The sequence below is a fragment of the Lycium barbarum genome, chromosome 7 (genome assembly GCF_019175385.1).
Source record: "Lycium barbarum isolate Lr01 chromosome 7, ASM1917538v2, whole genome shotgun sequence".
Lineage (NCBI taxonomy): Eukaryota > Viridiplantae > Streptophyta > Magnoliopsida > Solanales > Solanaceae > Lycium > Lycium barbarum.
In genome coordinates, this window is record NC_083343.1 from 17,654,126 (window position 1) to 17,726,214 (window position 72,089).

At 35.6% G+C, this 72,089-nt stretch overlaps 1 protein-coding gene across 12 annotated transcripts; it reads right to left on the minus strand.

Annotated features, from left to right (window-relative positions):
* Positions 1-32,399: 32,399 nt before the first annotated feature.
* On the minus strand, positions 32,400-40,973 carry LOC132603250 (ribonuclease J-like). Of its 12 annotated transcripts, none has more exons than XM_060316224.1 (12): positions 40,530-40,973; positions 40,244-40,402; positions 39,808-39,831; positions 39,729-39,773; positions 38,155-38,174; positions 38,004-38,065; positions 37,804-37,881; positions 36,634-36,816; positions 36,433-36,513; positions 35,387-35,452; positions 35,218-35,310; positions 32,400-32,708 (listed from the first exon to the last, which is right to left on the minus strand). In XM_060316224.1, exons 2-12 carry the CDS (start codon positions 40,246-40,248, stop codon positions 32,562-32,564), a joined length of 804 nt encoding a protein of 267 aa, XP_060172207.1. In that variant the 5' UTR covers positions 40,249-40,402; positions 40,530-40,973; the 3' UTR covers positions 32,400-32,561. The 12 variants fall into 12 exon arrangements, 8 of the variants coding, with proteins under 8 accessions (XP_060172207.1, XP_060172206.1, XP_060172205.1 ...); XR_009568033.1 differs by adding exons at positions 34,097-34,236; positions 34,454-34,641 and having other exon boundaries at positions 32,569-32,708; positions 38,004-38,174; positions 39,729-39,831; positions 40,530-40,969; XR_009568031.1 differs by adding an exon at positions 34,454-34,641 and having other exon boundaries at positions 32,571-32,708; positions 38,004-38,174; positions 39,729-39,831; positions 40,530-40,969.
* Positions 40,974-72,089: the final 31,116 nt, after the last annotated feature.

Here is a 72,089-nt window from a genome sequence, read left to right on the forward strand (position 1 = left end):
TTAACCCTTTTATAATAGTACAGGGGTATATTTAACCCTTTTCCGTAAGAAAAACTAACATATCCAAGTTGAACATGTCATAAATCATATGAATTAGTCAAATAACAAAGTAGTAATTTTTTCATCTTGAAAATTATTGGGCACAAATAAATCATGATTACTATATTCATGGCTCACAAAAATGTTATTTTTGTCAACACTTTACCTAACTTAAATAGAACAATCACAGAACTTTTCCGAATAATCAAATGAAAACCAAATTCAGTCCGACATTAGGGAAATGTATCACCTCAGTTAATACCAATATTTTCCATATGTGAGTTTAAGAAGAATTTTTTCATTTCAAAAACTTGAATACTTCTAGAATCAACAACACAAATAAATCATCCTTTTTCTTCAACTTGGGTGTAAAACACAAATTTATGTAATCACAAATATGCTTAGCAGCACCAAAGTCTAACACTCAATCTCACACATTAACCACAAAATTCGCTTAAGAAATAATCACAATAATTATATCATCCGCTTAGTTAAATTTATTTTTGCCTAGTGGAATTATCATTTTTCTGAATCTTCTACTACATTGAGTGACATGATGAGTTTGACACACATTAAATAATCGTTATTATTATCTTTGGACTTGTAACAACATCTCTTTTCCTTTCACTCATTAAAATATAGAGATTATAATATCGTTACATACCTCATTTACATAACTGAAAAGTTGTTACCTCATCAACCTTTTTATTCCATCCATGCCTGCTACTACTGTTTGCTCGTCTCGCCTCTTTGATTCACATTGTAATTTGTATTTTCCGTAAAATTATAGTATAAAATATCTTAAGGTTGGAAATCTTATGCAAAATACTCGATCACGAATATTGTAGAGAATTCTTGAACAATCTCATAGCTTGAGGCATGTCAATTAAGACACTTTCCTTATGGATATTTCATTCGGTATAGGTGTATTCTCAGAATTCAACAAGCTCTTCTAGTACAAAATTAGGAGCCAAAATATAATAAAGATTTATTAAGTAATATTGTAAAACCTAGCAAAAGGAAAATAAGAAGAAGAAATTTGTATTTGGTTTCACTATCACTGTGTATTGGTATTTCATTTATTGACCACATAATAATATACGTCTTTATAAGACAAAGAAGTGATCTTACCACAGTCATCTGGAAACGCCTATGATATTTAAAGATAAAGGCATAATGTCAAATTAAATGACCAATTCAATTGGTCAAAATACTATTGAATTCTATCATCATTTTCTCATAAATGAAATCATTTAAAGCTAATTCAATGTAACGTTTTTGAAAAATATTTTCATAGCTGATTCGAAATAGCTGTTAGCAAACTAACACTACTTAAAAGATATTTCAACAATCTGTTATTATTGTAATTGCAGCTTTTAGAAAATCGAAATTCTTTTGAGATATTCAAACTATTTTTTTAACAGGTCATTGGGATAAGTAAGATTGTACTTATTCTCTCCGTTCAGTTTTACTTGTCCACAATTTCTAAAATAGATTTTCATTTTTACTTGTCATTTTTCATATATCAAGATAAGACAATTTTTTTTTCCTGTTTTACCCATAGTATTAATTACTCACTTCAAATCATTTTTTAAATCCAATAAAAATATGCATCAATTAATATGGGTACATTGGTAAATTATATACTTCATTTATTATTTCTTAAACAACGTGAAAAGTCTGTTAAAATCATTCCTAACGTTTGTGATTTTGTGTAATGCAAAAGATATAGATACGTTACAAGGAGATTAACCTATTCATTCCAAATGCATAAAGTCTTTACAAACACATTACAAGGACTTGAAACAAATTCATCCAAATGAATTATGTCATTTGATGTAATGGTCAATTAATTTCATTCATCTCGTCATGTAAACTCTCCTATTTGCAAACGTAAAACTCTTGGAAATCTCCTATATAAGAAGAGACATTGGTGAGCATAAAATACACCAAACCAAAAAAAAAAAAAAACTTTTCCTCTCTTCTTCTCAAGTTAGTTTCTGGGCAATTGTATTTTGTGCTAAATACTCCAACTTCCAGTCACGAGTACATATTTCTGGAAGAACTGTGAAACCTTGGGGAGTGACCGGCTGTGAACAATTTGTATTGGTGTCGGGTCGAAAATAGTTTTCAAGGTAGTGGCTTGCCACGACACATTATTTGTGATAATTTGGTTACTATTTTTAATTCCAAGTTCAATATCAATATTGTGCTATTTTCCTAACAATTTGAAAGCGATTTCCGCATACAATATTGAAAAAAAGGCTACTTCCTTGAACAAAACTCTTCCAAATCTGTTAAAGCTCAAGCCTTTGGACGGAAATAAGTTTAAACGTTGGTCACAGAAACTTCTCACTTTCTTTGAACAATTAGAAGTTTATTATGTTTTGTTTAACAAACCTCCTACTTTTGGTTCTAACACTGTTGTTGATGTTGCTAACGCTACTACTGGTTCTAGCACTGCTATGGTTGTTGATGATGCAACTAAAAAGAAGTTTGAAAAAGATAACAAAACTGTTAGAGGGCATTTGTTGAACCATATGACTAATCATTTATTTGATTTATTTGTTACTTACAAATCTGCCATGGAAATATGGGACAGTTTGGAAAAAAAATATGGTGCTGACGATGTAGGAAAGAAAAAGTATGTTGTTCGGTAGTGGATCAAATTTCAGATGGTTGACAATAAGCCAATCATGGAACAGGTTCACGAGTATGAGAACTTGACTGCTGAAGTTCTCAACGACAGCATGAAGATGTGTGAGATTTTCAAGCCAATGTTCTAATTGAAAAATTTCCACCATCATGGAGTGATTATAGAAACCAATTAAAGCATAAGAAAATTTTTTTAACTCTCCAGGAACTGATCAGTCACATGAGGACCGAGGAGGCAAACCGTCTCAAAGATAAGATGGAAGCTCTTTCTCTTAATTCTTCTAAAGTTAATCTTGTGGAATCTTCTGGTATTATTGTGAAAGACAGGTTCAAAAGCAAACAAAAGAAAGTCTTGAAAAAGGAACATGTGAAGAAGAAGAACCACTTTAACAAGCCGGAGAGCCAAATCCAAAAATCAAAAGAACCTTGTTTAGTCTGTGGGAAACTTAGTCATAGGGCTGCCCAGTGCCATCTAAGACAAGGGCAAAACTCGAAGCAGGGAGGACAAGGTGATGTCCAAGCTTATCTTGCTAAGGGTAATGAAGTGACTGCTGTTGTAGTCATCAAGGCTAACCTCGTGTCTAACAAGACTGACTGGGTGCTGGACACAGGCACTTCAAGGCATTTCTGTGCCAACTTGGAACTGTTCCATGACTTTGAGGAGTCCATTGATGGTGAATGTGTCTATATGGGTGTCACACCCCATTTTTTAACCCCGGAGGGTTAAATTAGAAGTATGACGTATTGGAGATTCCTAAATATGCTTTTGTTTGTGTTAAGGAGTCGCCACCTAATTATTTATGGTGAATTAGGACACCTAAAGTTTATTAAAGTTATTTTCTAAAGTTAGCTCTGTTTAAGGTCTGCGAAACTTAAGATTCTAGGTAAGGGTTCAATTAGTCTAAAGGGAAGGTATTAGGCACCCTTTAAGACCCATTAACAATGGTTAACCGACCGGACTTATGATTAATTAGGCTAAGTGTAAATATAGTATTATAGAAAAAAAAGAAAGTAGCTTTGTAAGTATGCTTAAAGTTATAGATAGATATGTAAAAATGCTACTAAAAATAGAACTTGTAGAAAATAATGATTTATATAAAAGGGTACTTTTAATGCTATTTTAAAATACTTATAAATGTTGTTAAGGTTTTGAGACGAAAGTAATAATAACGTTGTTTAAAATAATACCTGTAGAAAATAGCAATTGCATAAAAGAGTTTAGTTGAAAATAAAACTAAAAGAAAGCGGGACATATAATGTTTATATGTGGAGGAAATGACTAAAATTTAAAAGAGTTATTTAATAAAGTTTTAAAAGTTGTTCTAGATAAATATGTATTTCTAAGTGTTGGAAAAGAACTAAAGCGAAAGGGTTGTTCGTTAATTTAGTTTGCCCTTTTATTTCCCAAAAATAAGCTAACGTTAGTGTGAAATTTGTGACGTTTTAAGTTTCTAAAATAGTAAGCATAGATTATTATTCCCTAAGCCAAAAGATGTAGTCATGCTATGTTGAAAATCAATTACTCAAATAAATGTTATAGATACTACAAATAGTTTTAAGAATAGAAATGAATGTAATTTGTGAAATTAACTACCCATTACTAAACTAAAACCCTTAATATTACTAATCTTAATTAACAAGCACAAATGTTAGTCATACAATACATGTTAAATGCACACAAAAATAAAAATAGAGGAGTAGATATAAATGAGAATGGGCTCAACCCATTTTGAACTGTTGCAATCTGTTTGCAACTGGGCTTCGGCCCCATAACAATTTATGTATGTTGCTGCTGAATTCTGATCCTGTCTATTGGGCTGACTCGATAGAGATTATGTTGGGCCTTCTCTCCCAACGCCGAGTGCGGGAAGAGATGACGAGTCACTTGGACTCGTATGCGATGTTCATGCATAAAAATAAAAGAAAATGATTAGTATGTAATCTGTAAAACTTAATATATGTAATGCAAATCTGAAATAAGTCAATAGATTTCAACTAAACAGCCTGTGATTGATATATTAGATAAGTAATAAGAGGAGAAGCTAAATAAATGCAATGGGTCCATATTCGAATTAGATGTCCACAAAAGACGTTTCAACAGCCATACGAGTGACTGAACAGGAACCCATAACAGTAAGTAACAAATAGCATTAGTCAACAATGTTTAGCCAAAGTGATATACGGCAGTGATTCAGCCAGATAAGCAGCAATCCCTCTTCGAAACAGGTACCCAAATAGCAGAACTAAACCAGACAAAGGTAGTGAACATTTACTAAAAATATGCAGCATCGAATAATATATCCAAGTAACGGAGAAAATGAATAAAGCAGTCCCAACATAAATGGAGCAGTTTTCAGTTTGGTCACAGGCAGAGATAGCTTAAAATGAACCAGATTTCCAGATTTCAGAGCTAAGGGGCAGTGTAATACGAGCAGTGCAAGGTCGACATTTTAATTCATGATAAACCTTTTGTTTAGAACCGTGAAGAAGGCAGAAATGAATGGTCTTAAGTACAGAATCTAGGTAACCAAACAACCTCTCCAGGCACTAGTTAACACATAAGCCTAAGTCCAGTGCTACTGTGTACATACATGATCCCATATGAGTCAAATTGAAGGAGCAACAAAGTCATGACATGCTTCAAGAGAAGTGTTTCAGGTGGATGGATGGGTGATAAGGTTACCAGAGAGGTAGCATGCACTCAAATAGCCCAGATAATCACACTATGAGCATAAGATATAGATATATTGTTAACAGCGACTGATGACTCACAACTCTCCTTCAATCTTAATTCTCAAACATATAAGATTAGTTTGGTTATAAAAACCACATTGTTTTAGGCCATAATGATCATATATTGACTCTATAGAATCTTTTGCGAACAAATTTGGACCTTTCAACCAATAAACCAAAACCTGGATAGGACTGAATTCAAATATGCATACTTAATTAGGGAATAACATTATCAATATGCCAAACAGCAATAATCAATCAGACCCATACTCCTTTGAAGGGGCCAAGACAAGCAGTAGCAGCAGTTTCAGTCCAAAATATGACAACAAAGATTAGAAATGAAGAAAAACTAAGGGGGTCACCAGCATACTGGTTTCAGAGCGAAGGATATTTAAGCCATATATAATCATTTTTTATTAACATATTGTATCAAATGGAAACAGTTGAGCGAGACTCAAAACCGTAAACACATGGACAGCATCTGTAAGCATATGATTAAACAATACTCAGACTGAACTACAATTTTCTGACTTAAAACAGGGCAAACACTTAACTCATAAGACTCAGATGTTTAATCTCAAGTAAGTTACTGAAAAGTCAAAACAAGTATAAAGCAGTTCAAACTAACACAACCAAACAGGATTTCACTTATCTATATTAGATAAGAGTGACACCTACAACTGACACAACCAAACAGGATTTCAACATAGGCTAAAGCTAAATAATAACATATACAAAACCACTAGCACATGAACCTTCTCATAATTAAATACATATTAGAGATAATCAAAGTAGCCAAGTAAATATCTTATTTTGAATCAACGGGTTAAAATACAAATATGAGTCAATCACAGATTTATAAGGTATGTGACTGACCAAGCTAGACATGGCTCATGTTCAAACAAGCTAGGGACTAAACAGCTTCTAATGAGTACATAATTGGACAATTTCCATTTTTTTTAAACAGAATTTATAGGAAGGCCAATGATTAGGTAAATTTATCTTAACTCAGGTTAGGTTGGAGCAGTGACTAAACCAACTAATAGATACAATATAGCATGCATGATTTCTAAACTAAGCCACAGAAAGAAAAAAAACTAATGTTGATTAAATTTGACTTAAATAAAACTCATGAATTGACTAAATTATGGATTAAGCAGAAAAACACATCAAACAAATATAAAAGGGGCCATTAATAAACTAATCTCCAGAAATTGATGAAATTGCACTAGACATCATATTAAGCCAGCCAAACAGGAAACTTAAACTTACAGATGAAAGACAATCATGGAGATGATTCAGGGCCGATCTGTTTTAATCACATACCCAATATACCTAAGATATACACACCGCGGTGTGTATATCAGATGTATATCGACTGTATATATCTTTCTTACCTTGATAACACACGGTATATCTTATGTATATTCGATTTTAAATAGGTTCTAACTCCGACAATTCAACCTAAGCACCCAAAATACAGTATATATTTTAATTCAATTAGCAATTAATCAATCCATCCTAATAGCCCCAAACACATAATAGAACATGCACACATCAGAAACTTCTAATTCGAAATAAAAGAGAAATGTACTGACCTTTTGTTGGTACAGTGAAATGGGGCGTCGAGGCCTCGAATCTACTCTCGATCTTAAAGTAACAAGCCGAAAGAGTAAAACGACTTAATTTTCAAATGGGTATCCCGGTATAGTGATTGAAAGTATGAGTATTTCAAATGGGATTTTGGTGACTGACCCCCCCCCTTGTGGGATTAAAACGTGGGTATTTATAGGCTAAGTAACTAGGGTTTCTCGGACTCCCGGTTCTTGGCTCCAAAACAAGAACCGTTTGAAATCGAATCCGAATCTTTACAGTTGTTTTCCCTTTTTCCCGAAATTTCAGAAAAACTTTGGCCATATATGTTGACTCGAATGTTGAAGGTAGGAGAGAGAGGAGCGTGGGGGACAGACGGGACAGAGGCGTGGGGGACAATGGTGAGTGGGAGAGAACGTGAGCAGAGAGAGGAAAGGGAAGGGGAGCGGCCACGTTGAGGAGGTGAAGAGGACGAGAGAATGAAGGAGGAGAGAAAGAAAAGGGAGAGAAAAGTGGGGGACAAGGGCGAGTGGGGAGCGGAGAAGAAGGAGGGAAAGGGGGGTGAGTGGGAGCGGCGGCGAGGGAGCGGGAAAGGAGGAGAAGGGGAGAGGGAGATGAGCGGCGGAGGAGGAATGAGGGGAAAATGAAGGGGAAACCCTAAAAGGGTTTCCCTTATTTTGCTGAAAATGAATTGGACCCGGTCCATTTGTGAACCGGGTCAAATTTTAGACTGGGTGTTTAAAAGAATGGACTAGTAAATTAAACATGGACTGATCTAAAAAATTGAGATAAAAATATGGTGTAGTCCAAAAGTATTAGGAATTAATCGAACTTTGATTTGGGGTCCGGTAAGTCAAAATACGGACTGAGTGCAAGAAATAGTTTGGCTTCTAAATTTGAATAAGAGACACATTTTGATTAACGATGTACTAAGGGTGCCAGAATATCACCTGGTACGAAAAATGTGTAATTGTAAAAGACCCGGATAATAAAGTTATATCATGTTGCAATGACCGCGCAATAAAAAAACGCTATCATTTAAATGTGTGAAATAAATGCGATGTGTATGCGGAAGTTGGTAGAACGTTGGGAAATGCAAGTTTCAATAATACTAAATAATAGTAGCAAATAAATAGCGGTAGTAATACTGCTAAATAGCAATGATAATGGTAATAATGATAATGTTAACAATAATGGGATAATAATATAATAATAATGATAATAATAAACTGCAGAAGAATAAATAAAATGTGGGTGTTAATGAAAGACTAATAATTATAGTAAAACTTAAATGCATATTTTTAATTTCTCGAAATACCAGAAGTATAAATAGGTATTTCGGAGGAGATGCGGGACAAAATTGGGTGTCAACAGATGCCCCTCTTCGACCGGAGGTGATGTAAGAATCTTCGGGCGAAGAAGTTGACGTAGTAGCCAATTTTGTTTGGACCGACGAGTATGAGTATGATTTAGGAAAAATTGATTGAAAATATTATGAGGGCCGAAGGAATTATGGAAAATTATGGCCGAATCTCAGTTTCGAGTTGCCTACATATCTCGGGTTGCACGAGAATTAGGCCATGTGTAGTTCGAAAGTTTTTGTGGATTCACAATCTTGCAGGGGGTTGTAGACAAGTGACGAGACGTTCAAGAATGGAACACGTGTTTATAGCCTCCTAATTATAAATGTGATGCACAACACACCCATAAGTAGGACTCTACTAGACACGGTGTAAATTCTTCAAAGATGCCCCAGTGTTGAGTTATGGAAACACTGGGGATGTAGAAAGGAATATGAGATGGTGAGAAGAGTAGATTTAGTAGAGTTTTAGCGGAGGATGTGAAAGAGAAATTAACCTACGTATCACGTGTTTGTGGACATAGGCGGAATTGACTTCGAGAGTAGATTCGTGACCTTTGCTTGTGAGTTTGGTATTCCTCTTTAGCAAATTTGCCCCAGTTCACTGCGTAAGATAAAGTTCCACGTTGTGTTGCATCTCTGCTGGTTGTATTTTCTGCCAAAACTGAAATTCATGTCAGAATTAGTAATAGAGTTAAAAAATGTAAAACTATAAAGAGTGTAAATGATAGTAAATATGATTGGGGGAATGAAAAATGAAGCCGTGTGGCCAATGTTCTCTCTGGTTGTCTTCAGGGACTTGAATGAATGTGTGATGCGTATGCTGAGGATGTAATAAGGTCTCTAGTTGCGGTTGGAGATGATAGTAGTAAGGCCTCCGACTGTCTTCCGGGACTCGATGATGTCTGCGAAATTTAAGGTAAATTCGTTAAAGTAGGTAAAGTAGATGATGAAATAAAGAAATAAAGTAAGGAGTAAAGCAAGTGTATAGCCGCTTGGCTTATGCAGATGAGGCCGTGTAGCCATGCGATGTCTCCGGTTGTCTTCGGGGACTTGATGCTGTGTCTCCGGTTGTCTTCGGGGACTTGATGTTGTGTCTCCGGTTGTCTTCGGGGACTGGATGTTGTGTCTCCGGTTGTCTTCGGGGACTTGATGTTGTGTCTCCGGTTGTCTTCGGGGACTGGATGTTGTGTCTCCGGTTGTCTTCGGGGACTTGATGCTGTGTCTCCGGTTGTCTTCGGGGACTGGATGCTATGTCTCCGGTTGTCTTCGGGGACTTGATGCTATGTCTCCGGTTGTCTTCGGGGACTTGATGTTGTGTCTCCGGTTGTCTTCGGGGACTGGATGCTATGTCTCCGGTTGTCTTCGGGGACTGGATGTTATGTCTCCGGTTGTCTTCGGGGACTTGATGCTATGTCTCCGGTTGTCTTCGGGGACTTGATGTTGTGTCTCCGATTGTCTTCGGGGACTTGATGCTGTGTCTCCGGTTGTCTTCGGGGACTTGATGCTATTCCTGTAAAGTTCAAGGTAAATCATTAAAGTTGATGATGTGTAGCCGTCTGGCTTATGCATATGAGGCAGTATAGCCAAGTGATGCCCGGTTGTCTTCGGGACTTGATGATGCATCTCCGGTTGTCTTCAGAGATTTGATGATGCGTCTCCGGTTGTCTTCGGGGACTTGATGATACATCTCCGGTTGTCTTCAGAGATTTGATGACGTGTCTCCGGTTGTCTTCGGGGACTTGATGATACTTCTCCGGTTGTCTTCAGAGATTTGATGATGTGTCTCCGGTTGTCTTCGGGGACTTGATAATAATTCCTGCAAAGTTCAGAGTAAAATGGTTAAAGCTGGTAAAGTATATGATAAAGTAATTGGTAAAGTATGGAGCAAAGCGGTAGAATAGCCGTTTGGCTTATGATGTTGATGGTATCGTGACAGGCTGAACCAATGACGTGCGATCCTGATTTAATTCGCCTCCAACTTCGTCAACCTACAAAACAGGTATATAAAGTCATAAAGTGATTGTGATAAAAATAAAAATTAAAGATAGAGTTAGAAATAAAGCCGTTTGGCCTTTTAGGCAAGGCCATATTAAGCCAGATGATGCTTTTCTGCCATGATTGATAGACTTGACTGTTGATCTCGCGGTCTTAAGTTCCTGCACTCAAAGAAAAATTCTTAGTTTGGGAGGGGGAAGTTGATTCGTGTTGACTCGAAGCTTGACGTGGTTGGCGCTCCATTAGTCTTGTTTGTTTGGATCTTGTGATCTCCGTTCAAGCCTCAGTAGGTGAACAGTAGTGAAACAATTGCAAGAAAGTATTTGATTTGAATGGTAGGTATGTAGGTATATGTATAAGGAAATGCGACTATATGTATATAAGTTGTGAAATATATATATATATATATATATATATATATATATATATATATATATGTAAATGTATGTATCTAAGGAAAGATATATTTGTATGTAATGAAAGATATATGTGTAAATATATGTATGTAAGTTGTAAAATATTTCTGCCAACTTCAGATTGTGACACTTCTAAAGTAATTGGTCTATAATACTTCCTATCTGGTAGCCTTAATCTTGTCGATGTCCAACTGTTCTTTTTTTCTATATCTTTTCAAAATATGCCCCAGTTTTGGGTTCAAAAGGGTATGCTAAACTTATGTTGTGGTGTGACCGAACCTTGTATAGGTTGCCTACGTATCCGCCAAGGAATCAGGTCAGAGCGTAGTTCATGAAACATAAAATGGTCTGAAGTTTTATAATAAAGGGACCGAACCCGATGTGGATTGCCTACGTACCCCACCAAGGGAATCAGGTCAGCGTAGTTCTGTTATATAAACGGTAAAAGGTTTGTTGGATTTTTATCTAAGTGCGACGGATCTGTATGTTGATAGTCTACGAATCCTGCCAAGGGAATCAGGCCCTGTATGGTTTTCTTTGTGTAATAATTTTTAGATTTTCTGTTATAACGCAACCGAACCCTATGTGGGCGGCCTACGTATCCCACCTCGGGAATCAGGTCGGAACGTAGTTCGTAAGCATGCAAATGGGAAAAAATCTAACCTAGTATGACCGAGTCCCTATGTGGGCTGCCTACGTATCCACCGAGGAATCAGGTCGGAACGTAGTTCGTACGCATAAGATATTTTGGATTTTTTGTTGTAAAGCAACCGAACCCTTTGTGGGCTGCCTACGTATCCTACCAAAAGAATCAGGTCAGCGTAGTTCGTAACTAAAGGAAAGGTTGCAAACTAGGTTGTCTAACCTAATGTCGTACTTTGATTTCTTCTTGAATTGCTAGCTTTTAGGCTTATGTTATCACCTATCGGCTATTTCAATTCTTATGAGTGGAATCTTGTCTTGTCCCCCTAGTTTCTTTGTTACTCTCTCGGAATGTGCGTTGTCTATTCGTACATTTCATGTCACAATCGTAGAGTTGACAGTTTCGATAAATAAAATAGATGATTAAGAAAAATCAGAAATGCATTCATAGTTTTGCAATTCAAGCTTCCACAAGGTGAAGCAAAACAAACAAAATTTTGAGTACGGTTCAAGCATCAATAAAAGAAAACAAGTTCACTACATGTTCATGCTACCAAGGCTCCCGACGGATCGAGGACGGAGTACAAGTCCAATTCTTCAGAGTCTTTCCTGGTTCGGCGCCCCATATTGTCAGTGCCTTGGTGTTGCGAGTAGTTGTATTGGATTGTTCCCACGAGAGCGACAAAGTTGTTGATCTGACTCTTTCCGCACTGGACTCCTCTAAATCTTGGTATTTCCGTGAGCAGGCAAAGGATTGTTGACCACATTGGGATTAGCTTCAGCGAGCTGAATTACTCCTTCCTTAATCAGGGCTTCGATTTTGTTTTTAAGCCCATAGCAATCTTCAGTGGCGTGCCCAACAACTCCAGAGTGGTATGCGCAGCTTTTGGAACCATCAAACCATTTTGGGATAGGCTCGGGAATTTTTCCTTCAATCGGTTGTATTATGCCTGCTGCTTTCATTCTTTCGAACAATTGAGCCAAGGGTTCAGCGATCTGAGTGTAATTGCGGGTGTTTTTGGTGTCAGGGTTTGGACGAGCTCTAGGTATAGTATGTGGTCGATTTTGGTAAGTTGGAGCTTGGTTGGGTTGATACGGGCGTGGGTTTTGATGCGGAGGTGCTCGGGGTTGGTAGTAGTTTGCTTGGGTGTTGTAAACGGGGTAAGGAGGTAGTGGAGCTTGGTAGGGTTCAGGGTAGTGGTAAGGGTGGAAAGTTTGTTGTGGGTGGTTAAAGTATGGAATGGCTTGGCTCGGCTCATGTCCTTGAGTGTTCATGACTGCAGCGACATCTTCCTTCTTCTTTTTAATCCCGTTGATAGAACCAGATTGTATAGCTTTGTTCATTGCTTGTAAAGCAATAAGATCCTGAATTTTCCCCGATTTGATTCCTTCTTCCAGTGCTTCTCCCATTCGAACAACTTCTGTGAATTTTTGTCCCATCATACCTATCATTTTCTCGTAAAATATGCCAGCCTGGCATTCAATGAAGGTAGCAGTCATTTCCCTATCATTCATCGGAGGTTGAACCCTGGCTGCTTCTGACCTCCAACGTAACGCATATTCGCGGAACGTCTCAGTTGACTTCCTGGTTAACTTAGTCATGTAAACTCTATCTGGTGTGATATCGGTGTTAAAACTGAACCTGTCCATAAAGTCTTGCGCCATGTCACTCCAACCACGCCATTTACGGACGTCCTGTTGTGTATACCAAGTAAGTGCTTCGCCCGATAAGCTTCTTATGAAGAGCTTCATCCTTATGTTCTGGTCTCTACCTACTCCAACCAGTTTGTCACAATAAGCCCTTAAGTGTGTATGAGGGTCGCCTGTTCCATTGAATGTATCAAATTTTGGCGGTTTGTAGCCTACGGGTAAATCGACGTCAGGTTGGACACAGAGATCCTCATATTCTACACTCTTAGTTCCTCTAGCAACTTGAAGGTTCCTCATTGCTTCTTTGAGACTGTGGATCTCTTTTAGCAATATGTTATCTGCCCCTGCCTTTGCATCTTTTTCCATTTCTTCGTATTGATCTACTTCGGGTTGGAACCTGACCGTTATTGGATTGGTAAAGGTTTGTGTTTCTGCGGCATATACCGGAGGAACGCATTGTGCATTAGGGGTGACAAAGTGTGCCCCGTGTATATGCTGGGTTGGATAAGTTTGGGCGATGGGGGTGTTCTGGACCGGTGGTGGTGTGTTATAAGTAGTGTTTATAGGTGGTTGATTTGGTGGGTTTAGATGAATGGTTGTGGGTAGTGGATTGGTGTTGGTGGGTAAAGGAGCATAGGGAGTGCGAACTGGCGATTGACTTGGGGGGTTGACGGGTGGTGGATTATGAGTAGCATAGGTAGTGTAGGTGGGTGGTTGATTTTGTGGAAGAGTATAGCTAGTGTAAGTGGGTGGTTGACTTTGTGGGAGAGTATAGTTAGTGTAAGTGGGCGGTTGACTTTGCGGAAGAGTATAGTTAGTGTAAGTGGGTGGTTGACTTTGTGGAGGAGTATAGGCGGATGACGGATTTGGTGGATTTGCGGGGGTGATCGGAGGTAAGTTGTTGTTGGTAGGTGCATTGTTTTGGGGAGAAAAATGCTCAGGAACTGGGGATTCGAGTGATGGGAAACGAGGTGGTTCTGGTGCAGTATTGCTAGGTTCAGAAGGTGAATTTTGGAGTGTGATGGATAAATTGGTCAAGTCCCTAACCCGATTTAGTTCTCCACGTAGATTCTCAATTTCTTGAGTCAGGCGGGCGATATGTTCATCCCGTTGAATAGCAGTTCCATGTTCGGAAGTTTCAGGCGGATCGCTAGCGATCACGAGGTTTTCTACACTAGTTGGAACAGATGCGGCCGGATCAGACATAGTAATTTCATTTCCTTGGACAGCCCAACTACGTTCAGGTAACGATGACGTCTTTGACCTCGTGATGTAAGGATGGTCGGCCATTGAGTGTCAACACGAATCAACTCTCTTTTTTGGGAATAAGATAAAATAAACATACAGTATAAATGATGTTAGTTTCATGAACATATCTAGGTAAAGTCATGATCACGTAAAGTCAAGTAAGGCATGTAGCAAATAATTTATCAAGTAGAGTCACCAAGTTGTCAAACAAATGTAAACGATCATATAATAACGCGTCCTAATATGCATGTGACCTCTTTGTGCCAGAGGTGGGCCTAACGTGGTTTGAAGGGTAAAGTGTGCCATAATATGTCATCCCGTTGCTTTGATTAATTAAACAGATTCTATTTCTCAAAAATAAAGTACAAAATAATGTAATATTTATTACATGTCAAATGAATAAAACATAAAGTGTTTCCTAATCTAAATGAAGTGAACACAATTTCCTATGTCTAAATCTCAGCTCCGTTTTTGTGATGTCATTGATCTTCGTCATTCATTGTACTCCAATGCAAATCCATACCTGTCATAGAAACGTTAATCATCCTTCCCTCCTAAAGTTTAATTAATTAAAGCAAATAGTCAATATTTAGGCACAGTTATCCTTCAAACATGCACATAAAGTATGATTGGTGTCACTTGGGGTCGTGAACCCGCTTGGACGTTTGGGTAAAGTTGTCTAATGGGTTTAATACACCAAGGGTATTAAACCTCCTAGGTTATAAAATGTATGCTCTTAATAAAGGGTGTTGGTTCAGCTCTATCTTAGGCTGACTAAGAGTTGTTTTCCTATGACACAAGGTTCCCCCAAGCGGACAACTTGGGAGTGGAAAGTCTGTGGCCGTCGACTGCACCGCCGATCGACTAAATCCACAAGATCGATCCAACTAAAAGGTAATTTAATAGTGAACGGGCGCGAACCGCGAAGCCGTTTTGAGTGTGTGAATATGTGTGAGTTTTCCAGGAGTGGAAGAAATATGAACGGAATGACAGTTTATCAAAGCAGTAACACATAAACAGTTTATATCAATCAAACAGTTTATATCAAACAAACAATTGATAGCATGTAAAAAATAGTTAATAAATAAATAAAGTGATTTCAAATAAGCACACAAAGCCTATTTAAACTAAGTCCGTTATGGTTAGAACCTAAGTAATTCCCCAGCAGAGTCGCCAAGCTGTCACACCCCATTTTTTAACCCCGGAGGGTTAAATTAGAAGTATGACGTATTGGAGATTCCTAAATATGCTTTTGTTTGTGTTAAGGAGTCGCCACCTAATTATTTATGGTGAATTAGGACACCTAAAGTTTATTAAAGTTATTTTCTAAAGTTAGCTCTGTTTAAGGTCTGCGAAACTTAAGATTCTAGGTAAGGGTTCAATTAGTCTAAAGGGAAGGTATTAGGCACCCTTTAAGACCCATTAACAATGGTTAACCGACCGGACTTATGATTAATTAGGCTAAGTGTAAATATAGTATTATAGAAAAAAAAGAAAGTAGCTTTGTAAGTATGCTTAAAGTTATAGATAGATATGTAAAAATGCTACTAAAAATAGAACTTGTAGAAAATAATGATTTATATAAAAGGGTACTTTTAATGCTATTTTAAAATACTTATAAATGTTGTTAAGGTTTTGAGACGAAAGTAATAATAACGTTGTTTAAAATAATACCTGTAGAAAATAGCAATTGCATAAAAGAGTTTAGTTGAAAATAAAACTAAAAGAAAGCGGGACATATAATGTTTATATGTGGAGGAAATGACTAAAATTTAAAAGAGTTATTTAATAAAGTTTTAAAAGTTGTTCTAGATAAATATGTATTTCTAAGTGTTGGAAAAGAACTAAAGCGAAAGGGTTGTTCGTTAATTTAGTTTGCCCTTTTATTTCCCAAAAATAAGCTAACGTTAGTGTGAAATTTGTGACGTTTTAAGTTTCTAAAATAGTAAGCATAGATTATTATTCCCTAAGCCAAAAGATGTAGTCATGCTATGTTGAAAATCAATTACTCAAATAAATGTTATAGATACTACAAATAGTTTTAAGAATAGAAATGAATGTAATTTGTGAAATTAACTACCCATTACTAAACTAAAACCCTTAATATTACTAATCTTAATTAACAAGCACAAATGTTAGTCATACAATACATGTTAAATGCACACAAAAATAAAAATAGAGGAGTAGATATAAATGAGAATGGGCTCAACCCATTTTGAACTGTTGCAATCTGTTTGCAACTGGGCTTCGGCCCCATAACAATTTATGTATGTTGCTGCTGAATTCTGATCCTGTCTATTGGGCTGACTCGATAGAGATTATGTTGGGCCTTCTCTCCCAACGCCGAGTGCGGGAAGAGATGACGAGTCACTTGGACTCGTATGCGATGTTCATGCATAAAAATAAAAGAAAATGATTAGTATGTAATCTGTAAAACTTAATATATGTAATGCAAATCTGAAATAAGTCAATAGATTTCAACTAAACAGCCTGTGATTGATATATTAGATAAGTAATAAGAGGAGAAGCTAAATAAATGCAATGGGTCCATATTCGAATTAGATGTCCACAAAAGACGTTTCAACAGCCATACGAGTGACTGAACAGGAACCCATAACAGTAAGTAACAAATAGCATTAGTCAACAATGTTTAGCCAAAGTGATATACGGCAGTGATTCAGCCAGATAAGCAGCAATCCCTCTTCGAAACAGGTACCCAAATAGCAGAACTAAACCAGACAAAGGTAGTGAACATTTACTAAAAATATGCAGCATCGAATAATATATCCAAGTAACGGAGAAAATGAATAAAGCAGTCCCAACATAAATGGAGCAGTTTTCAGTTTGGTCACAGGCAGAGATAGCTTAAAATGAACCAGATTTCCAGATTTCAGAGCTAAGGGGCAGTGTAATACGAGCAGTGCAAGGTCGACATTTTAATTCATGATAAACCTTTTGTTTAGAACCGTGAAGAAGGCAGAAATGAATGGTCTTAAGTACAGAATCTAGGTAACCAAACAACCTCTCCAGGCACTAGTTAACACATAAGCCTAAGTCCAGTGCTACTGTGTACATACATGATCCCATATGAGTCAAATTGAAGGAGCAACAAAGTCATGACATGCTTCAAGAGAAGTGTTTCAGGTGGATGGATGGGTGATAAGGTTACCAGAGAGGTAGCATGCACTCAAATAGCCCAGATAATCACACTATGAGCATAAGATATAGATATATTGTTAACAGCGACTGATGACTCACAACTCTCCTTCAATCTTAATTCTCAAACATATAAGATTAGTTTGGTTATAAAAACCACATTGTTTTAGGCCATAATGATCATATATTGACTCTATAGAATCTTTTGCGAACAAATTTGGACCTTTCAACCAATAAACCAAAACCTGGATAGGACTGAATTCAAATATGCATACTTAATTAGGGAATAACATTATCAATATGCCAAACAGCAATAATCAATCAGACCCATACTCCTTTGAAGGGGCCAAGACAAGCAGTAGCAGCAGTTTCAGTCCAAAATATGACAACAAAGATTAGAAATGAAGAAAAACTAAGGGGGTCACCAGCATACTGGTTTCAGAGCGAAGGATATTTAAGCCATATATAATCATTTTTTATTAACATATTGTATCAAATGGAAACAGTTGAGCGAGACTCAAAACCGTAAACACATGGACAGCATCTGTAAGCATATGATTAAACAATACTCAGACTGAACTACAATTTTCTGACTTAAAACAGGGCAAACACTTAACTCATAAGACTCAGATGTTTAATCTCAAGTAAGTTACTGAAAAGTCAAAACAAGTATAAAGCAGTTCAAACTAACACAACCAAACAGGATTTCACTTATCTATATTAGATAAGAGTGACACCTACAACTGACACAACCAAACAGGATTTCAACATAGGCTAAAGCTAAATAATAACATATACAAAACCACTAGCACATGAACCTTCTCATAATTAAATACATATTAGAGATAATCAAAGTAGCCAAGTAAATATCTTATTTTGAATCAACGGGTTAAAATACAAATATGAGTCAATCACAGATTTATAAGGTATGTGACTGACCAAGCTAGACATGGCTCATGTTCAAACAAGCTAGGGACTAAACAGCTTCTAATGAGTACATAATTGGACAATTTCCATTTTTTTTAAACAGAATTTATAGGAAGGCCAATGATTAGGTAAATTTATCTTAACTCAGGTTAGGTTGGAGCAGTGACTAAACCAACTAATAGATACAATATAGCATGCATGATTTCTAAACTAAGCCACAGAAAGAAAAAAAACTAATGTTGATTAAATTTGACTTAAATAAAACTCATGAATTGACTAAATTATGGATTAAGCAGAAAAACACATCAAACAAATATAAAAGGGGCCATTAATAAACTAATCTCCAGAAATTGATGAAATTGCACTAGACATCATATTAAGCCAGCCAAACAGGAAACTTAAACTTACAGATGAAAGACAATCATGGAGATGATTCAGGGCCGATCTGTTTTAATCACATACCCAATATACCTAAGATATACACACCGCGGTGTGTATATCAGATGTATATCGACTGTATATATCTTTCTTACCTTGATAACACACGGTATATCTTATGTATATTCGATTTTAAATAGGTTCTAACTCCGACAATTCAACCTAAGCACCCAAAATACAGTATATATTTTAATTCAATTAGCAATTAATCAATCCATCCTAATAGCCCCAAACACATAATAGAACATGCACACATCAGAAACTTCTAATTCGAAATAAAAGAGAAATGTACTGACCTTTTGTTGGTACAGTGAAATGGGGCGTCGAGGCCTCGAATCTACTCTCGATCTTAAAGTAACAAGCCGAAAGAGTAAAACGACTTAATTTTCAAATGGGTATCCCGGTATAGTGATTGAAAGTATGAGTATTTCAAATGGGATTTTGGTGACTGACCCCCCCCCCTTGTGGGATTAAAACGTGGGTATTTATAGGCTAAGTAACTAGGGTTTCTCGGACTCCCGGTTCTTGGCTCCAAAACAAGAACCGTTTGAAATCGAATCCGAATCTTTACAGTTGTTTTCCCTTTTTCCCGAAATTTCAGAAAAACTTTGGCCATATATGTTGACTCGAATGTTGAAGGTAGGAGAGAGAGGAGCGTGGGGGACAGACGGGACAGAGGCGTGGGGGACAATGGTGAGTGGGAGAGAACGTGAGCAGAGAGAGGAAAGGGAAGGGGAGCGGCCACGTTGAGGAGGTGAAGAGGACGAGAGAATGAAGGAGGAGAGAAAGAAAAGGGAGAGAAAAGTGGGGGACAAGGGCGAGTGGGGAGCGGAGAAGAAGGAGGGAAAGGGGGGTGAGTGGGAGCGGCGGCGAGGGAGCGGGAAAGGAGGAGAAGGGGAGAGGGAGATGAGCGGCGGAGGAGGAATGAGGGGAAAATGAAGGGGAAACCCTAAAAGGGTTTCCCTTATTTTGCTGAAAATGAATTGGACCCGGTCCATTTGTGAACCGGGTCAAATTTTAGACTGGGTGTTTAAAAGAATGGACTAGTAAATTAAACATGGACTGATCTAAAAAATTGAGATAAAAATATGGTGTAGTCCAAAAGTATTAGGAATTAATCGAACTTTGATTTGGGGTCCGGTAAGTCAAAATACGGACTGAGTGCAAGAAATAGTTTGGCTTCTAAATTTGAATAAGAGACACATTTTGATTAACGATGTACTAAGGGTGCCAGAATATCACCTGGTACGAAAAATGTGTAATTGTAAAAGACCCGGATAATAAAGTTATATCATGTTGCAATGACCGCGCAATAAAAAAACGCTATCATTTAAATGTGTGAAATAAATGCGATGTGTATGCGGAAGTTGGTAGAACGTTGGGAAATGCAAGTTTCAATAATACTAAATAATAGTAGCAAATAAATAGCGGTAGTAATACTGCTAAATAGCAATGATAATGGTAATAATGATAATGTTAACAATAATGGGATAATAATATAATAATAATGATAATAATAAACTGCAGAAGAATAAATAAAATGTGGGTGTTAATGAAAGACTAATAATTATAGTAAAACTTAAATGCATATTTTTAATTTCTCGAAATACCAGAAGTATAAATAGGTATTTCGGAGGAGATGCGGGACAAAATTGGGTGTCAACAATGGGTAACTCCACTACTGCTAGAGTTATGGGTAAAGGAAAAATCCTTCTTAAGTTAACTTCTGGAAAAACATTAGCCCTGAACAATGTTCTGTACATTCCCTCCCTCCGTAGAAACTTAGTTTCTGGAGCACTTCTCAACAAAGCAGGCCTTAAACTTGTTTTTGAAGTTGATTGTTACATCCCGTATTTTTGAACGTCGGATTATTTGTAACCTGAGGTGGGGCCCACATGTCAAGATTTTTTCGGAACATGTGACAAGTTATATGAATCACATATGTAAAGTTAAACACAACTCATGAAGGACCCTTGGGCCAAATCAAAGTGGAAGCCCTCCAAACGAATATTTTTAAGAAAACGTTTTCGGGTGATCTGACTTCGAGGGGAAAAAACGGTATTATAAGTTTGGAATTTGGAATAATACCAAGAAATAGAAGTTGTAGATAATTGAATTAGCTTTCCAACCATAGGTCGTGGGTTCCCAGGTGACGTCGGTACAAGGAGATATGGACGTTTTAAGGTCGAAAGGTCAGTGGACTAGGCCTAACTCGGGGCCAACCGGGTTAGGCCCATGACAAAAAAAAAAAGGAGAAGAAGAGGTCCAATAGGGGCCATCCGGCCATGGTCCATAAAAAGGACCCAAGCCCAAGTGAATTATCCATGTGATAATTAATATAAGAGACCATTAAGTTGTCTTGAAACATATAGAAGTTTCAAGAAATAAGACAAGGAGAAAAACAAAACAACAAGAGCAAAGAGAACAAGGCCATTCGGCCATGTCCATGAATTCTTGTCCCTTTGAAATCTTCCTCTAAAAATTATTTTCTTGTGGTATTCCTACTAATTCAAGGGTCCTTTACAACTTGGTGTAGTTATTTTGGAAGAAAGGGCACTTGTTTCATCAATTTAACAACTTAGTCAAGTGAAGAAGTTGGGAGAAAAAGATAAGAATTAATTCCTTTTTATTATGTTAAGAAGGTTTGTTTATGTTGTAGTATGTAGAAATGAGTAGAATTTATGAAAATATGGAAGTTTGCAAAGTGGGTGTGTATGTAAGTATGTAGCCGTGTGTGTGTGCATTGTTGTATAGATAATATGAGTTGAATTTTATGTTGTATTCTAGTTGTGGTTATGGTGGAATTTATATTGGAAATGGAAGTTGAATGAATTTGGTTGAAGTTGTAAAATGGGTATGGAGCCGTGTGGTGTGGAAGAGAAAAATGGAAATGAACTAATTTTGTTTAATATGTTGGTTGTGTTGTTGTGATCCTTATAGTGTAAATGAAGGTTAAATGGGTTAAGTTGGCATTGAAATTGATTGTAGAAGATTATGTCATTTTAGTATGATTTTATGATATTATGGAAATGAAGTTGTTAAAGTGTGGATTGTTGTTGTTGATTATGAATTTGAAAGTAGAAAATGTGTTGTGATGGTTTTGTTGTATATGTAAGAATTTTGGATGGAATATGGAATTGATGGAATTGTTGAATATTGGATATATGGCTTGGAATATTCTTGGCCTATGTTTGAATGATCTTAAATTAGTGTATGAATATGGAAATATTGATATTGACTTGAAAGTGTAAGTTGGATTGGAAGTTGTTGCATTGTTTGGAAAAGAAGACTATTTATGTTAGAATGCGTTTTTAATCGATTGTTGATGATTATTGGTATTGTTGTTGGTATGGTTGTTGATATTTGAGCCGAGTTAGATCTCGGGGATGTTGTATGTATAGGGGAGATGCTGCCCAAATTTCTGTAGACAAGTATTGGTTAAGATTGAACTCTTAAGCTTTATGATTAATAATTGGTAAATGTGGCCAATTGTAGATTTTGGACGAAATGGGAATTGAATTTGGACAAGCGTAAAAGGTATGTAAAGCTTTGCTTTTCATTCTCTTGGCATGTCCTAGGTATGATAGGCTTGAATACGAGCCTTGGGGACGACTCTACTCTTAGAAATCCGCACCTAAATTTGCCCATTTTTCATTCAGTAGAATTGAATTGAATACGTTATGAATAGTTGGAAAAAATTGCCTAAACACCTAGAACTGCACAAATAGAACCCGACTACCTTAAAGCTCTCACAAGTGATGTTATGAAGTGTAACATACGTAAATTATGTACGCCACCTCATTTGACCCGAGGTGGGCCCACTATTCTCGGATTTTCTTATTTGTTCCGTTTGACTTATTTTGGAGTAGAATCTAAAGGAAAACTCTTGGCTACTCTTCTAACTACTATATGACATTTGTTTGAATTATTTTGTTAAGTCCCATAATGTATTTTGAAACGTGAAAATGATTTCAGAAAGCGTACTTTGACATAAACCATTGTGACACCCGAAAAACATACACTACGATTAACACTTAATTTCTTTCATATGGCTTGTCATCTGAATTATGCTACTGAGTCTCCGTAAATGTGTCATATTTTATATTGCATTAGTTTCTCACTACTCCATTCGTGGATGCCTCAATGCTTCCTTCACTGAGCCCGGGCCAGGATATGTTATCAAGCGTATTCCACTGCATTGTTCGCCGTGCCTCGATGTGAGGGGGCTGGTATACATGTACATGGGTTGTGGAGTATGCTGTGCCATGTACACATATTCTGATATGATATGACATGATATGATATGATATGGCCATCTGATATGATATGATATGTTATGGAGTTTTTTTTTCCTACTCTGGAGTATGTTGTGTTGTGGCGCCAGTGTCGGGGTGGCGACCACGTTCTGTTCACCGAGTCCCTTGACGGGGGCCGGATGTGGCATATGTTTTTGTATACACTATTTATGTTCTGTAAATATGCATTTGATATTCTGGACATTACACTCATTTTCTGTACGTTCTATTCCGATTATGATTTTGTTACTGTACTCCGGGCTTTACATATTCAGTACATATTCCGTACTGACCCCCTTTCTTCGGGGGCTGCGTTCCATGTCGCGCAGGTACAGACGACCGATTTGCTGATCCGCCCGCTTAGGATTTCACTCTGCTATCTTGGAGGGCTCTCTTTTCCGAAGCCTATATTTTGGTACAGACTTTTTCTATTGCACATATATGTATGTTATTCAGGGGTATGACGGGGCCCTGTCCCGTATTATGATTTTGTTATTATCCGTAGAGGTCTGTAGACATACATGTGGGTTGTGTATATGTTTTGGGTTGATATGTTCTGCGATAGCCTTACCGGCTTCCACACGTTATTTCTGTTTATCTGTGATAGTCAGTAACGCCATTCGACTCTAATATCTATATATTCTGCTTATATGCTGGTTTGGGTTATTGGGTACGTACGGGTGTCCAGCACGGACACTAGTCGCGGCCTACGGGGTTGGGTCGTGACACTGATAAAATAATTATTTTTCATTGAAGAGACTTTGTTGGGAAGGTATATCTTAGTTGGGGTTTATTTGTACTGAACATTGTTCAAGATATTGTCAATAATGCATGTGTTTCCAATTCTACTTGTATTGTTGAGTCTATTAATTTGTGGCATGGTAAACTAGGTCATGCTAATATTGCTTCTATTAAAAGACTTAGAAAAATGGAGTTAATTCCTGTGATTAAAAATGATGATTTTTCTAAATGTCCTCTGTGTGTGGAAGCAAAACATCCCAAGAAACCATTTAAACCTATTACTAGTAGAAAAACAGAATTGCTTGAATTAGTACATTCGGATTTTGCTGATTTCAAGAATACTACTAGTAAAGGTGGAAACAGTGTTTTAAAAGGCGAGGGCGTAAGGCGGGGCGTTTTACGTACGCTTCAGTGAGGCGTAAGCCCCGAGGCACGGGGCGTAAGCCCCATGGGGTTTTAATTTTTAGTATTTTATAAAATGATATAATTATAATAAATACTTTTAAATAGGTGAAATAGCGTAAAAATTGAAGAAAACTATAAATAAGTGATATATATATATATATATATATATATATATATATATATATATATATATATATATATATATATATATATATATATATATGCTTCACCCCCATAAAAAAAACTAATTAGAACAATCTATTATATGCTACTTACAAGTACAAGTGACTGCTCGTTACTTTTTTGAGATAGTAGAAGACAAGATAAATAATTGGAAAAGAATATATATTAGGCATTCTAGCAATAAAAAAAGGTCTTGACTTTTAAATTTAATGTTTCAGTTCCTTTTTAAAACATTTGAGTAATTACATGTTGAGTTTTGAGAATTTGGGCATTATATTAAGGACTTATTTAACAAATTTCGTTTTAGTTTGAAGAAGTTTTCTGGGCTAACGCCCCAACACGCCCCAACAAAAAAAACTCGCCCCAAACGCCCGGGCGTACGCCTTTGGAGACTTTCGCCCCGGGGCATTTTTGGTACGCCCCGCCCCAGGGCTCGCCCCGAAAACGCCTTTTAAAACACTGGGTGGAAAGAAGTATTACATTACTTTTGTTGATGTTTTTTCTAGGTACACTAAGGTATATGTTCTTAAGTCTAAAGATGAGGCTGAAAGCATGTTTTTGAAATTCAAAGCAGAAGTAGAAAATCAATTAGATAGAAAAATCAAGAGACTACGATCTGATAGGGGAAGTGAATATAGTACTAATACTCTACGACATTTTTGTGAGAAAAATGGTATTATACATGAGGTTAGTGCTCCTTATACTCCCCAACAAAATGGTGTAGCCGAACGGAAAAATCGAACTGTTAAGGAAATGATGAACTCTATGATTTTGACCTCAGGTCTATCTGACAACATGTGGGGGGAAGCTGTCTTGTCTGTTATATTCTTAATAGAGTCCCTCATAAGAATTTGGAAAAGACTCCATATGAGTTGTGGAAATGGTTCGCCCTAAACTTGAAATTTTTGAAAGTGTGGGGGTGCTTGACTAAAGTTGGTCTGCCTGATTTTAAATGTGTAAATATAGGTTCTAAGTCTATTGAGACTGTCTTTATTGGTTGTGCTCAAAATAGTGCTGCATATAGGTTTATGTCTTTAAATGAATATTCTATTTGTGAATCTAGAGATGCAGAAGTTTTTTAGCATGTTTTTCTTTTTAAAAATGATGTGCCTAGTGATGTGAAAGATAATGTTTCTACATCTACGTCTGTTAATTCTCATGGTGTTCCTCCTTCTAATATCGTTGATAATGAGCATGAAATTGAACTTAGGAGGAGTAAAAGACGCAGAATTGAGACTAGCTTTGGTCCAGATTTTATTACGATTTTTTTGATCGAAAATTTTGATATTGATGTTTTAAATGAGGAATTAGTGTCTATCTACCTAATAGAAGATGACCCTAAAACTTATGATGAAGCAATGAAGTCCATAGATGCTATGTTTTGGAAAGAGGCCATTAAAAGTGAATTGGACTCTATTGTATCTAATCACACTAGGGACTTGTGTGATTTGCCTAAAGGTTGTAAACCCATATGTAGCAAGTGGATATTTAAAAAGAAATTGAGACTTGATGGTACAACTGATAAATATAAGGCTAGACTTGTGGTTAGGGGTTTTAACCAAAAGAAAGGTGTTGATTACTTTGATACTTATTCTCCTATAACTAAAATAGCGATCATTAGGACTCTTATTGCTTTATCTGCTATTTATAGTTTAGTGGTACACCAAATGGATATCAAAACAACATTTCTAAATGGTAGGAAGAGGTCTATATGATTCAACTTGAGGGTTTTGTGGTCCCAGGACAGGAAAATAAAGTATATAACTTGAGAAGTCTTTGTATGGGTTAAAGCAGGCACCTAAACAGTGGTATGAAAATTCTAATGTCACATTAGTGGATAATGGATTTGTTGTTAATGCCTCTGATACCTGTGTTTATTCCAAAATGATAGGATCAGATTGTGTAATTATATGTTTATATGTGGATGACATGTTAATCTTTGGCCCTAATGTGAATGTTGTTAATGAGTAAGAACTTTTTATCTTCTAAGTTTGAAATGAAAGGCCTTGGAGAAGCAGATGTGATTTTAGGGATTAAAATCAAAAGAACTATTAATGGCTTTTCTTTGTGTCAGTCTCATTATATTGAAAAGATGTTGAAAAAATTTGATTGTTTTGATGTTGTGCCAATGAGAACTCCTTATGATCCTAACATACACTTGAGAAAGAATAAAGAATCTAGTGTTTCTCAAACTGAATATGCTAAAATAATTGGGAGTGTAATGTTTCTAATGAACTATACTCGGCCTGATATAGCTTATGTTGTTAGCAGATTAAGTAGATATACTCATAACCCCAGTAGTGAACACTGGAATGCTCTTCATCGTTTACTAATGCATTTGAGAGGTACTATGGATTGGTGTTTGCATTTTAATAAATTTCCTGCTATTTTAGAAGGTTTTTGTGATGCAAACTGGGTAACTGACAATGATGAAGTTAGCTCCAAAAGTCCATATGTTTACTTTGGGTGCAGGTGCTATTTCATGGAAGTCTTTCAAATAGGCTTGTATAGCACGTTCTACCATGGAATCTGAATTCATTGCTCTCGAGTTGGCAGGGCAAGAAGCTGAGTGGTTGAGAAACCTTATGGCAGATGTGTCGTTATGGGGAAGACAAGCTACACCAGTCTCTTTACACCGTGACTCACAGGCGACAATTGGGATTGCCAAGAATAGTGCTCACAATGGAAAAAGAAAACACTCAGACATGGTGCAGTTAAACTTTTGTTGAAACATAGTGTTATTTCCTTGGAATATGTTAGGTGTGAAAGAAATTTGGCGGATCCTTTAATCCAGAGTTTAGCAAGAAAAATAATCCTTGATACATCGAGAGGGATGGGACTAAAGCCCATTGATTGAGGTAATGTCGCACCCTTTTTTTCGCCCCCGCGCGATAAACGCACAGTTTTTTATTATTAAAGGGTTTTCTTCCAATTGAAGTGATGATTTTGAATAGGGATTAATTATTTTACAGAGTTACCACTTGAAATTGAGTTTTGGTGTTCCAAGTCACCTTATAAATCCCTAATCAAAAGGATATGACTCTTTAATTATGGTCCGCAAAAACAAAAGACCAAGTAAAGAATTCTGTTGATCGGGGAGAAGGTGTTAGGCATTCCCCAAGTCCCATGGTTCTAGCACGGTCGCTTTATCGACTTATACTTAGCTTAAACTAATTTTGAATAAATTGCATTATGAGCCTTGATTTGCTCATACATTTTATTGTTGAACTTTTTATTGGTCTTAACCCGGATGCGTAACTGCATTCCAGATCTTTTATGCGTCTCAAAATAAGATGCATACCTGCATTCTTAATCAAAACAAGATTAATTATTAAAACGAGTTTGGCCAAGGTGAGTAACCGCATCCTTGAGTTATTTAAAACTTCTCGAAATAAGATGCGTAATTGCATTCTTAACCGAAACAGACATCTTGAAATGTGCCTAAATCTCATCTAGCGTTAAAAGCAATTTTTTGTCTTTAAAATTCGAGACTTAATATTATTTGATAATTATTATTTATTTATTTATTTATTCACTCTTTTGACAACGAGTTTTGAATAAATTCGCAACCCATCTAGCTCCCTCACAATTGGTTTTTCCACTTCTTTTTTTTAATACTTGACAACGGGGTTTGAAATTCGCATCCCATCTCGCTCATCTCACAGTTAAATAATTAGTTAGGCCGTAAATCAATTTAGGCCCAAAGTTACACGACTAAGTTAAGATTAAAATACCGGTAGTCCTTGACAATTAGCATATTAAGACATATCCCATAAATAAACATTCAAAGATTCTACTAAGAGCCTGTTTGGATGGGCTTATGCCTATAAGCTGCAAACAACTTATAAGCTAAAAAAAATAAGTTGGGGTAGGCCAACTTATTTTTTTTTGGCTTATAAGCTGAAAACAGTTTATAATTTTGGCTTATAAGCTGAAAACAGCTTATAAGCTGCTTTAGATAAGCTAAGTCAAATGGGCCCAATTATTTTTTTGAGCTTATTTTAAGCACAAAATGACTTTAAGCTGGCCAGCTAAACACTCAAAAAAACTGAAAACAGCTTATAAGACGATCCAAACGGGCTCTAACTAATGAAGGGGGATAAGCAGGCACGACGTCAACATGCCTGTCTGTCCCGGGGGTAGTTAGGTAATTTAGGCTGATAAATTTGTTTCTCATTGGTTAGAAAAGAATCTCACTGTAGCTACTTGATAAATACTTTTACAACTTGACTATTACACCCTTCTACTTTGTATAGGCTATGCTTATGTCATTCTGGAATGTGGGTCCCGATATTGCTGTTTTCCAGTTTCCCCAGTGACTTGCAAGAAACACAGTACAACATGTGGGCCCACTTGAACTCTTATTTTCACTTGTAGCCGTTAAACAATAGTAGTAATAGTACATATTTTTAGTTCTCCTTTTCCATAATGCAATTCTTTTTTTCTTTAAAAGGTCCTGTCCTAGGTATTTTTAGTTTCCCTTTTCTATAATGCAAATTAATAAAAAAAACTAAAATATAATAGCATCTGAAAAAGTAAAGCATGCATTAGCTGATTAAAATGTAAGACTAACGCCCTCACATATTTTCCATTATCATAATTTAAATTGTATGATATATGAATTTGAATGAAAAAATAATATACATTTATGTTTGTACTAATTATAAGATGCACATTTCAGTTGGACTCTAAACTAAGCTATTACTTAAGGGCAGTGGAGGAGCCAGAAATTTTATTAAGGGGTGTCAATTTTTTTTTTTTTTTTTTTTTTTTAAAAGGCCAATGACTGAAGTAAAAAAAAAAAAGCATGTCACCAACTGGGATCGAACACGCAACCTTGTTAGCCTGAACCTTTAACACTCCTCAACCACTCGGCTAAGCCCTCAACTTATTACAAGCGGTGTCAATAGTAATACATATATGTATAAAATCAGAATTTCACATACATATAAAACGTAATTTTCTGGCGAAGGGGTGTCGCTTGACACCCCTCGGGACCAGGTAGCTCCGCCCCTGCTTAAGGGGTCATTTGTTTAAGAGATAAGTTATATAGAGATTAATATTATAGGTATTAGTAAGAATTATAATGCAAAGATCAGTAATATACGGATTCATGTTATGCATGCATTAATAATGCAAATATCGTGTGTGTATATATATATAATTAAAAAAAGGCACGAAAATCCCGCATAACTTATGTATTACTCCTATTTATGAGAAAAATAAAGAAGAAGAACCAAACATGATACTAATTAATCATGAATTTTATATGTTTATACTGATTTTTAGGTGGAAAAGATGAAACATATATGTTAATATTCAAATATTGGGCTCGTGCTGTGCACGGGCTAATCACCTCTAGTTATAATATAAATAGGAACACCAAAAGTAAAGAGGAAAAGATCACAGTACTATGTTTTTCAATCATGCTTCAAGACTTCCACGTAAAAATTTTCCTAATTTTCCAACTATTTGAACCTCAAACTACTATTTTACCACTAAAATACTAGGATTGGAGATACGCTTAGATCCTATTTTGCATTATGACTCTAAATCTAAACTATGGTACCTTTCTTTTAGTTCAAATGCCGCAACTGAATTCACGTAAATCAGCCCCATGAACAATAACCTATATATTTTTTTTACCAGAACCGGGGGAGGATGAGAGGAAAAGGAGATCAAAATGTCCCATCAATAAAGTTCGGGCTTTCCATTCTTCCTCCCCCCCCGCAACTCCTCCTTTTTCAATAAATGAGCCCCGCGGGCCCCTCTCTGATAAGGAAGGAAACGAAATAATCTCAATTTTACGATAAATCCGGTCCGATGGCTGTTCTCCACTAACCACAAGGATATAGGGACTCTTTATTTCATCTTCGGCGCCATTGCTGGAGTGATGGGCACATGCTTCTTAGTACTGATTCGTATGGAATTAGCAACTAAATTTATTCAAACATTCTTTCAATTCTACTGAAGGTAAGCCTGTCAAGTGGGTCGGGCCATATAAATGCGGGTCACATGGGGCCGGGTCGAGGACCGGGCCGAGCCATAGTTAGTGGGGCGAGTTGGAGGAGGGAAAAGGGTTTCCGGCCCAGCCCGTACCCGGGTAGGGGTATATAGTGGGCTAAGTGGGCTAGGCCGGGTTTTAGTTAGTGGGCAGGGTCGGATTTTAATTATTTTTACAAAAAAATCTAATACTAAAATTTATTAAGTTTGATACTTTAAAATCTAGTTGTTGTCAACTTTATTCTAACCCTCAAGTTTCTTAAATTATACTTTGACCCTATTTTCAATCTATAAATACCATTCATTCTTCTCCATATTGTCTCACAATTCCCTACTCTCCTCATTCCCTAAATTTCCTACTCATCTAAATCTCTCTCTCTCTCTCTCTCTCTCTCTCTCTCTCTCTTCCAACTTCCAAGTTCAAATTTCAAAATTTAAATTTAATGGATAATGATAATCCTCCACCTCCTCCTCCAGTCCGAAGATCAATTTCAAGTCCGGTGTGATTGGATTTTGAGCGAGTAGACGAGGAACATGTTTAATGTCAACATTGTGGTCAAATATATCTCCATAAGTCCGAACCGATTTTTGGGGATACCGGTCCGTTACGTAGGCACTTGGACAAAAGGCACAAAATTGAACTTTGAAGTTTATCTCTTCTTTAAATCTCTCCATCGATGCTAGCGTTTTGAACTTTTATTTGTAATAAGTTAACCGTTCAAGTTTGTATATTTTGAATTTGCAATGTTATCAATTTAAGTTTGAAGTTTTATTTTAAATTACTTATGTAGTCTTGTATCACATTCTCAATTTTTTTATAATTTTTAGCACTTAAATAGCCGTTGGGAGTCTTCATTCCAACAACATTTTCAAGATATACACAAATATACCATTAATACAAGATATACACAAATATACCGCTTAAATATTTTTTTTTAAAATAAATTAATTTGACGTGGGCTGGGTCGGGCCAGGCCCCCGATGGGCCAGAACCCGGCTGTTGGTGGGCCGGGCTACCGGGCTAAATGGCATGTCCAGCCCAGCCCCCTAATTTTTTCCACTAGCCCAGCCCACCCACTACTAAAAAAACAGGATTTTCCGACAAAAACAATGACAATTTCCGACCTCATGAGGTCGGTTTTGGGCAAAAAACGACCTCAAAATCAGGTCGGAAAATAGTGGGTCAAAATTATTACCGACCTCATGAGGTCGCAAAAAACCGACCTCATGAGGTCAGTAATGTTTTTTTAGCCGAGTATTAATTAAATAAAATACCGACCTCATTAGGTTGGTAAATTATATTAATAATATAATGCTATGAGTTTACCGACCTCCTGAAGTCAATAATTTATATGAATATATGATATATTATTTTAGATTTCCGTCGTCGTGAGATCGATATTTTATAATTTCTTCAAAATATTTGCAGAAACCCGACCACATGAGGTCAGTAATTTGTAATTTTTTAGAATTTTTTTCAGAAAACCAACCTCATGAGGTCGGTAATTTGCAATTTCTATAGATAGTTTTGCAGAAAACAGACCTCATGAGGTCGGTAATTTGCAATTTCTATAAAAAAAAAATTGCAGAAAACCGACCTCATGAGGTTGGTAATTTGCAATTTCTATAAAAAAAAAATTGCAGAAAACCGACCTCATGAGGTCGGTAATTTGCAATTCCTAGATAATTTTGCAAAAAACCGATCTCATGAGGTCAGTAATTTACAATTTCTGGGAATATTATGCATAAAACCGACCTCATGAGGTCGGTAACTTGCAATTTCTTGAAAATTTTTGCAGAATACCGACCTCATGAGGTCGGTATTCTGCAAAAAAATGGGTAGGATCCAGCTGCTGTTCCAGCCAAGATGAAACAATTTTATATTCAACTAAAACCGGCTCAAATAGCTGCCAACAATTCACCAAAGTACTGAAAAACATAAAACATTAAGCTACTTCAACAATACGTCAAATTCAATTCGAAACTACTTCAAAGTTGAATCAAAATGTCATTCAAACAGTCCGAAGAGACATTAAGCTACTTCAACATTCGCAAACATCTACACAACATTAAACTACTTCACAACCTTTGCAAACATCCACAAAACATTAAACTAGTGGGACCACCAACACTCTCAAGCCACCTTTTCTCCATTTGTTCTTCTGTCACCTGTGTGTCGGGTGGCTGAGTACGAAGAAATTCCGCCTTTGAATGTTGATATTGATTCTGAAATAAAAAGGTAAAATTAGCAACCAACTTAAATTAGGTATTCAGCAGAAAAAACTATCAAATTCTGAAAAACTTTAGTTTAAATATCTTGTCTCGGATGTTTATAACAAGATTAACTAGTTAACTAGGTTATTCTGTTTGGTTAGATAGTGAAACATGAAATATGTATGAATAAATAATGAACTGAAAATTACATTTTGCTACACCAGATGTCTATACGTTTCCTTCAAGATCTTCTTTATGTGGAATCATATATTAGACAGCTTGGAATAACATCATTTTTCCATTAAAAAACACATGATGCATGTGAAACCACAGAATACAACCCACATTTTTTTTTTTAATCTTAAGTGCCAGGTTTGCACTTCATGTGGATTTAGGTCTGGACAGTGTAAATTTTCTTGCCTTTTGGATGTTCCGATCAGTCGCAGATTAGGACAGCTTAAGTAGGCATTAAGATCCACTGATATTGATTTCAATGAGATGCTTCTAATAGATCTGGGGAACATTTTCTCCAACAGCAAAGGGCACCATTTGATGGACTATCACAGGTTATTGTAATCCAAAATCAAAAACCAGAAATGAGGGGAAAAAAGAGCAGTAGATTCTGCATGACACAAGGTTTTCTTTTTCACTTTGTATAAGAAATACTAGAATGTAATTTGGATGTATGGATCCAGGTAAAACTGAATACACAGATTTTTCCCATTCATGATCAAACAAATGAATGTATCAGTTGATATCGGGGGAAAGGGAAATCAAGTCATGCTCAAAATATGACTTCTATTAAAAAGGCTATAGTAAACTCTTACTTTAATATCCACTTGCCTCAAGGTATTGTTGTTTCATTTCAATCTAAGACATTACTATAGTACTGTGAAGTTTTAACATTTTAAAAATCTGCCCAAAACACTGTCTCAGGCTCAATGCTACTTGTACTCTTTGTACAATTATCATATTCACTTTGTGTACTTTTTTAATCCTGTATATAGTGCATAGCCTCAGCTATATATAGTAATGAGTTCCCCATTTTGGTTTCTCAAACAGTAGCCTCCTCCTGCCAAATCTAAGTTTCCTTTACTACAGCCATTAGTGTTAAGGTTAAACTCCCTATCAGGTGGTTTAATCCATTTCACTTGAATGAACTTTATTATAAGAATAGAAGCCAATCCATTCTCCTTTATTATATTAACTGTGCATTTTGTTCACCCCAAAAGGTTGTTACAGTTGGTTTTGAGGGGGCTGAGTACAACAGATCCTTCCTATGCTAATTTGAAGGCTAGGACTCTTACAAAAGATCTGAAGTAAAGTGGGATAAGGAATATCCGTATCCTAAACATTAAAAGTATCTAGCCTATACAAAAGATACAGATTCAAGGAATTACTCTGGATCAAAGACAAATTCTTTCTTTTCCTGCTAGATATCTTTATAGCTCAGGCATGCAGCAAGGGCGGTGAATTCTCATTTAAAAATGCGTCCATGCTGTTTGGATTACCCCAAACTGGGTAGCCTTTAATTTTCCCTCTAACATCAACAAACATATGCAACAGAGAACATACTCATGTCAAAAGAGAACTGTTGTCATTCACAATGGTAATAAGCAACTATTATGATTTATGATCATTAAAAAGAAATACTTGGAGACAGTGATACTGTTTCATGTACACATATTTTCTGGACTTCTCCTTAGTTGCAAGGCAAAGATAGTAAAAATTAGTTTCTACCATACATAAGGACTCACCTTTTCAAAGAACTGATGATCTGTTGAGATAGTGAAGATAAACGATACAAAACAAATGGTAACAACTTGTCATCTAGTGAAATGTCACTATTTCTCAGTGCATCCTCATCTGGAACTGGCACTGGCCTTTGCTTCAGTATTCTCTAAATTTATCTCATAATGTTGCTCGCTTTTCAGATTCTCTGAACCTAGCACCATGAGAAGACAAGTAATGGTAGTACTCATAGGCATTTCCTGCTCAGGACCTTTGAGCATTTCGTATTGGAAGGAAACTCAGCAGCATGATACTATTCAGTCTCAAAGTGGGAAATTTATAGTTCACGTCATTTAAAGTAGATTCTCTTTGCAAAGCTACTAATCAACAAAACCACCTCCTTTCATATGGCAGAGATGTTGTAGAGCAAATAAGCTCTATTAAAACAAAGCATATAAACTTTTTAAACTAAAACATGGCTAAGATAGTGACAGGAAGCATAAAATGGCAGAAGTACAAGAAGAGCTATCTGGGGAGAAGCTACAAACACCAAGACTAAAATTTCTCAACTATTAGTACATCAACTGCAAGGAAATAAATTCTCCAGGTGGGCATGCATGCATCAAACAGTCTCTCATTGGAGTCAGAGTCAAAGATTAAAGCTATTTTGCCAAAGTCAAGACACGGATGATCTTAATTGATCAGATACATCTGCTGAGAATAGGACTCCTGAGAATGAATTTGTCATGAATGAAAAATTCACATTGCCTTGAGTTCTACAATACGGTACCTTGGGTGAATATAAAACTAGATCTTCTTTGTTTAATTTGAGGGAATGACTACTTCCATATGACGCAAGATTCAATGCAGCACGTGGTTCTGCCTGACACGACAGAGAGTAGGTTACATATTGTGTAAGTGAAGCTTCCAAAGCTAGCAGACACATCAACAATACTTACTTGAGAACCTGTTGTCACAATCAGCAAATCTTTTGGGGCATAAGCATCAATATCTTCCACCTTTACCTGAATTAGATGTGTTTACTTATGAGTGGGGAAGAAATTAGAATATGAAGAGTAGATTTATAAGGAAAAAATTTAAGAAAATAGGCATGGTTACATATTGAAAATATCCCTTCTGTATATGACTAGATGCATTACACAGATTACACAATGATATCATACAAAAAATTGAATGATAATTCTCACTAGATAAATGCTCAAGGTGTTCCCCTCCGTCTATCCTCAGATTCTAATTGATCAAGACATTTGATCTGGATTCTTCAACTTCAACAGAGTAGCAGATCCAAAGAGAAGACAAAATTTAATGTTGTATGACAGGGAAAGGAAGGAAACTCCACCTCCCCCTTCTTATCCCCTTCCCCAACCACACCCTAGGTCAGAAGATCAGAAAAGAAACAAACAACCTCAACAACGTGTTTTCCATCAGGGGTCTTTAGTACATGGCTAAATAGTCATGTCAGTTCATCATGGACCGAATACCACGTTATGGCCATTTGTTTGCACTTTTGGTGTATTGTAATAAAAATCTGGCGTAATCACAAACTGCATACAATCTATTAAGCAACGCCATTGAGGAGGTGATTCCTGGATTAGAACTACCTCTTAAGGACTTCAGATTGCCAAAGTATCCTTCGAATATGGTGTCAACGAATATAATGCAGGGGTGATGATGGAACCAAAGTTAATTTCACCGCATAACAAGTATCGGGATGAATTCCAAATATCTCGTCTTAATACGATCGGAAAAAAACTAAATTATATAATCCTCACCTTATCTTGTAACGATCTTACAAAGCACTCTACCATTTATATTTTATATAATGGTTAAAACTACAACTATGGTATAGAAAAATATGTAAGTCGAGACTTGTAAGCTTAACAGTCTTGCACAATTGTGCATGTCAATTGGCGTATCAGGCTCTTTGGAAGCAGATAAAGTATGTCCTCCAGTCAAAAGAGACCTTGACAATTTAGGCCATTACCAGCGTTGATGGGTCGATGAGTGCTTTCCCATCTTTCCATGCAGCGTCAAGATATGTCCTCAAGGACATGCCAACAAATACCTATTAAACAATCATGTTATAATCTGAATCTGGAAAACAGAAAACGATAGTCTAAACAACACTAAAAGATCATGAGAACACATGGAAAAGATTTGAATAACAGAGATGAGAGAAGTTTACCAGCTTTCTGCCAGTTAAGTCAGCTGCAGCTTTCACACTGCCAAGACGATGAATATTTGATGCAAACTGAGTAGTGATAACCCTTCCTTTTGCAGCCGAAATGTGCCTCAGCAACGAATCTGCAACTACAAATTCACTGAGTGTCCTTCCAGGGGAAAGGACATTTGTTGAATCACTCATCATCTGAAAAGGAATACACCCAACAATAATTTATTTTAGGTTTGCTTCAATGATCAACATATCTTCCATGTTTTTTCTGGCCATGCAGTTAAACTTTTTAGAATGATGAAAAAAAGAAATAGAGGTGCATACACATAAAGCAAATAGGGATATAGGATTAAGAAAAAAAGGATATCAGCCCGTCTCTGGGAAAAAAAATCAACACCGTATGCAACATATGCGTACATGTAAGCAAACTTGAGAACAAGAGATTCTATAAACTTGAATATTATCATAGAAAAGAAAGACATAACAAATAATGCATGAGAGACGTGAGAGAAGATCGCAGCTCAAGAATGTAACAAGGGGTGAAAGTAACACTATATTTGAGGCAGGCGCTGAGATAATTTCCAATTATGGAGCAACGAACTGGTACAATCAAGCGAACGTGGAGTGCTATATGCATCACATGTTCAAAGTAAATATATCAAAATAAAATAAAAAGACATTTTTTTCCGACATAAGATACTGTTCATAGCACAGAAAATTACAATGACGAAATTGTAGTGTTAATCTAATTCAAGAGGATTTTTCAACACTTTTAAGAAAATATGCATGTAAAAGGGAGAGACTGAGCTCAGAGCCATGCGAGAAGGGGGGAGGAGAGCACAGTGGGAGAATATACATCATAGATATGCATGTATACACTCAATTAAAGAACCTAAAATCATCCAAAAATAACACACAATTTCATGATAGCGGTACATACAGCTGAATATTAAAAGGAAAAAGAAAGGAGTTCACAGAAGATGTATCTAAGGATGTACTTTATCTAACTGAATAGCAGTTACAGTTTACTGCTAGAGAACATTAATAGTAATTCATTTCTTGCCGACTATGCACTCTTCAAGCCCCTCAATATGTATAACTTCATACCTTATTTCAATATCATTCTAAAAGTAATACGTCTATTTGAAAAAGGTAAATTCGACAATAAGATACTATCCATACCAAAGTAACACCTTCTTTTGAGAGTTCCTCAAGGGCCTCACGGTCAAAAACCTTCCCATCAAGTGGTGACTCATCTATCTGTCAAATACAGAATAAAAGACTCATAATGCTACCAATCAGAAAAGAACACTCATATGCTAAAATACAGATCATAAACCTAAACAGAATGGAAGACTTATAAGAGGGACACAATGCAATACCTTCCAGTCACCTGTATGGAGGATGGTACCATCAGAACAACATAATGCTATTCCACTACAATCTGGAATAGAATGGGTGACCGTTATAGGTTCTATAGATAGAGATATTTGATCTTTATGCATAAGAGAGGGAACGGTATGAAAAGATGACCTCTTCTTTCTAGGCATAGCCTGTAAGACACATAAAAAAGAGGTATTATTATTTTTAACTAACCACGAGTTGCTCTTGAACAAACTTAGTGAAAGGGCATCATAGAGTCTTAAGAAACCAGGCAGTAAATACTATAAATTGTATAGACTTTGAAAAAAGCTTTACGTCAAGCTAAATTAGATTACACTATTTAAGCATACAAAAATTAGCTTCTTGATTTCCAAGTGCTAACTGCTAAGCTCAAGTGCAGATAAAGCTAGGTGATTCTCCACTCATAATCTTATTTAAGTTTCATTATAAAAAGAATGAATCCTGCCAAAATAGAAGTAAGAATTCTAAATTATATCAACATCCTCCTGGTGACAATCTGATAGCCCTTACTTAATAAGCTCTTTCTTTAATTTTTAACTTGTATTCTTTACTCCTCTTTGTCGATGTCTGTTTATTTTCACCCCTAATTATATATGTTTGTTGTTCCTTTTAATATCACCATCTCCTCTTGCCTCACAGTTCAGTTTTGATTGTCTAAAAGTGTAAGAATTTGAACATCGAATCAAAAATCTTAAGGTTATGTATGGGTAAAGTATCCCAAGAAATCATAGGCCCCTTTGAAAATCTTTAAACAACTAATGTGGTATAGGTCTATTTTTATCTTTCTCCTGCACGTGTTAATGTAGTTCTAAGTTCTAAAAGAGGATAAAAAATGTACTTTACTCACTAAAAAGGAAAAGGCAGCCAGGGATGCATGAAACTACCAAAAACTGTTTGTAATTAATACTCAAGGAGCTGAAGAATCTAAATTTATAGTTGTATCATTTACAAGTTTATAGTTGCACTAAAAAAGTAGACTAGCTAAGCATCTAACTGCCTTCAATATTGGAATTCATGTATGAGTCTCTTTAGTATAGTATAGAGTCCAAAAAGTATAAGTTGGAATATTATTTCATACCCGTATGGTTGTAGCACTTTCAGGTAACACCAGCTCTACAAGGCTTCCTTCAAAGTTTGTGGTAACCTACTTTTTTCTGGGCTGCATAATTGTATAGTTCTATCATTTCCTGGACTTCATATTTGTGCATATGTCATCGGATTTTATCTACTATAATTTCTGGCTTTTTGCTCCTTCAGTACCCAACTACTTCAGCGGAATGAATTCTTCAAGAACCTAATTTACTAGTATTACTCTATTAAATTCCATTGTTTATCCATGTTTAAGATTGATGCATAGAAGGATTATATTTTATCATTTTACCAAACGCATGAAAAAAAGTACAATTCTCATTAGACAGAACTGTAAAAGCCCACAGCAACCGGCATTGTCTTTGGCATGAACATAAACTTCCCAATTTGCAAAAACAAGAATGGTCTTGAATGTCAAACTTCCCTACTTTCTTCTGAACTATACGAAATAGAATTTTTTTTTTTTTTAAAAAACTTGGAAATAGAAATTTTCTCCCCGTAACTTTCTTCCATCAAATTAACAGCACAATGCCAAATATAGAACATTAACCATCATCAGGAGATTTCTAATTACAACGCAATATTAATTAAGAAAAGAAAGAAAGAAAGCATACCTCAAATGGTTGACTGTGGAGGAGACGGCGACGGCGGTACTGATTAGGGACGGTGGCGACGGTGACGGCGGTACTGATCAGGGATGGCGGCGATGGTGAGTCCCTGCAATAATGGTGACGTCGACGGCGTATTAGGGTTAGAGAGAGGGGGGAGTGAAAACGTGAGAGGGAAAGAGAGAGAAATGGAGAGAGAAGGGTTTGTTTGGGTCTGTTTTAATTTAATTTATTTGCCCAATTATACCGACCTCATAAGGTCGGTATATTTATTTATTTATTTTAATTTAGAAGAATACGTCTATTAAAAATAATTTTAAATTATTTTTAACGAACCGACCTCGTGAGGTCGGTATTCTTTTAAATTAAAAATATAAATTATAATATTAGACATCAAATAAATTTCTGACCTACTGAGGTCGGTACATTATTTTTTCAAATTTTGGTACAAAATTACCGACATCATGAGTTCGGTTTATTTTAAAAAACAATTGAAAAATAAATATTAAGACTTTACTGACCTCATGAGGTCGGTTTTTTGAGGTCCGGAAATCCAATCTTTTTTAGTAGTGACCACCCTCTTACTGGGTTGGGGGCTGGGCCGGGTTAGGTGGGCTGGTCCCAGGTCGACCCGACCCAATTGACAGGCTTAACTGAAGGGAAGACAATGATAGTAGCCACTAGAATGAAATGTTATCCAGTAATAGCTAATCAGAATAAACACCCAAAAGTGTATCAACATGAAATTATGTATATGAATTTAAGAAGGAATAACATGAAGAAAGAGCTATAAGAAAAAGATTGGACCTTTTTAGCAGAGGTAATCTTCTTCGCAACTCTTATTCAAGAAATAACCTTTGCATACAAACGTCCCAACAACAAAATAATTGACAGCAGACTTGAACAAGATCCAATTTTAGCAATGAATCTCTAATTAACTCAACGTTAACACCGTACCGAACCGTTGACCGGAATTCCGAAACTTCAACCTTAAACTTGACAGAAGACAGGGGTGTTTCAAAGGGATTTTTTAAATGGTTTCGATGGTGGAGAAATGGTGGGTTGAGGGTAAAGGCCTATTTTCATGGTTGTAAAGGGTGATGAAAGAGTGGCGGTTCACAGTGATTTACATGGTGAAAATGGCTATGGAAGATGGTGGAAGATTACAATGGGTGTAGAACCTAGTTATTGTGTGTATGGTGTCTAGGTTTAACAAAAAATGAAATTTTGATAAAAAATGTCGAGTCTAGGTTAGGAAATCTTCTATTTATGATGCGCCACTTTTAGCTTAATCTTTCCAAAATATCCTTGGATATTTTTTTTTTCAAAATAAAATATGTCATGAATATGGATAGGGTGGGTGCAATTTTATAATGTGGTGGACTATCATTGGTTATTTTTTTTTATTAAATAAAAACACCAAGATAAAATAATAATCAACTACTTTTAAATAAAAAAAAATAAGAAAAATCATTACACTAAGGAAAAATTTTAAAGCTAATTAACTAAAAAAAAATAGATTAAAAGAAACCTATTTTTGATTATTTTTCTTTCGTTAAAACACAAAACTCGTACTCTAGAAATAGTAAATATTTTTGTCCCTCTTCTTATTTTATTTCTGCAAAATAAACCTACTAAATAAAATCGACACATCAAAATTAAAATTAAAAGAAATATTTAGAGATTAAAAGGTGACACACCCCGGAGAGGGTCAAAAATCCCGTGTCTACAGGTAATATGGTGGATACCCGTTTGTGGTCAAACAAAGTCATATAGGCCGTCAATATACACTATATTTCCTATCCCTGTGGCGTGTGGTTGTGTTTATAAGGTTGAGCTTATTTTGCTCTTAATGATTACATAGCCTTAAAGTGGTCTATGTTGAGATAGACTTGATGGAATTACCATGTGAGTGTAAAGGTGTGGTCGCCTTTTATGAAAGACTTAGGTCGTCTTTCTAGAGCACTCATGAGACCCAAGGTGTGTGCATGACCATAAAAGCATTTTGTTAGTATCGCAGAGGTTGCACAAAATTAAGGATATCGTATGTGTTATGGGAGTCTCAACTTATGTCCATTCAGTTCAGAGTACTTCACTTTGTGAATATTAGTTGTTGCCTCATTTCACTATGTGTTAATTCAAATAGAAAGATATTGATACTTAAGTACATGTTCCTTCCTTTTGCCCAGAATCTGTTCTTACTCTGTATTTTTGCATTAGTGGGGGATTGTTGAAATCATTCCTAATGTTTGTGATTTTGTGTAATGCAAAAGATACAGATACGTTACAAGGAGATCAACCTATTCATTCCAAATGCATGAATTCTCTACAAACACGTTACAAGGACTTGAAACAAATTCATCCAAATGAATTATGTCATTTGATGTAATGGTCAATTAGTTCAATTAATTTCATTCATCTCCTCTTCTGTAAACTCTCCTATTTGCAAACGTAAAACTCTTAGAAATCTCCTATATAAGAAGAGACATTGGTGAACATAAAATATACCAAGCCAAAAAAAGAAAAATACTTTGTGCAAAATCCTCCAACGTCCAGCCACGAGTACACTTTTCTGGAAGAACTGTGAAACCTTGGGGAGCGACCGGCTGTGAACGATTTGTATCGGTGTACGGCCAGAAATCGCTTTCAAGGCAGTGGGTTTCCACGACACAGTGTTTGTGATAATTTGGTTACTATTTTTAATTTAAATTCAATATCAATATTGTGTTATTTTCCTAACAAAGTCGAAAGTGGATAAGTAAAAGTGAACGGAGGGAGTATATTCATTGATTTGCTTTATTTGGTCCAATTTTTAATCCTTCTTTAAACGTTTAGAGAAAAAAAGCGGCTATGTAAATTATTTAAATAGGACTTCAATGAAAGCAAGATGCTCTAGGAAGATTTTTGAAGACTCAATAGAAGTAGCACTTTTTAAGAAGGGGGTTGCGGTTTAGTCGAGTTGAGAGTTAGCTCACTTGTTGAGTTTTTTGCCTTTCACAGTTGAGGTGGAGAGTCCAAAAACATTAGTAGCATAGAATTCCCTTTTCCTGCTCCTTTAAGTAACTAAAAAACAACAAAAAAGGTCAAAAATACCCGTGAACTATCGAAATAGAATACTTTTATCCGTCATTATCTTTTGGTATCAAAATTGCCCTCACCGTCTAATAATATTCCAACTCAAAATTTGACCAAATTAATTATTTTTTTGGGCTGACATGGAGCTCTAGCTCGAACAACCTCCTCCCAACCCTCTTCCTTTCACAACCATGGCGTAAGCTTTCAATTTGCTTGAAAGACACAACAATCAAAAGCCAAGTAGAAATAGCGTCCAGCCATCCACTAGTTCCTTTTTCGACTCTATCTTTGAAAAATAGCCATATATATCATGGCGTTTCAAAATTTTTAAAAATTACATACACCAAGAATCCAGAGATAGTTTTCTTTTATTTTTCTTTTTGGTCTTACTATTTAATTTTTCATGACATAGACTTTTTCTGGGTCACTTCTTGTTTTTACAATTTCTACTCAAAAACTCAAAGGTTGCTCTTTTTTATATACATGCATGATTAAGTTATGCTATAGAAGAGGATTTTATTCTATTAGTGAAGAGATCATTGCATATAGCAGCTGTTGAAACTGCTTATTTAGCTTCAGACTCTTAGTGATAGAGAGAACCTCAACAGATCCAAGGTTTAATACATTGGATGGTTGAAGATGGAAGACTGTATCCTTAGACAGAAAGCTAGACTCAAATGAGCTAAGGATGGAGACTCCAATACTAAGTACTTTCATAGTACTATCAGGGCAGAAGGAGAAAAGCTCAAATATACAAGATTAAAGATCAGCATGGTCAATGGGTAGAAGGAAATACTAACATCTCTGAGGCTGCTATGATTATTTTAGTCAGATGTTCACTAGAACTATAAGGGTGGAGAACCTGGATTTTGTTAGACACTGTGATAATCTGATCAATGATGAGGATAACATATTGTTGACAAAGATTCCAACTATAGAGGAAATCAAAATGGCTATTGATTCTATGGATCCAAACAGTTGTGCAGGACCAGATGGGTACAATGCCATTTTTTCCAACATAGTTGGGACATTATCAAAGTTGAGGTAGTATCTTTTGTGTTTTCCTTCTTTCATGGAACTGAACTCACTAAGTTTTATACTTATTCTTGTTTAACACTTATCCCCAAAGTTACTTCCCCTGATTGTTTTTCAAAATTAAGACCTATTAGTCTAAGCAACTTTCAAACAAAATTTTGTCAAAAATCCTTGCTTTAAGAATCAACAGCATTCTCCCTTAAGATTATATCTGATAACCAGTCAGGTTTTGTTAAAGGTAGGCAGATTTCTGAATCAGGTCCAAATCCAATAGTTGTAATGTTGTTTTCAAACTTGAGATGTCTAAAGCCTATGATAAACTTTCTTGGAATTTTTTTATCTCTGTTCTTGGGAAGATGAGATTTGATGAGATGTTTATCAAATTGGTTTATCGATTGATTTCTAACAATTGGTACTCAGTGATCATCAATGGTACTAGATATGGTTTCTTTAAATCCTCTCGAGGTTTAAAACAATGTGATCCTTTATCCCCTGCTCTCTTTATTATTGCTGCTGAGACTCTCTCTAGATCCTTAAATTATCTTTATCATAATGATAGATTTTCTGGTTTCTCTATGCATAAAAAGGGTCCTCAGATAAATCATCTTAGTTATGTAGATGATATTGTTCTGTTTACTTCTGGTGATAAAGTCTCTATTAAGCTTATGATGATACAGTTGAATTTGTATAAAAAGGCTTCCAGACAGGAGAACAACACTGACAAAACATTATTTCTTACTCATAGTAAAACAGACAGGCTTTATAATAGAAGGATTAAAAAATGGACTGGTTTTAAGCAATCCACTTTCCCCTTTAATTATCTAGGTTGTCCCATATACTGTGGTAGAAAAAGAATTTATTATTTCTCTAATATTTCCAAAAAAATTCTCACCAAGATTGCAGGATGGCAAGGCAGATTCCTATCACCTGGAGGTAAGGCTGTGATCATGAAACACATTCTTCAATCTCAGGCTCTTTATATTTTGCTGCTCTTATGCCTCCTGTTACTACTCTTTATGAAATTGAAATGCAATTTGTGTCACGACCCAACCAGAGGGCCATGATGGGCACCCGGAGCTAACCTACCGAGTACCTCTAAGCATGCATCTCATAATCATTTCTGGGTGGACCCCAAAGGTAGCTCATGGTTGTCATAACCTGTAGGGACATATATCACAACATAACGGCGCATCTCTACATAATCACCAACAATTATGGCCATCATCACCAGCCGACAAGGCTACCAATATAGTATATAATAATATGAACCGGTGGAGTTATAAAATATCTAACTGTACACACAAATCTATGAGCCTCTACATAGAATACAAATGATCATAAGAACCAATACCAAATAGACTGCAGCTTCGAAGTAAGTGGAGTGCTCCTGAGAATCCGCTGATAAAACACCTACGGGTCTGATCCGTCTCCTGCCTACCTGCGAGCATGAGCGCAGCGTCCACAAGAAGGGACGTCAGTACGAATAATGTACTGAGTATGTAAGGCATGAATAACAACATAATATAGATATGAAAGGTAACATGGAATAAGAGAGATAACGTGTACATCTGGATGTCTCATAAGGCAGGTGTCATGCATGCGTAGCCTTTTAAAAAAAAACCTTTTCATACATTATATATATATATATATAATATCATCATCATAACGTACTTGGCCTTTTCGGGACTCGGTGTGTAACGTACCCGACCCTTTCGGGACTCGGTGTGTAACTTACCCGGTCCTTTCGGGACTCGATGTGTAATACCAACTGATCACTGGTTGTACAATAGGTGTCGTACCTGGCCGACTATAGCGCGGCTCGGTGTGAGAATATATATAGACTCTATCGGAGTGACGTAAAGTCGGTAACCTCCGATTTATATTATGGAGCAATCATCATCGCTATATCTCACCTTGAAGGAACAATTATTATAAGGTGCGATTAACAACAATGAATAAAATCGAGATAATCATGAAATAAGCTCAATAATCTCATAATAGCATTAAAATATTAAGCTTTGGAATTTCTAGAATTAAGATCATCATCATCATGTTCATCATAGAAAACATCTCATCTTTAGTATCATAAGAAGCTTTCAAGAATCATGAACTTCTAACTTTATATATATATATATATATATATATATATATATATATATATATATATATATATATATATATATATATATATATATATATACGACTCTATCGGAGTGACGTAAGGTCGGTAACCTCTGATTTATATTATGGAGCAATCATTATCGCTATATCTCAACTTGAAGGAACAATTATTATAAGGTGTGATCAACAACAATGAATAAAATCGAGATAATCATGAAATAAGCTCAATAATCTCATAATAGCAATAAAATATTAAGCTTTGGAATTTCTAGAATTAAGATCATCATCATCATGTTCATCATAGAAAACATCTCATCTTTAGTATCATAAGAAGCTTTCAAGAATCATGAACTTCTAACTTTTGGAAGTAAGAAGGTTATGACAACATATATGGAATCGTAACATAGGAATCATGCCTTTTGAACAAAATCATAAGATGAGATCAACATCAACAAAAATAACCAAAAATCTTGAAACCAGCTTAGTAATCTCATAATGACATTAAAACCATAACTTTGGAATCTCTAGAAATGGGATCATCACAATCCTCATCATGGTCCTTATAGAAAACATTCGTCTTTAGCATCATAAGGATTTTGAGAATCATGAACTGCTATTATTTTCGGAACTAAGTTATTATGGAAATCGTGTATGCGTTCGTAGGAAAAGAATCATGCCTTCAAAAGAAAGAGGAATAGCCTTAACATACTTTTTAGTCTCCTTAACTATTCAACGTTTATCCTTCCAAGCTCGTAAATCTACATGTAAACCATTCATACTATTGTTAGGCTCATTGTCACATGCTTATCTTAAGCCTTCAATTTGAATCCATTTAGAATCTGCCGAAATTCAGGTAGCATCTCCCCTGTTTATATGCCTAGCCCGAAATCACAATCCAATAACCAACAACAACAACAACAACAACAATACCAACATCACAACAACATTATCAACACCAATAGTCTCCATAAAACATCCCACACGATGTTTTCCAAGTTTCTCAACTATCTAACTTGTTATACGACTATTTAATAACTTTATCTTCGTAAATAAACTGAAATTAATATTAATAAGGAGATATTCATACCTTATTCTTGCTATAATAGGAAGATCTTCAATATTTACTTTGATTCCAAGCCAACTTCAATGCAAAATGAAACTATAAGCATGACTACACGTTGTCCGGACCTCGATTAATACTCCGTAACTTGAAATCTCTCAAAATCCTCACTCTTATGTTATATGCATGCTCTCATATGGTTGCTGATCTCTCTAGAACATTTGGGGGATTTATTATGACAAAAAAGAGGGGTTTTAACCCTTATATAGTGTGCCAAAGTCGGCGGCACTGTAGCACTGTAGCAGAGCGCCCTGCTTTGCCCGTCTAACTTGTAACGTCCATAATTCTCTACTCCAACGTCGTATCGATGAGAGGTTTATTGCGTTGGAAACTAGACTCGAAGAAATTCATTTTAGTATTTTGAAACACCTTAAAACTCCTCATATACCTAGAGATATACCCCTCCAAATTTGACCCAAAATTCTATCCTTAATTCTTCCAACTTTTTCCAAATTTTTGACAAACTTATTTTCTTTGATTTGCTTGGTCCCGAAATCTTCCAAAAATCCCCTTACATGATATTTATCATTTATTATACTTGATAATGGTCATGTTCTTGTGTTTCAAGATTGTCCTTCCCGGTTACGACTCACGAGATCGTAATTCATCCTTTACTTCCTTATTACGTACTTCTCATGACTTGTACCTTCTAAAACTTCATGGGACGTCTCCGATACTCCATTACTACGGTAAAGTACGTGGCATGCTCATGCTTTGAAATTACGCGGTGTAACATTCTCCCCCCTTTCAAAAACATTTGTCCTCGAATGTTGAGGTAGAGTTCGCTCTGAGGTAGATGTCAATGTTCTTACCTGTATTTGTAGGTTTTTAATTTACTTACTTGCAGACTTACTTGCTCATTTAAAACTGAACTTATGCGAATTACGCAGTTTATCCTTCTTCTTTTGTAGCCGAAATTTATGCCCGTACTCAAGGTCGTCCCTTTCCTTATTATATGTCTGTCTACTAACTCTTTATGCTTTATCGTTCTCATTGTCTCTTCAACCTCCGTTGTTTACATTCTTGTATTCTCTTTAATCCAGTACTTACCACATACTTTTATCCTTTGATCCCATCTTATTTTTATTTAGAAATTCTTGTTCTTTTCGACCTCCCCGTATCTTTCTTACGTTTTACAGATATCCCAAGCCTTTGTCTTCCTGGAGTTTACTTATTATTATTCTTCCTCCGTTAAAGATAACCTCAAGACTGGTCATCTTGTAGCATCATTTGCTTTCTATAGCAGTCGAATTAATCTTTGCAGTACTTTATCTTTCAACCAGTTTAACACCGAAACGTCTTGCTTAATTTCTCTTTCCTTTAATTGGACTTCTGGCACTTGGCTAACTAACGATAATTCTTGTACTTATATCAAAAACATCTCAAATCTCTTCTTTAATGATTCATTTCCTTCAATTTACTCTTAAAGTTTTTGATCCTTAGTTCGGCTAATAAATTAGAGGTGAATTCAGAAATTTGTCGAAGAATAACCAAGATTTCTAGTCATGCAGCAAATTCGAATCTTTTCATTCTTTCCTTTGTATGTAACCTTCATTCATACCTTTTCCCAATAAGAGCCATCATGTTGCTTGTTCTACGAGGTTTCATTGCCACCCGCTTATTCCAATCAAACGCGATATCCTTTGATCATTTCCTTTGGGGTTTTCCTTCTACTTTTAACCTTTGCCCGGTTCTCACTTAATAAGTCTTTCTCATAGTCTGACGCACTTATCTGTCAGTTCGGTTTATCAATCAAGAGGATCTTTTAATTCCTTAAATGTCCATCTCCTTTATTTATATCCTTGAATTCTTTTCTTGCGATCTTATCTTCGTCTACTTCCATGACTTCACCTTCCGTTGACTTAGTCCCTCCGGTTTTGCAGCCCTTTATTTCTTTACTAGTGGGCAACTTTCTTATTCGGCTGTGGCACTTTTCCTTGATTGCTTTTCTAGTGATACTTTAGATTATCCCTCTTATTACTAATCGATTTTACATACATATCATCTCATCTCCTTGTTAATTCTTTGGTCGAACTCCTTAATTCCTTGCATTGTCATCATAGTTCCACCTATGGTAGCGCCCATATGGTTTGCAGTAGCATTTCCTTGCTAATGGCTTATTATTCTCATTAATTTCTTAATTCAGATTACTCATCCGATGCGTCAAAAATACCATAGCCAAGGGATTTATATTCAAATGGGACTCAATTCAACCCATACAACAACCTCAGCACCATCCCTTATACACTTGTATATAACATTTTCTTATCGTCATTGTTATCCCTCATAACAAGAGTATACTTACAACATACTAATGATCATATCTCAAGCTAATCTACTATTCAAAATATTTTCAAATCCATGGTTGAATCTTTCCTCCAATTTCCTCTCCTCAAATCTGAACATAGTTACAAAATGACTCATAAGCATGAGACTAAAATAAAATCTTACTTAATCACAACTTCCTTTCAATACGAGTATGCTTCCCTATTTAAGTCCTTGGCTCTCCTATACCAGCGGCTAATTGAGACTTAACTAGCTTCCATTCCTCTTCAAATATTTATTGTCGTCCCCACACCATTTTACTAGTCATTTCATCAGGACGATTATTTATATGGTCCTATGACATATGCTCTCGCAATTTAATATAAACGGTGACTTATGATTTCATGACGCAGGAGGTATTTTCTAGTCTCAGGCAATACTGCTGCCATGCCATCCATAGGCATACTGTCTTTCTTTGTTTTGACGATCATTGAAATTCCTATAAATATTCCTCTTTTAAAACTCTCATCTCTTCCAGCGCTACGATTTCTCTTTAGTAATCCCGTCTGTCCCTGATACTTATCCTTGATCACTTGTAGGCCTTCTCACATCTTCTGTTACTATTTTGGGGTACGTTTGCTGCATATTTAATGGTAACCAAAAATTTCTCTGGTACGAGCAATTCGAATCATAGCCCGGAACACAACGTATTGCATCGACAAAACTTATTCCCTTTGATTTTCTAAACCTTCATTATCTTGTCATGCCTCTTTTCCCATGTCTGTCTCATAATATACTTGCATTTAGTACATTTCCACTTTTCTTTAGCACATCCTTGCTATATAAGTTCATCTCGAATTTCGACTCATTCAAGCCAGTACATTTCCTTCTTCTGTACTTGGGAATATTCTAATTCGTCTAAGAATGTTCTCATATACCAGTAACATTCGAGTACTGACCTTCTTTGGTAGTCATTTGGCCGACCCTAGTGATCATTCAACTCCTCCAGTCCATATAATGCCGGAGTTACTTTCATCGCATGGTTTGACTTATTTCTCTTTTGCTAACTGGATTCTTGTATCAAGTCAAATGTCCACACATATTGGATACAACTCAAACCACTTCCTTCCTTCATGCCGAATAGTCCCTTAGGTTAATAAATTAATGGTGAAATCGAAATTTGTTAGGCTCCTTATAGAGTGCCTGACTATACTATGCTCCTTCAGCCGTAATTTTCCTTCACAGTTATCCTTTCACCAGTACCCTTGAGATTCCTCTTACTCTGGGTTCCCGATTCCAAGTTATGTTTATACCATACCGGTAAAAGTCGATACTCTCTCTCATTCATTCTCACGATTCGTTCTTTCCTTAATTTAGCTCATAGTGTCCCATAGTTCCTCTTAACTAATTGTGTGTATCATAATCATGCGTCATAATCCTTCTAATGTCCCGCCGATTCTTGTTCTCATCATGCAATTTTAGTAAAATACACCCTTTTCTTTCTTCCTTCGTTCATTTCTTATTTCCCTTTACGATACCATAGCTTGCTCGTATGTATGTCTATTCCTCGTATATTCATCTTGTTTCCTTTATAATCGTATCTCTATTCCAAGTCCACTGTCATATGCCATCATTGTCTACCTTTGGCCAACCTTATTAATCTACTAAACTTCCTCTTATAGTCCCCAATCACATAACTTCCTTTAATCAATTCATAACCGCACTTTCTCGTACTTCTGTCCTCAAGATCCTCCTTGATCTCCTTTTCTCTTAAAGTGCTCTTTCCTATTTACTACTTAATAATATTTACCTGGAAGTTTGCAGAACATTCCACTATGAGTACAAACCCCTCTTGATCTCGTATATATATATATATATACTTCTAGGGTGAAACTTTCCCGTACTCATTAACTTCGTTTTCATATCAATATCTCTTACTAACCATTCTAATCTATAAATCGTAATACCGTATTTGAGTTCCTAATATCAACTTTCTTTATGTTTCCAATAGGTCTCAATCCTCCGAAATCTCGGATGCAACTCATTCCAGTTTCTTTAATTACTAATCATTTTTCCCTCTAGGGTTCCTCCTTTAAATTAAATTAAAATCACTCTAAAACTTCTCTTTGAAAGCGTGTCATAGTTGTTCCTTCAATCATGACTTACTAGACGACTGACGTTCACATTTTCCCTTTACTCTTTCTTTATAAACATGCAAACAATTCAATTTGTAAAAATTTCAGCAGAGTTTCCTCTATAATTCTTACTACCTCGTTGCTGCACACAGTCCAGAAAACACATCCAGTACCCCCACAGAGCAATCACAAATACCCATAATATCTTGCTCAAATTCTTATATCAACGTCTATCCATATTAATAAAACAGGAAACATACCTTTCGAATGAACAACTTCAATTCTCAGCAATTACCTCGTAGCAGCATAGTCAACTACTTATCCATGATCAGAATATTTGGGTTAGGATCAGGGACATCATATCCTATGATTTAGCTCTATGGCACGATCTAAGATAAGAAAGAAAGGTCAATGTTTCCTAAATGCCCCGGAGCCTCCTGTCTATAGATATTGTGCACGACATACCGATAACCAGGACTCTACTGGACACGGCTCATAGACATCCCTAGGACTGAACTGCTCCGATACCAATTTGTCACGACCTAACCAGAGGGCCATTATGGGCACCCGGAGCTAACCTACCGAGTACCTCTAAGCATACGTCTCATAATCATTTCTGGGTGGACCCCAAAGGTAGCTCATGGTTGTCATAACCTGTAGGGACATATATCACAACATAACGATGTATCTCTATATAATCATCAACTATTCATCATCACCAGCCGACAAGGCTACCAATATATTATACAATAATATAAACCGGTGGAGCTATGAAATATCTAACTGTACACACACGTTTACGAGCCTCTACATAGAATACAAATGATCATAATGACCAATACCAAATAGACTGCAGCTCCGAAGTAAGTGGAGTGCTCCTGAGAATCCGCTAATAAAACACCTACGGGTCTGATCCATCTCCTGCCTACCTGCGGGCATGAGCGCAGCATCCACAAGAAGGGACGTCAGTACGAATAATGTACTGAGTATGTAAGGCATGAATAACAACATAATATAGATATGAAAGGTAACATGGAATAAGAGAGATAACCTGTACATCTGGATGCCTCATAAGGCGGGTGTCATGCATGCTTAGCCTTTAAAAAAAACCTTTTCATACGTATATATATAATCATCATCATAACGTACCCGGCCTTTTCGGGACACGGTGTGTAACGTACCCGGCCCTTTCGGTACTCGGTGTGTAACGTACTCGGTCCTTTCGGGACTCGATGTGTAATACCACACTACTAGAAAATAGGCCTATAGCAACGGTTTTTTGGCAACAGTTATTAAACCGTTACAATACAACATTTCTTGCAACGGTTACACCCGTTGCAGTATCCCCTTTTACCTAACGGGACACTTGCTACAATTAGTCCGTTGCATTAGTATAAAAACCGTTGCTATAGAGGTACATATAGTAACGATTATGTGAACCGTTGCGGTAGATTTCTCTATGGCAACGGTTCTATCGAAAAAATAGCTATTGTGACGGTTTATTTTCTCCCAATATTTCCCTCCAATAATTTTAGTAGACCCGCCAAAGCTTTTTTTTTTAATGAAAAATTAAATCCTAAATAATAAAAGAATGTCACTCTATGTAAACACTTCAGTTTCTTTAGTGGAGGGTTTTCTTCTCCAATAAGGAACTGAGGGTTTTCTTCTCCAGTTATGAAGTAAGGATTTTTTGCACCTGGTTCTACCACTAGTACAGGTAAGTTCCCTTCTTTATCTACATTTTTGATTGATTTCTTAGTGGTACTATGATTGTACTTCAAATTAGAAATTTCGTTGAAGGGTTTTTGGAAATAAATAAAAATTACACGAATGGGTTTCTATGAAGTAGATGTTTTTGTTCCAATAAATATTTGTTATTTACTCTTATTGTGGTTTAGAGGTTGTATCTCAAATTTGGTGAAGATTTGAGAACTCTGCGAAAACATTTGGATGAAAAATTGAAAACTCTAAATGGCCGTATTGGTAATCTGTATATCTATTTTCAGGTACATATATGTTACTGAGTTGAGGTTATTCTCCTTTTTGGGACAAAACAATTTATGGGTTTCTTATGATTTGAGGAAAAAATCTTTCTTTGAACATTTTGGTTATTAATTTTCACCATTTGCTTCATGGGTTTCCTGGAAATAGGTGGCCAAAGCCAAGAACAAAGGTTTAGATCTGAAATATGTCATTCATTGAGTTTCTTAGGCTTAGAAGCAACAGATGGGTGTTATGTTTTGTACCTGAATCAGTACTTTGTCATATTTTTTTGTCAATTTTGAAGGTGTTTATGAGGATTTGGTGATGTTTTTATGCCTAAAAATTTAGTCTTTGATGAGCTAAAAAAGTGAGTATCTTGGATATTTCAAATGATCAATAGAGTCATTTGCAATTTGTCCTCTTATTCTGGGGTTGAAAAGAGTTGATGTTTAAGAAGCTAGGTTTCAATTCTTTGAGCCAAATTCTATTTGGAGTCTATTTCATACTAAATCTTCAGTTCACTGCTGTTTAGAATGAAATTGAAGTGATGAATACCTATCAAACTGCAATGTTAAAAACTGCAATGTTAAGGTTGATTATAAAGTTAACCTCTCATGTGTGGTTTGCGAGCTATTGCATAGGAGCTGGGTTTACCCGTGCGCACCCAAAGGGTAGTGGCTGCGGGTTCCCATGTCATAAAAAAAAGTTATCTCTTAGTTTCGTATGCATGAATTACGAAGAAACAACAGGGAGAGATGTCTCCACGGATCTAAAAGAATAAAATCAGTTATGTATTTAGCATGTTTTGTGAAGGCATTTAACTTCACGTGTTTTTTTTTTTAAATCCCGGTTCTGTCAAAAGACTTAACATGACTTTTCACCGTCTTGATTGCAGGCAGTCAGTGGTTCAGCTGCTCCAGAGATTCCCAAACCTACTGAAGACATTTATTAGTTAAAACAAAATCTGGTGAATCAACATTTTTAAGAAAACCAAATCAACATTTTTCATAGAAAAACTTCAACGTTCAGGTCTGCCAGTGGATGCTAATGTTTTAGCAGCATTGGTTGAAGCTTCCTCAACACGAGCATCAACTATTCAACCAATCCATCATCCAGCTGTTGGTAGCAACAATCAAGGTTAGAATCCTCATCATCCTTCTTCTTCTTCTTCTTCTTCTTCTTCTTCTTCTTCTTCTTCTTCTTCTTCTTCTTCTTCTTCTTCTTCTTCTTCTTCCTCCACCTTTTTGCTGCTACAATTGTGACCTTTTTGTGTTGCTGCTGCTACAACTGTGATCTTCTTGTTATTTTTATCAAAGTTAGTTTTTATAAGATTTGTATTGTTTTTGTTTGCACAATTTTGGATCAACTTTTGAATTATGTGATAACTGAGAACTTTGATTTAGTTTTGGAGTATTGAATTAAACATAAACATCAATTGACTAAGAAGCTTTAAAAAGGTGTTTTCATGTTCTGGATTGGGTTTAGGTGTTGTTGAATTGAGAAGTTGGTCAAGCTTGAGTCACTACAAAAAAAAATTGGTTTTAGTCGTCTGTCGCTAAACCACCAAATCCATAGCTATAGCCGTTTAGCGACGGATTTTCTACCGAATTTCATCCGTCGCTAAAACACGCGTAGCTAAGCCTCTAGATTTATTCTCCATTGTACAATCGGCTATAGCTTACATACATGGACCAGATTCCATTCCCATCTAGTTAATTTCACAGAGCAGATAATAAAGAAATAACAAACAAAGACTACGTGACAACTATAAAGTTTTGAATAATATCTTAGCATACACCAGACCATACACATTCATGGCGTGCTATAAATTGAAAAAATGTACTTATTTTAATATTCCAATTGATCTGATAAAATTTCACATTAAATAATTATGTTAGTAATAAATTAAAGTAGCCGCCATCTCATTCTTATTAAACTATAAATAGAGCTCTGCTTTATGTTCTTTCCTACAAACTAAAATCTCAAAAAGGAAAAAGAAATGGCGGCTCTCACTAAATCCTTATCTTATTTCAATCAACTTATCAACATTTTCTTCGTCTCATGGATTCCTCAAGCATTAAGGTTTCTAATGCTTGTGATTTTTGTTACAATCAGTTTATACGCACAGAGACAAGAAAAACACAAGTGCAGGAAAATTATACATAAAAAAAGCACAAAATTCGTGTACAAAAAGAGGAAACTACTAGGTTTGCTGCTAACGAACCACTTGATTGTGCTATTTGTTTACCTGATTTTTAGCATGGAGATAAAGGGAGGAAAATTGAAAAGTGCTTTAGCTGAACTCCTAGATATGGTTGTTTGTTTCTTAGATTTCCAAGAAACTAGTGAATCTCTAAGCTTTACTAAGAATCCAGTAACTGATTTCCTTGAAAATGAGCAGGTAGCCCAATCAGCATCACAAAATGTTGTGACTGTGTCTTTCCTATTGCTAGAGAGTAGTACCCTTGTCCTGGCTGTGCTTTAATGTATCTAATGATCTTTAGTGCTGCTTCCAAGTGTGATCTTTTTGGTTGTTGAAGGAACTGGCTCAAGTTTTGAACACTATAGGAGATGTCTGGTCTTGTAACAGCTAAATACAATAGTTTACCTATCAGTCTTTGATATACTCCCTTGTCTTATAGTGGTTCATCTTCACCATTGTGTATTTCTTTATGGTGTTCTTTGTTTTCTTGCTGCTTGAGTGACTTGATATACATATCATATTCCCTAGTGGTAAGTTTGACATTTGCATCCATTGGTGTAGTTGCAGGTTTGGCTGCCACTTAGTCCTGCTTCTGAGATTAACTCTAATGCATATTTCCTTTGATGCATTAGTATACGTTTTTCTGATCTTGCAAACTCAATACCAAGGAAATATTTTGTTCTTCAAGGTCTTTCATTTTGAATACCTTTTGTAAAGCAGTTTTTGTTTCAACTATCAACTGTACACTGTCTCCAGTTATTAACATATCATCAACATAGACTAGAATAGCTGTAAAGCCCTTCTCAGTCTTCCTTGTATATAGTGAATGGTCATCTTCACTCTGCACAAACTTGAATCTAATCAGTGCTTCTTGTAGTTTTGCATTCCATTATCTTGGAGCCTGTTTCAGTCTATACAAGGATTTAGTGAGTCTGTATACTTGTCTAGTGTCCCCCTGACTCTGAAATCCTTGTGGCAACTCCATATAAATTTCATCTTCTAGATCACCTTGAAGAAAGGCATTGTATACATCCATTTGATGTATATGCCACTTTCTAGCAGCTGCTATTGCCAATACAGTCCTGACAGTTACCATTTTTACAACAGGGCTAAATGTCTCTTGATAGTCAATTCCCTCCTGTTGACTGTACCCTTTGACCACCCATCATGCTTTGAATCTTTCAACTTCTCCACTTGCTTTGTACTTGATTATGAAGATCTATTTGCACCCAATAGGTGCTTTTCCATCTGGTAGAGATGTTATCTTCCAGGTGTTGTTTGTTGTAATGCATCTAACTCAGCTTGCATGGCTTCAACCCACCTAGGATCCTGAACTGCTTCTGCATAGGTAGATGGTTCAGTGGTACTTGACATAATAGAGGTAAATGCTTTGTAGTTAGATGAAAGATGATCATAAGTCACATAATTAAACGGTGCAAAAGGTATTTCATTATGCACATTAAGAGATACAAACTCTTTCATCCAACATGGTGGATGTTTTCCTCTAGTTGACTTCCTTGTTGGTCGTCGTTTTCGTTGTTGTTGTTGTTGTTGTTGTTGTTGTTGTTGTTGTTGTTGTTGTTGTATAGTAGGATTTGGATCAGGTGCCACCATGTGCTGAACTGGTGCCTAATTCACTTCTGCAAGTTGATGCTTATCTGATATTGCATTATTTTCCTGATGCATACCTACTTGCACCTGATTCATATCTTCTGTCCTTGGTTCTCCTGTGTCACTATGTGATCTCTGTGTATCACTCACATCAAGATTAGTGTAGACAGGTAATCTTACATTGTCATATAGTGGAATATCATATGAGAATATAGTAGTTGAATCTGTTATTTTTGAGAAAGGAAAAGTGTTTTCCTTAAATACTACATCTCTATGTATAAAGAAACATTTTGTGTCCATGTCATACAATATATACCCCTTTTAAGTTTCTGAGTATCTCATATGAATTGCATTCCTTACTCTAGATTGCAACTTATCATTATGATGCAAAACTTTGGCAAAACATAGGCAACCAATCACCCTTAAATGCAATAGAGATGGTTTCCTATTATTTAATTTCTCATAAGGAGAGTAATTATTAATGACACTAGATGGTAGTCTATTGATGATATGCACAGTAGCCTGCACACAATGTCCCCAAAACTTAAGAGGTATATGTGCTTGGAACCTTATAGCCCTGGTGATATCAAGAATATGCCTATGTTTTCTCTCAGCCAAGCCATTCTGCTGAGGAGTATATGGACAAGATTTTTGATGTATGATGCCTATATCAGTAAATAAGGAGTGACATGATGAGTTTACAAACTCTGTTCCATCGTCAGTCCTAATGACTTTGACATTTATATCATACTGATTTTTAATAAGAGTCAAAAAATTCTTGATATGCAAGTACACATCAGACTTTAGCCTTAGTAAAAACACCCATGTGAACCTTGTGAAATCATCCACAATGGTCAAGAAAGATTTGTAACCATCAAAAGTAGAAGTTTTATAAGGTCCCCAGACATCCATATGTACAAGTTCAAAGGGTCTGACAGTAGCGGTTACACTCTTAGGAAATGGTAATCTAGTTTGCCTTGCACTAGGGCATACTGTGCAATTATTTAAAAGAAAGGTAATCTAGTTTGCCCGGCCGACTGTAGCGCAACTCGGTGTGAGAAAATACACATACACATACACACACACACACACATACACATACACACACACACACACACACACACACACACACACACACACACACATATATATATATATAAACAATAATGAATAAAAGCTACGACTCTATCGAAGTGACGTAAGGTCAGTAACCTCCGATTTATGTTATGGAGCAATCATCATCACTATATCTCACCTTGAAGGAACAATTATTATAAGGTGTGATCAACAACAATGAATAAAATCGAGATAATAATGAAATAAGCTCAATAATCTAGTAATAGCATTAAAATATTAAGCTTTGGAATTTCTAGAATTAAGATCATCATCATCATGTTCATCATGGAAAACATCTCATCTTTAGTATCATAATAAACTTTCAAGAATCATGAACTTCTAACTTTTGGAAGTAAGAAAGTTATGGAAACATATGTGGAATCCTAACATAGGAATCATGCCTTTTGAACAAAATCATAAGATGAGATCAACATCAACAAATATAAAAAAAAACCTTGAAACTAGCTCAGTAATCTCATAATGACATTAAAACCATAACTTTGGAATCTCCAGAAATGGGATTATCATAATCCTCATCATGGTCCTTATGGAAAAAATTCGTCTTTAGCATCATAAGGATTTTGAGAATCATGAACTGCTAGTATTTTCAGAAATAAGGTATTATGGAAGTCGTGTATGCGTTCATAGGAAAAGAATAACCTTAACATACCTTTTGGTCTCCTCAACTATTCAATATTTATCCTTCCAAGCTCGTAAATCTACATGTAAACCATTCATACTATTGTTAGGCTCATTGTCACATGCTTATCTTAAGCCTTCAATTTGAATCCATTTAGAATCTGCCGAAATTCGGGCAGCATTTCCCCTGTTTATATGCCTAGCCAGAAATTACAATCCAATAACCAACAACAACAACAACAATACCAATATCACAACAACATTATCAACACCAATAGGCTCCATAAAACATCCCACACGATGTTTTCCAAGTTTCTCAACTATCCAACTTGTTATACGACTATTTAATAACTTTATCTCCGTAATAAACTGAAATTAATTTTAATAAGGAGATATCCATACCTTATTCTTGCTATAATAGGAAGATCTTCAATATTTACTTTGATTCCAAGCCAAGTTCAACGCAAAATGAAACTATAAGCACGACTACACATTGTCCTGACCTCGATTAATACTTCGTAACTTGAAATCTCTCAAAATACTCACTTTTATGTTATATGCATGCTCTCATATGGTTGCTGATATCTCTAGAACATTTGGGGGATTTATTATGACAAAACATAGGGGTTTTAACCCTTATATAGTGTGCCAAAGTTGGCGGCATTGTAGCAGCACTGTAGCAGCGTGCCCTGCTTTGCCCGCCTCACTTGTAACGTCCATAATTCTCTACTCGAACGTCGTATCGATGAGCGGTTTGTTGCGTTGGAAACTAGACTCAAAGAAATTCTTTTTGGCTTTTAAAACACCTTAAAACTCTTCATATACCTAGAGATATACCCCTCCAAAGTTGACCCAAAATTTTGTCCTTAATTCTGCCAACTTTTTTCAAATTTTTGACAAACTTATTGTCTTTGATTTGCTTGGTTCCGGAATCTTCCAAAAATCCGCCTACATGATTTTATCATTTATTATACTTGATAATGGTCATGTTCTTGTGTTTCAAGATTGTCCTTCTTGGTTACGACTTACGAGATCGTTATTCATCCTTCACTTCATTGTTACGTACTTCCCATGGCTTGTACCTTCCAAAACTTCATAGGATGTCTCCGATACTCCATTACTATGGTGAAGTACGTGGCATGCTCATGCTCTGAAAGTTCAGGGTGTAACAATTTGCTAACCTTTTTTGGGGAGAAAAAGATGGCAAAATAGTTACCACTGGTCTTTATGGGAAAACATGAGCTTTCCTACTAAAAAGGGTGGAGTTGGCTTCAAAATTCTATTGGATATCTGTAATACTTTTGTAGCTAAAATATGGTGGAGGTTGAGGAGTGAACCTTCATTGTGGGCATAGTTCTTAAAGTCCAAGAAGTAATCCTATGTCCAAGGTCATAGCTTCTAAAGATTTTGCAGCTTGGAAAGATCTACTACACATCAGGGATAAAATAGACATCAACATTAATTGGAAGATCAATTCTGGTAATGTACTTTTCTGGTGGGATATTTGGACTCTGCAAGGGTCCCTTTATCAGATGGTTAACCCAATCCCCAAACCTGGCAATGTAAAAGTGAAACATTTCATACAGAATAGGCAATGGGGGTTGAAAAATTATGACCCTTCCATACCATTGGATATTTTGAAATTAATCAAAAGTATTCCAATAGGAAAGGAAGGACAAAATGATGAAGCTATTTGGAAGTTAAGCACTAATGTCTTTTTATCTATTCAACAGCCTTTGATTTCCTTAGAAACAAAGTCATGGCTGCTCCCATTTATAACTTTATTTGGATCAAGGAAATTCCTTTCAAGATTTCTTTCTTTATGTGGAAGCTTCTCATGAAAAATCTTTCTCTTGATGCGTCTCTGTCAAGATTTAAAATTAACAAGGGTCCTAGTTGTTGTTGTTGCAGGGTAGCTTGTCTTGAAATAGGTGATCATGTATTTGCAGCTAGTGAATTGGCCAAACAAACTTGGACCATATCACCAGACCCCTAGGACTGAATATTACAGGAAACACTGTCCAGGCAATCATTTGACAGTGGTGGAGACATCAACCTAGAAACATTGTTCACAAATTTCTTTTACTAATCACCCCAGTGATAGTTTGCTGGGAACTTTGGAAAGCAAGATGCACCAGAAAGTTTGAGAATAAAAAGATCACTGCCTCTAATATTTGTTTTCAATCTCTGTTTCAGATCAAGGTGGCCTTTGGAAAAAAATTCAAATTTATAGACTACACCTGGAATTGGAGCAAAGTTTGTCAGATGGCAGAAAATTTCAAGGCAGTGATCACAAGCAAAATGATCAAATGGATCAAACCAGTAGGCAACGCTTGGAAGCTCAACACGGATGGAAGTTACATGAAGAATCATAACAAAGCCGGAGCTAGGGGTATTGTTAGAAACGGAATTGGAAACATGATTATGGCATTCTCCTATCCTATTCAATTCTGCACTAACAACTACAGTGAAGCAAAGGCTGCTTTAATACGCATGTCTTGGTGTGTCAACCATCATTTTGAAGCCTTAGAAGAGGAACTAGACTCCATGATAGTGGTCCAAAGGATCAATGGCATCATCATACCTCCTTGGAAGTTTCAGGACACTGCTAAAGAAATTCAGTCAAAAGCTCTACAGAGGAACATCACCTTCAAGCACCGCTATAGGGAAGCAAATGAAGTTGCGGACTCTCTAGCCAAACATGCTACTCAAATTCAGGTTCCAATAATTTTTTTGCAAGAATGTGACCTGCCAAAAGTTATTAGAGGTCCCCTCACGATGAATAAATTGGATTTCCCTTCTTTTTGGAGGAGAGTTAAGAAGAATGCTACTTGGCAATTTGATCCTCCTTGATAGTGTTATTCTTTAAAATGCATCAACTAATTACTGTTTCAATGCATTATGATTTCCTTGTAAGATCTGTTAGATCATCAAATTTCATAGAATAGGTTTGCTCTTGTCCAAAAAACATTAAGGAGGTAAGGTCTTATGTCCCCCTCTATTTAACTATAACTGTTTTTTGAATTCAATGGACGCAGTAGGGGTCTTGCCAAACCCCCCATTACCCGGGAAGTGAAAGCCCGGATGAATGGATTTTGGTTAAAAATAAATAATAATAAATAAATAAAGAAGAGATCATTGCATGTAATGCCACAGCCCACAGATTGCTTCAGTTGGATCATATATAGTGTGTGCTTAGTGCAATTTATGAGTTATATCTTTTTTATATGACTATTTTAGGATCTCAAAAAGATTAAAATTGTATATGAAACTCATTCTGAACCTACTGACTCTAGATCCTAAATTCGCGTTTGTTTATCATGTTTTAATATTCTTCATTTTGATATGTATCACTTTCGAACCTCTCTTGGTTTTTCCTTCTCTTTTTTTCCGTTTCAAAAAATCGTTAAACTTAGTTAAACTGTACCCTCTCATTCCTTACATCATTGTTGAGGTGGTGGATTGTATGTCTATCTTCTGTTTTGATTCTAAATTATTTGGTTGGTTCTAAGTTCTTTGGTTTAGACAAAACTTAAAAATTTAGGCGACATCTTGGAAAAAATATATAATTTATAATACATAATTTTTAACAAACAAACTAAACTAAGTGAAGCATACAAATATTAATCGACACTAAAAGGTCCGGCCGTTTGCATATTTTAAATTTGCCCCTTTCCTGACAAAATTCTAGTTAGTAAGAATCTATATGAAATGCAACAGATATTTGTTGATTTAAACTAGAAAACGAAGTGTACATAGAAAAAAATGTACTTTTCCCCTTCAAATGGGCTGGGCAATTTTTGGACACCAAGATTTTGAAAGGGAGAGGCTTGGGAGGGGGTTGTCCGAGCTGGAGCTCCATGCATGCCAAGAAAATAATTTTTTAGCTTGGTCTGATCTGAGCTGGAATTCTGCTAGCGAGGAGAGGTAAATATGGTCCTATTTTAGAAGGCGAGAGTAATTTTGATATCAAAAGATAATGGAGGTTAAAAGTGCTTATTTTCGATAATTTTGAGATATTTTTGACTCTTTTTCATTTAAAAGAGTTGTTATGCAGTAATTATAACCCGATATACAGAGTTCAAATTAATAACGATATTATTGAAAACTTAAGTGTGATCTAGTATGGAAAGAATGGTTGGAGTTGCAGTGTAGTAGCTTTAACCTTGGTTTTGACGTAAATGAAAAATAAAAAATAAAATAAATGTTATTTTGGTGTTATATGTATTTCGTCCCGTAAGCTAACTATGAATATATTTTTCAAATATTAAATATTTTGGAGATAATCAAGAGTGGTTCGGATGTTATATTCGTTATACACATTCCAAGGCTAAGCCGAGGTTGTGGGATGAAGTTCCCCGTAGAGAGAACGGATGGAAAACTTAATTAACAACACAGGATCGCAAGTAAATTAATAGACGATGATGAAGAACAGTAAGGACACTAACCTCGTTCTATTGCAAGAATAGGTTGAAGGAGACATAATCTTCTAAGTCTGGATACTACTCTTTATTGTGTCTTCTCAGAGATGGGGTAGAAAAGAAAAGAACGTAGTATCTGACTTAGGGACCACCTCCTTATATAGTACGTTTAAATGCCTTTTCAGGTTTAAACGGTACCTTTTCAATAAGTCTTCATCAGACACCAAGAAAAGGCTAATGGGTTTCTACTTATTTAAAGTAACCCCCATATTAATTGATATTTACTATATAAATCCAAATATTTTAATACTTTATTAGATCTTAAAATGGACTCCTTTAATGATAGCATATCTTGTATAAATATATTAATATGTGAGTCCATAAAATAGAAAATTACTAACAATCTCCCACTTGGACCACATATATTTCCGAACAATCATACATAGATAAAACTTTAGTGTGCACAAACTTTTGCTTTCTTAATTGAAATATCTCAAACAATTTGGTCCATCGATAATACTAACATAGGATCAAAGTGGTTTTCGTAACCTATATTCGGAACTAAACCCATCAATGTTCACATATATTAGCTTTATTGACACAAGAAGACTCTGAACGCTTTCCTTCATACAATTAGAAATTTAATGTGTATATGCTTTAATTTTGATGTACTTCGGATATACATATTCCAAACACATATATGTCCTAAAAGGACCCATCTCAAGATACCTAACACAATATTATTATTTAGTCTTTGGACATAAATAATAATTTATAAGTGGTACTCTTATACATAGCTCATAAATATTGACTACCAAAACGGCCTAGTAATATGTCTTTCTTTAAAACGACTCATTACCAGCATGATATTACTAAATGTATCACATATTTATGACTATCCATAATCTGGCCAAAATAATTTTCCTTTGGGATAATTATTTCGCATAGACAAAACATGCTTAAGTACAGAATAAATAAATTTTATCTGATAGAGGTTACTTTGACAACATATTAGACTAATCTATTCCATTTGAAACAAGAAGCACACATGGTATAACCCCATTCCTAGTACAAATAATTGTTTCTTTTATGCGCAGCGGAAAAATAGCAAAAAAGATATCCCCAAAATGCAACTGGGAAAATGCAAATCAATATTCACTTTATGCAAGACTGCTTTAGAAAATCCGAAAACCACAGCAAAAATCTATAAAAAGTTCTGCAATATAATGCTACGAAAAAATTCAAAGTTACTTTTGTGCTAAAGACAAATGAACTTGACACTAGTAAATTCCAACATCACCTTTGGACAGAAGTTTGCAAACCACGTGAAACTTACTAACTATAGAACTGAAACAATTTAAAATACAGAAATCCTTCGAACTTTATCGTACCTTTAGGCGACCGAAAAAGTTCTGTTCTTAATATTTAAATGTCTCATTCTACCCCAATCAATTCCCCATATTAACCGTACCTTTGGGCGACCTGCTAATTACCTAATGAATTGATTGCAATATTAATACCATACCTTTATAAGATTGACACATCTTGATTATCAAATTTAAGATGCTTTGGTTGCTTTCAAGTTTGTAGATAGGTAACATTTGGTATTAATGATATTTTTTAATGTCATACTCCATATGAAATTTTCAAAAATACCTTATAATTATAGGATGCGGTATTAATCTTAAAACCTTAGATTGAAAATTTCATGACTTCATTTCCTTAATTCAATGTCATTCCAAATGAAATTCATCATAATCTAATGCCTTATGGTTGTAGAATCTGTTGAGAAATAACTAAACCTTAGATTTAATGTAAAATTTCTTGACATTGACACATCAAGTTTTAATGTCATATTCCATATGAAATCTTCCGAACTTATTACTTTATGGTCTTAGAGTGTTTTGGCTACTCCAAGCCTCATTAAATCTGGAAAAATTGACACTAAATTATTCTTTAATATATTTTGGTTTGCCCTACAAAATATTAATCTCAAAGAAACCGCTAAAATAAAGATTAATAACTTAAACCAAAATAACACTTTAAAATTGCATAAACTGAAAACAAATATGCAGAACTGAATATACACACAAATTATACCAAAAGAACATAATGCAGCGAGTGAACTGTGGTGTTCTCCACTTTAACCACTTTGCCACCCTCTTAAACTAACCATCCTTTAAATTATTTTAGAGGAAAATAAAACTGAAATAAAAGAAGAAACTGTCAAAGAGACGCGACTTTAAATGTTTAAGTCTTCTGAAATTTCTATAGTCCAAAGCATTATGGTAGTACTAATTGCAACCTTCTTGTCTCTATGAAAAAGACAAATTAGTAGCACAGATCGTAATAGTCTGTCGTCCACTTTTATTATGCAAAAGCAGAAACCATAAAGCTTTTACAATTTCTATATATTCCTTTTAATACTTTAACCAAGAAACAAAAGAAAATATTAGAAAAGAATTGATGGTGAAAAGGGATTGTGCCACCATAACAAATTAGAATTCTAGTTTCAACACAAGTGGTCCAGCAAAATCAAAACATCACCCCATCAAAATTATCCTTCCCTTTATTTTATTTTATTGTAATTAAAAGGATTTGCCAAGAATTGTATAAGAAATCACTGGAAATATTAGCAGATTTCTGCTTTGATACACCAGCGTGCCAACTTCTTGGAGAAGACCAAAAACAGTATTTGAAACTTTGATCCACAAATTTATGAAAACTTAAACTGTAACACTTTCCATGGATCATAAATTCCTTCATATCACGTCTAATGATTTAACGAGACCTTGCTCAGATACTAGTTGTTGGAAAACTTAATTAACAACACGGGATCGCAAGTAAATCAATAGACGATGATGAAGAACAGTAAGGACACTAACCTCGTTCTATTGCAAGAATAGGTTGAAGGAGACAGAATCTTCTAAGTGATCTGGATACTGCTCTTTATTGTGTCTTCTCAGAGATGGGGTAGAAAAGAAAAGAAAGTAGTATCTGACTTAGGGACCACCTCCTTATATAGTACGTTTAAGTGTCTTTTCAGGTTTAAACGGTACCTTTTCAGTAAGTCTCCATCAGACACTAAGAAAAGGCTAATGCATTTCTACTTATTTAAAGTAACCCCCATATTAATTGATATTTATAATATAAGTCCAAATATTTTAATACTTTATTAGCTCTTAAAATGGACTCCTTTAATGATAGCATATCTTGTATAAATATATTAATATGTGAGTCCATAAAATAGAAAATTACTAACAAGAACAACTGCTTATTACTAAAGTAACGAGGTTAAGTTGATTCGTACGATACTGCGGGAAGCCTCCCGAACAAATAGGGTCAAATACTTGCCGCTCAGTTGATCACCCGATGTTGGTTATTATTATGTCGGTATCGATATATAGCACTCACGATGAAAGGTATAAAATGGATTTCCATATATATGTTTAAGCCTAAGGAGCCAAAGTGATTTCAATGATTAAAATTTATTGAAATGGTTGTGTATGATTACTATTAAAAGTCATGAATTGCTAAAGATGTTTTAAGTTTACATTTTTTTTAATGTTACTCTTGGCCTTTTATTTTCAAATGATAAGAACATGAGATAATGATAATATTGTTCATTGATTTTATATTAAGTGTTGGTTGCATTGGTTTTTATGAAATCTTGTCTAAGAATTAGAATAAGAGAAACTCGATAATACTTATTGAGTACTATGATACTTAGTCTTTTATTGGGCGGCCTTTTTATTTTTCATATTTCAGGATGAGATATGATACACATTCTAGGATGACTATCTTTCCAAATATGTTTAGGCACCATTCCTATTCCGTGGTATCTATACGTTTTTTATTTTTTATTTTTAAAGCCATAATTATCCCAAGTATTCAATTCTATTCTTCGATATAGAGGCTCCGTAGTTAAGTTATGTCGGGTTGTAATAATGAAAGTTTACATGACATACATGTAGGTTTTTTTTTTGATTAAATTATTTTTTATATGAAATGATTCATGTATGATTTTGAATTTGAATTTTTTTATTTAAAAATTTATACGATTTCTAAATGGCTTCCGCAGTTAATATATTTTCATGCATATGATTGGAATGCATCACACGAGTTTGATTCGCTCGGATCGAATAAAGTCTCAATTGCCGATCACGTGAAAATCGGGGGAATTGTCTGTTGGATTCAAAGTCAGAACATAATTATGCTGGTGTTGTTCATACCAAAAATAAAATGAGAGTTGCTAAATGGTCACACCAATTTGACCCAAATTTGACCACACTTATGTAAACATCACCATAACTTCTATTGTACAATTTTAAATTAAGACAAACTTTAAGAAAAAAAGATAGAAATGACATTAAGTAAGCATAAATTATTAAATTTGTCCCAAATAACCAAATGAATTTACCTCATTTGGGTCATTGTGGCCAAAATAGTGTGGCCAAAAGACCTTTTCGGAATAAAATACCAACCATTAGAATATAAAATAGAGAAAAGGGTCAAATGTGACTTTTACAATGCGAAAAATAATTAATTTTATCCTTTGTTATACTTCCGGTATAAATATATAATCAATGCTATTTAAGTGGCTTAATATATTAAGGTTATCCAAAATGGACCCGGTAAAATAGGTTGGGGGTAGTGAGGTGACATGTCACGTGATATTCGCCTCACAAAAATGTCAGTCCACAACAAAATTAGGAGTCCACTTTGGATAGCTCTAAGGAGGAGTATATCTCAGCCACTTGATTAACATCGAGGTCTGATGGTACATTTGTATCAAAAGTATAAGAGCCTGTTTGGATGAGCTTAAAAAAAGCAGCTTATATTTTTGGGCTTATTTTAAGTACAAAATGCCTTATAAACTGGCCAACCTAACACTCAAAAAAACTGAAAATAGCTTACATTTTTTTGCGCGGATTGCCCTTCTTTTGGGGTGTTCTTTAAATTTTGCCCTTCAAATTTGTGGTCTTTAAATTTTGCCTCTCATATTTGTGGTCTTTAAGTTTTACCCTTTGCTTGGAAAGGTGGGCGAATACATGAAGTTCTGGGTTCGAACCCCCGCTCAGGCATAAAATAAAAAAATAATTTCGCCAGGCAGGACTGGGGGAGTGTATGCCGGATCCAGCATACAATTTTTAAGGAAAAGCTAAAGTTTTTTTTCCCCCCCCCCCCCCCCCCCCCTCCCATTTAGGAGGATTTATAGTGTTTCCACACTTCCCCTCCACTATGACTCGAACCCAGGACCTACCGGTCGTGGGTGGAGGTGCTTAACCACTGAGCCATCCCTCACTTGTCGGAGGAAAAGCTAAAGTTATGCCGGATCCGGTATAACTAAAAGTCTGCCCCATAAGGCAGAATTTTTCCTAAGACATAGTTTAGTTATGCCTTATGGGGCAGAATTTTAGTTAAGGCATAACAAAATTATGCCCTATAAGGCAAGAACTTTTCTTAAGGCATAGACTTTGCCTTATAAGACAAAGTTTATGTTATGCCTTAAGGAAAAGTTCCGCCTTATGGGCATACTTTTAGTTATGTTTTTGGGGCACACTTTTTAGTTAAAGCATAACTAAAAGTTTACCTTGAAAAGTAAAAAAAAATTCAAGGCAAAGTCTGCCGGAGGGGGCAGACTTTTAGTTAAACACAACTAAAAGTCTGCCCCCTCCGGCAGACTTCTAGTTAAACACAACTAAAAGTCTGCCGAGGGGGCATAGCAAAATTTAAACTTTGCCTTATAAGACAAACTTTTAGTTATGCCTTAAGGAAAACTTATGTCTTATGGGGCATACTTTTAGTTATGTTTTATGGGGCACACTTTTAGTTAAGACATTACTAAAAGTTTACCTTGAAAAGTTTTAAAAAAAATACGTATATATGCTTCAAGGAAAAGTCTGCCCCCTCCGGCAGACTTTTAGTTAAACATGACTAAAAGTCTGCCGGAGGGGGCATAGTGAAATTTAAACTCTGCTTTGCAATTTTTTTTAAAATTTTTGATTGAGCGGAGGTTCGAACCCGGAACCTATGAGTTTTAGCCGAAGGACAAAATTTAAAGACCACAAATATGAGGGGCAAAATTTAAATACCACCCCAAAAAAAGGGCAAAGCTTATAAGTTGTTTTCAACAACTTATAAGCTTAGCCAAACGGGCTCTAAGTGTATAACAGACAATAAAATTAATTCTTTTTGCATAGTAAAGGGATAAATTTGACCCTTTCTCTTTATAATATAGAATTCTACACCGACGATATTTTCCGTATCTCAATAACAGACTTAACAGTTGGGCTGAAGATTCAAATCCCATCAATTGTCCAACATTCTCTGACTCCCTCCTTCCCCTCCTTATGTAATTAATAAAATTAAAAAATAAATCAACGAGAGATGGGTCCTTCCAGGCTCCAGCTCCAATTAATATTGTATCTACTTTGATCGATTTGAAAAAGGAGGGTAGATATTTAGATCATTATCCTTCTTTAAATTCATATAAAAAATTATAACTGGCGGCTTGTCTCTTCGCTCTTACATCTCAAAGCGCTGACTTTGACAAAACCAAGTATGCTGTTTTATCTTTTTGGTTGACAAAGTTGAGGAATTTCTACAAGCTTTCCATCTTCCTTTTTCTTTTCTTATTTCCCAACATAACCAGATAGATAGTACAGTCTCTTATTTACGTTGTAGTTAGAGTTTGTGAACAAACATGTCCATGGTAATTCCTTTTAGCATCATGATTTATGTTAATTACTTTGTATTTGGATGAGAGTCAATATTGAGCCGACATGTTCATATTAAAGTGTGTGACTATCTCATTTAATTAAAGCGTAAGTTACTGCAAAATCTGCTTTTATTTTGTGAAAATTCGTTTTGATAATCGATGACAATAAGACCGGAGCGAAAAATTTCTGCCGACGCTGATACTGTATTGAATTGTATGACCGATCATCTTATGAAAACTTAATGGATATCATGTCTTCAACAAATTCATACAAACTAACTCATGGATTATAATTCCTTTCGATGTGTAATATATTATCTTCCATGATAATAAATATATAAGCACTTCATTTAACATGGGAATCGTGATCAGCTTTATGGTCGGATTTGTTTTGTCAACATCTATCCACAATTGATGTGGGAAAATTAACACCTCCCCCCCCCCAACCACCACCACCACCAACCAACCGTCCTTCTCCCCTTCCCTCACGTTCAAGAGTGGACATCTGGAGCTTTGACAATATAACATGGGGGCCTAACATTGGTAAACAATGAATCGGATGTGTCCGACTTTGATACCATGATAAAGAAAGAGTTTAAGTTTGGTGCACTCTCAGTGTACCATTTTTGTTACACCATTAGGTAATCTCTAAGATAAATACGGTAACTTTTTAAATAATTTATACTATTATTTTTAATATGTTTTAATTTACAGAGAAAAGACTGTAAAAGGCAAGTGAGAGTCCTATTAGTTGTCTAACCTACTCGCAACTAAATTTGTTTCCTTTTTTAATTCTAATTTTTGTCACGGTTTTCTTTTATCAACATCACCGTTGAAATTCTGAGTTTTCATGTTTTGTTTATCAACAATATTGTTCAGGGCCATCTGTGGATTTAAGCAACTTTTCACTTTGAAGCTTATGATTTTTCATCCTTGCAAGCTTTTACATTTATAGATTTAAGCAACTGTACACTCTTCCATTTTTTGTCGCCGACACCTCAACATAGAAAGAAAAATCCGATTTACAACCCAAGCATAGAACGAAAGCATGGAGGATTTGAAGGAGAAAGAGGCAGATTGGGGAGAAGAAGTGAAGAGAGAGAAAATGGAGTAATGTTTTGAAGACGAGAGAGAGGGGAAAATTAAAAGATTGAGCATGAATTTAGAAAAGAAATTAATTAGAAAATTAATTGGTGACCTGCTACAGCAGATAATTATTACCTGATAGTGTAAAAAATTAATACAATGATAGTGCACCATACTTAAACTCATAAAGAAATGAATCATGGGCTTAACTCTCCTAAAAAGCTAAGGGAAGGATTTCCGAACACTATATAAGAAGACCAAATATCTATCTACAACCGATGTGGGATAAACAACCCTCAAATGAGTTTACAAACATAGAGTTTATAAACATTTGTATAAGGAGTAAAAACGTAATGTAATTATAATATATTTGAACCAACAAAGATGAATAAAAAGATTACAAGTCTCTAACATCTCGTGTGATATAACGAAGCAGCTTTGTTTTTTGTTTTTTTGGTTTTTTATCCTTTTGAAAACACACTTCTAAGAATAAAGATCAAAGAGTATAAAATGGTGTTACCTTATTTCAGATTAAACTGGAAGAGGAGAAATATTTACGTCATTAAGGATAATTTCCATTTGTCTATAAAAAAATCATTTTTTTCTCAAAAAAAAAAAAAAAAGAAAAAAAAAAGAAAAGGGTTAATTGAACTGATTTTTTGAAGTTTATTTTAAAGTTGAATTTCAAATTTGAAAAAGTAATTCTGACCCATTTTTAAGAAAACTTTTTTGCCACTACAAAAATTCAACTAATTTCAAATTAAAATGTATGTCCAAACACAACTAATTGTCAAACATCCTTTTTTTGTGAAAAAAAAAAAAACTTTTTCCCAAAT

Coding starts and splice junctions, on each gene's coding strand:
- LOC132603250 (XM_060316218.1), bottom strand. Junction 36,817..37,803: donor CAAAAGAAGGTGTTACTTTG/GTATGGATAGTA, acceptor ATTCCTTTTCAG/ATGATGAGTGATTCAACAAA. Junction 32,709..35,217: donor TAGTTTTATATTCACCCAAG/GTACCGTATTGT, acceptor TTTTTATTTCAG/AATCAATATCAACATTCAAA.